The 51,429-nt window shown below is 37.3% G+C and overlaps 2 protein-coding genes across 4 annotated transcripts; both read right to left on the bottom strand.

The window, feature by feature from the left end:
• Positions 1 to 396: 396 nt before the first annotated feature.
• Positions 397 to 10,693, bottom strand: LOC103718093 (homocysteine S-methyltransferase 2). 2 transcript variants are annotated; one of them, XM_008806754.2, is made up of 8 exons: positions 10,442 to 10,693; positions 8,922 to 8,978; positions 8,616 to 8,845; positions 8,388 to 8,517; positions 4,207 to 4,410; positions 1,860 to 1,931; positions 696 to 896; positions 397 to 605 (listed from the first exon to the last, which is right to left on the bottom strand). In XM_008806754.2, exons 1-7 carry the CDS (start codon positions 10,616 to 10,618, stop codon positions 723 to 725), a joined length of 1,044 nt encoding a protein of 347 aa, XP_008804976.2. In that variant the 5' UTR covers positions 10,619 to 10,693; the 3' UTR covers positions 397 to 605; positions 696 to 722. The 2 variants fall into 2 exon arrangements, with proteins under 2 accessions (XP_008804976.2, XP_008804975.2); XM_008806753.3 differs by having other exon boundaries at positions 397 to 896.
• Positions 10,694 to 16,760: 6,067 nt separating this feature from the next.
• On the bottom strand, positions 16,761 to 25,625 carry LOC103718094 (serine/threonine-protein kinase STY13). 2 transcript variants are annotated; one of them, XM_008806757.3, is made up of 8 exons: positions 25,491 to 25,625; positions 25,137 to 25,197; positions 24,524 to 25,023; positions 18,593 to 18,714; positions 18,094 to 18,302; positions 17,828 to 18,002; positions 17,458 to 17,592; positions 16,761 to 17,265 (listed from the first exon to the last, which is right to left on the bottom strand). In XM_008806757.3, the coding sequence occupies exons 3-8, from the start codon at positions 24,846 to 24,848 to the stop codon at positions 17,059 to 17,061; spliced, it is 1,173 nt and encodes a 390-aa protein (XP_008804979.2). In that variant the 5' UTR covers positions 24,849 to 25,023; positions 25,137 to 25,197; positions 25,491 to 25,625; the 3' UTR covers positions 16,761 to 17,058. The 2 variants fall into 2 exon arrangements, with proteins under 2 accessions (XP_008804979.2, XP_008804980.2); XM_008806758.4 differs by having other exon boundaries at positions 24,524 to 25,053; positions 25,491 to 25,624.
• Positions 25,626 to 51,429: the final 25,804 nt, after the last annotated feature.

Genomic DNA, 51,429 nt, shown 5'->3' with positions numbered 1-51,429 from the left:
AATATGCATCAAAAATAAAAAATACATATTGTACAGAATCAAATCCCACATAATATAATATAATCAAATCCCACACAATATGCTTCAAAAATGAAAAATACATATCGTACAGAAGCAAATCCCACATAATATGACAATCAAATCCTACACGATATGCATTCCCACATGATATGCATCAAAAAAGAAAAATACAGATTGGGTGCACGGCGTGATATTCGTAAAATGTCACATGAAGTAATAAAATTTTTTGAATTGCTCTAGCTCTACTGCTAAGCAGTATAACAAAGAAAAGTGGTGCGAACCTCATCAAGGATTCATCAAAATCAACCATGTTCTCACCAACAATGTTTGTCGTGAAATTTTGAATGGTGACCGGTGAACCAACTATGTTTTGGGGTCTTGAGGCCTTTTTCCTAGGCCTCATCCCAGTTTATGATGGAGCCAAAAAAATAAATTACAGAAGTCCAAACACCTTTCAATTTCACAATTTCCACTGCCAAGTTATGTATTACTAAACGGAACTACATCATCTGATATCGTTTTAAGCAGATAGCCATGAAGGCAGTCCAAGCAAAATTCAATAAGGACACCATGGTCACCTTTACCTGCATTAGTTTTTCCCAGATATTAACAGAGTAAGCACTAGCATTTCAGGGGAAAAGGAAAAATTTTAATGCAGAGTTTAGCATGAATACATTAAAGTTAAGCCTATAGATATATTATTATATCTGGATTCCATCTGGTTTAAACACATCATCTTCCTTGTGCAGGGCTCTCGATACGGCTCTTATGGTGTTTGGAGTTGTCCTGCAGCAGCCTCCTATAAGGGAAGCTCCAGCTTCATGCCACCTGCTAACATAGGAAACAAAATCTTCATCTGAAACATCTGTGGACGCCTGCAAGCAAGAAAGAGGCATATTAGTGGAAATATATCTTCAACCACCTCTAAAGTTTCATATGTAATCTTTCATATAATTAAGGATTGTTATTTTCTTTGGGAGGTGCTCGAATATCAGGCAATAACCAAGAGAGATCCAAATAAAAGCATTAACAGAAGAGAGAAACAGCTGGAATCATTGGAGTTCGATTCTCCAACCATATCGATAATCCATGCAAAAGGTGACTTGCAGTATCATAAAAATCTTAAAAATGTATGAACATTGGTCTCCCCTTTCTCTTCCTCTGCCTCCACAAATTGAATGGAAGGGTTCCCCAATACTCTAAGATTGTATGACAATAACCGAGAATCCATCATCCCTTTAGGGGAGGTATGGCAAACTAGAAAGAACCGGAATTTGTACATCTTGGAGATATCATAATCGCTAAAATTTAGGATGCCTTGAATCATCTTTTAGAATAATTCATGAAGCCGACAGCAGAATGATTTTAAGGTTGCTTGTATCAGCACGCCCTAGTATTCAAAGACAACTTAAGACCTTAGAGCAATGAACATGAAGCCAACAACAGAATGACTTTAAGGTTGCTATGCTTCGTTTCTTAAAAGAATTCAAATTGCATACAGGACAACACCTTAAGATAGAATGGATTTACTAGGTCTAGCAGTGATGGTTGGGGTAAGGCATGTTATAGTTCAAATGTTGTTCAATTAAAATTCACTAGGGCGTGTTCCTTTCTATTTTAATAGTAAACTAGGATTTTCCAGCAGAAACCTTAACAAACAGAGAAATGCCAAGTCAGAAACTAGGTCACATATCACAATAAAAAAATAGTAGAAACATAATAAAAAATAGTAGAAACATAAATTTTCTTTATTTTCTGATTTAAGATAGCAGAAATTTATATGAGAGATAAAATTATGATTTGAAAATTCCATTTAAAGTTTCAGAATAGAAGCTTACCACCCATTCTTTTCTATCAGCATCATAGCTCTCACCACTGTTTGGATAGACCAAAATTGGTTTATTTGTCGCCTGACCAAAATGTAAGCCACAAACAAATTAACAGTAGCACAGGTTAGCAGAATAAAAACAGCAGGAGCATCACCTCTTGAAAAATGCATCAGTAATCAAACAATAATCTATATTTCATCAAGTAGATATCAAAAACAACAAGTCAGCATTTTCTGCTACTCTGCAGTTGATGTTAAGGTAATATTAGTAATATCAGACATTTGATTCAAGCAATTACTGGAGCAGGAAATGCCATTGCTATAAGTATTTTGAAAGGGGTAATACTTATATGAACTCACAATATGCACTCACCGTGGTCTAAATTTAATTTTTGTTTTTTAACCTTTCTCATTGGCTTCTTTGTCCATTTTTAACATATATAAAAACTAATCAGATTCAAATCTGCATCTCTCAGCATCTAACCATCACAATCTCACCAATATATACCTACATGTCCTCAAATTTTTGAAGCTTAACCTTTTCTTTTCCATATCCATTTTCTTAATTTTCTGTGAAATCATATTTGGGACATCAAATCGAAAACTGTTTTCTAAGGTGGAATCAATCATACAAACACATGAGAATATGGGAACTGAGGAAGACCTCTCTCCAAGAAGAGGACTTTAAGTCAGGATTATATCAAATGAAGCAGAATCTGCTCGTAACAGGTTTTGAAATGGGTTGATTTTGCCATCAATCTAACATTATAATTTACATAGATTACTTAGGTTAAGTTACTTATTAGAGGCACTTTGATCGGTTTTATAAGTTGTTCAAGCTGTTATATACTGTGGTAAAGGACATAAGCAAAGAAAAGTTAATGCACATGAACTTTAAAATAAATAGAAAGAACTCTTATATGCATAAGTGATATGCTTGTTGGAATTCGTGGCCCATGTTCATTCTTGCAATATTAAATATATGAGATAGAATATTAAGAGCAAGGTTAGACAAACCGACCGAACCGACGTACCGGTGAAGACCAGTAACGGTTCGGAATCGGTACCGAACCGGTTCTGGAAAAAAAAATGCACGGACGCGCGCGTCCGAGTTATGCTGTAGAGTGGCATTTAATGCTGTCACTCTGTCGTATTAAAAGCGGCCACGCGGGACAGCACGTGGGCTCGCTGCCCCACATGGTGAGCCCGCGCGGGGAAGGGCGCGTGGTTTTCCGCACGTCGACTGCGATTCCCACCGTGTGGAACACGCACGGACACGATTCGGGGACGCGGTTCCCCACTCGTGCCCGCATCCCGAGCGCGGGTGCGCTCCCCGCGGCCTCTCTCTCTCTCTCTTTTATTTTCTTTTTTTTCCTCCTCTTCTTCTTTCCGAGCTCCTCCTCTCTTCTTCCCTCTCACGTCCTCTTTTCTCCGCTCTTCCCCCTTTTTCTGCGAGCAAAGGAGCTTTTCTTCCCCACGAGGTTCGGAAGGAAGAAAGAGGTCTTCTTCCCCTCTCTCCTCCTCTCTTCTCCTCTCTTCTCCCCTTCTTCCCCGCGAGAATGGGTGCAAACCGGTGCGGTTCGCACCGGTACAAGCCCGAACCAGTGCGGTTCGACCAGTACCAGACTTGTACCGGTGGAAGCCGATACCGGTATGGTAAACTGACCGGTTCAGCAAACCATGATTAAAAGTGTTCATAACAGACAATAACAATGCTAGTTTTTCAGCTGTCTTTTCTCTGCAAATGTTTGCAAGGTTATGCATAGAAAGGTAGGATAAAATAATGCCAAAGTACAAAAAATGATTTCAACATAAGCTCAGTGCATAAGTATATACTTTCATTTGTCTTAGGCAGAAAAATTCGAAACACTGTGCAAATTAAATTCAATTTCAGTCAAAAATTCCTTAATCCTATAAAAGGGTTTTGCTTGATTTTCTTCTATATATTTTATCAAAAACTTGCATGTGAATCTGGATTCAGGAAGGGAGTCATTGAATTTGTAATCAAGTTTCAACTAGCATGATACAAAATAGACAGCTAATGCTGACAAAAATTGTTCATCATGATCCTTGTGGTGCCATAATACTCTCATGATGTGATATTATTTTCTTTCTTTTCCTTCCATTTTCATTCAATACATGTCCACCTTCAGTTATACAAATTAAATAAGAGCAATCAAGAGTGAAGCAATGCTACAGCAAAAACAAAGTCATGAACATCAGTGCCAAAAACAAAGAAAGGGCTGTCATTCATAAAAGTGCAAAATGCATATTGCAGTATGGACAGGATAAGAACTGGGTGTCCAGTGTACATGTCATAATCACCTAAATTTGCAAACAAAGAGCGCAGGTGGTACCTTTCGAATAGAGAGAATTAGCTTGTGAATAAATCTAGGGGGAGTGCAGTTTATTCCAATTGCAACAACATTTTCACATGAATCAGCAATAGAAACACACTCTAGCAAGGAATCTCCACTGACAACATTAATCCCATCCTTAGAATTAAAAGAAAACCAAGCTGGAATCTTTATGTTACATTCCTCAAGTAACTCAGCATATACCTGTGAAAGCAAAATCACAACTAGGCATAAATACAAAAATTATGCTATTTATCTAACTGAACCTAGTTTCTCTGCATATTAGATGCACATCACTTTTTAAATAGTAAGATACTCTACCTTTGTGCTGAAACCATGAAACTTGAGGCTATTTCAGTATGAAAGTTCAATATATATAGAAGTAGTGGAAAGACTAAAGTTACAAAAGTGATTGTATGAATCATTTTCTAGGAATCACCATCATGATAAATACAGTACACTTCAACTACACAGATTGATCATTCAAAAAAAAAAAAAATCTGTACAGATTGATAATGGAGTGTAAACATAAAAAATGCTGATATTAAATCAAATGACCTAAAATGGATCAATGAAGCTTTAAGTTCCAGTTGATGCTACTTTACTTTTTCACCAATTCTCATCATTTGGATGCTACTTGATGAGCTGTTAGTTTGGGCCTATGATGTCGGAGCTGTATACAAGCAAGTTGTATGTGGCACTCACATGTCTCATTTGATAACGTCTGTCACATGGGGGAATATAATTCACAAAGGTGGATGTCCATGGATGAGCTGAAACTTAATTAAGGGTCTGATGCAGGGTCATAATATGGTTATCTAAATCACCTGTAGGGCTGATTCTAAGCCAACTAGATAATCTTATCCTGGTTTCCTCACTCATGATCCATCCCTTCTTTTTACTTTGACTGACTTAACCCCATTTAGCTGGACTCCATCAACACTCATACTTGAATTTCTATCTTATATAATTTGTTGTTAAGCCATCATTCATTTCGTCTTTCTGCGCACACAACAGAAAGTTATAATAATCTCTCCTAGATAAACAATCTTTGGTCAATAAGAATAAACATTATTGTTATCATCTGCATACGATTCTTTGCCCTTTCACATGCCCAACAAATCCTTTAATATCCCCTTAAAGACCCATGAACCCTTCTTGTGCTTCATTTTACTATTTAGCCCTTGCTATTTAGTTTACTATGCCCTTATGTGCTTCATCTAACTTCATCTACTGTTTAGGACCTATGTTTCTCATTTTGTAACTCCCTTCAATACTGAAGGCCATATTATCTCCTGCCACACATTAAAGTTTTTCAGCTCAAACTCATTTGTTCTGATGCTGGCTAAACAGTTATAAACCCATAATGCTAACATTAAAACAAATGGACAAAGTGAGTGTATTGACCGTGGTTAAGGAATTCACTGAGATGTCGAGCATAAAAGGTACCATCGTAACAGAATTCAATTTTACCATGATCTGAATTTGCATACAATACTCCTATCAACATATCAAACAGGGTTTTATATTTTAAGAGCAAATATAGCAATATGATTACCAACCTATAGTTTTAGTTTTTATGCACGGAAAGTATACTTTCAAAGCCCGCAACTTAGTCCAATAATAGTAGCCATCTCCGAATTCTTGAAAATTATTGAATTATTTTATATTTCCTTGGCTCAATAATGCTCCAAATCATTCTCATTAAAATGAATAATGAAAAATTCACTTATTCAAAATTTATTCACAGATAGTTGCAATATATTTCACAAATTCCTCACAAACAATTGAAGATACCTTTCTGAATAATAAGTCATGGATGCTATATGTTGTACTGTTTAGTCTATTTCGCTATTGTTTATTGTTTTTACCTATCTTGTGCTTTTTTTCACATAATAAACATATGCATATTTCAATAATGTGCTTAATTTTTGCTGTTTGTATAATTTCTAATTTTTCAAATCCTTTCAGAATTTTTATTGAATTTTCATGATTGCCAAAAAAATTCCACAATATTTACCTCCAGCTGCAGTTGTTCCCAAGTGTCAAACTTGTGACCATGAGTCCAACAAATTTGTGAGGTAAAGAAAAACACTTGCAGAGGTTAAAACAAACTATTATACTAATTACTAGCATTTTCATTGTTTTCCTCAAACTTAGAGAAGACATTTCACAACCTACCCATGTAAGTTAATTATCATCTGCCGAATTACCACTAGCAGCTTTAGAAAAAAGGAAGAATAAGAAGAAGAAAAACAAATTTAAAAGCCAGGAACTGTATAACATGTCGATACACATTTAAATTATGCTAGGTTTGTTGAAAAGACTGCTCACTGACCAGTTTTACATGATTGGATCGACTTCGGGTAATGCAAGGATTTAAATAAACAACTTTCAGGGGCCTGCCTAACGAAGTTGAGTTTTTTTATAACTAAAGGGAAGTGGGTTTACATTTTGATGAGCACTAGGAGAGTATTGGACTATGATTTGGACTTCAGGTAATGCAAGGAGTAAAAGAAACAACTTCCAGAGGCCTACCTAACGAGGTTGAGTGCTTCTTACAAAAGAAAGTGGATTTACTTGTTGATAAGTGCTAGGTGAGTATTAGACTATGATTTGGACTTATATAGAGTGCTTATATCCATTAGTCAATTTTCCATGCAAAACATGGCTCATCCAAGCAAGATTCACCTAAAGGTATATACTGTTTCAGAACATGTTAAGCATTGGTTGCACTCTTAGGTTATGTTTATTTGAAGCACCTAGTTTGTCTCTTGACATAATAAGTATGGTTTGCTTAGGAGCAAAGGCATTAGAGATACTAGTGAATTAGGTAAAGTTATATTTAATCTGACATATCACGGACATAACCAAACCCAAAATGGGATCATGCAGATAGGAACCAAATCCTTAATGTGGCCAAAATAACAACCATATTAGATTTAAAAGTATTATAATCTGATCCAACTTCATTGAAAACAGATAAAGTTGATATGAATCTGGGACTGAGACATGAAATAAACGAAGTCAAGATTATTAAACCTAAATCAAACTTGCCTTGTGTCTAATACCTGAATCTACATCCAGCTTAGCACAAGTCTATTTCTTGTTAGATCTCAACCATGTTAGTCCTATTTGCAGTTACATTGCTATGTAAACCTTTTTCTCTATCTTTTCCCTTTGCCAATAAAAGTGCTTTCACATTATGTGCTTACTGAACACTGAATAACTGAAGAAACGCCAAGCACATGGGGTCCAAGGATTAATAAAAAAAAATTAAAATTAAATTTAATATTGTTTAAAGTCTGGTTCAAGGACATATATGGGTAATAGACTGAAATCCACATATATGTTTAAACCTCCTCCTCATTCTTTCTCCTTCTACTTACTCGGTCTCCATGATGGCTTCTTCCCCACCCTTTTCCCACCTCAAGTCCATCTTATGTGAAATTAAGAAGGTCATTCCCATGTTTCCTGTTTTTCTGCCTTTTCATCTCTTCTCAATCTCATATAGGTTTGATGTTACACCTTTCTTCTTCATTCTATCATATTGTGGGAGAGGATGGAAATGCTCAGTAAGATGAGGACATTCTGAACCTCATAAAATTTCATTCCCCTTTTTACCAGTTTCATTCTCCTTTCTTGGTTGCCTTCTCTTCTAACCATCTCTCCTCATATCATTTGGAATATTCCAATTTTGAGCAGTTTTCTTCTCCCAAAAACCATTCTTCTGTGTTGTTATTCGGGTTGCACCCTAGCTTTATGTTAACAATCCCCTTTCCCTTTACAACTCTATTGATCAGCCCTTCTTATAGGATTCATCGCCCACAAGCCTTAAGGTGCTTCTTGCTTTGTTTCAATTTATCTGTTTTATGACATGTATGTTAAGCATCATATTTTATTATAGTTGGTTATAACTGATCTTCAACTTGCAGTACTTCTATCATTTTCCTTTGCACCATATGACCTTTTGGACAAAAATCTGCTGGTCTTAGTGTGATCCCAAAAAGTTAGATTATGAACCTTTAGTACTTCACTACATATCTATCTCAACATTAGAACATTTGAAAACAACACTGAGTCTTCAACATAGCATTTACAAGAAGACCTACAAAAGACAACAGGAAGTAACCTCTTAAGGAAACTAGATGTAGGAAAAGGAATTAGGTGGCAACAAGTACCTGTGCTTCTAATTTATTTGGAATTGTCTCAAAAGCAACTATATCAGGACCAGCTTCTGAAAGAACCTGAAGTCTTCTCCTATGAAAATCTTTAAGAGTTTCCAGGGTAACTGCTTCTCCATAGTCGCCGCTGCAAAAATGTAAACAAGTCGTACATTCATATATCAAAACTTAACAACAAGTAGAAAATAACAAAAGAAAGGATGGAGAAATACTTCAAAAATGCACCTGTACTCAGAACCATCAGCTAAATATGCTCCATAGCTTCCTACAGATGCTGCAACCAATATAGGGTGTCGTTTGAAAGCATTTTCATTTTTATCAGCATTTTGAGGGCCTTTTAAGTATCTCTTGTGAAATATATCTCGTGCTTCATATGCAATTTCAACACTTCTCTGCAATAATGCTTCGCTTTCCTCTCTAGAAAAGCCTCTAGACTCAAAACCCTGAATAGTAGCCTGTTCCCATGTGGACTATAGTTAAGCTTGGCCTAAGAGGTCATAACTTTAAACAATGAGCAACAATGGATGATACCTGATACGAAGCTGTCATCAGAATATTTGCACCTGCTTCAAGGTAGTCCAGGTGAACCTGCTTCAGTGACATTTGACCATTATAGAATGTAAAAGAAGAAGGAACATAGGCTCTCAGGGGAAAAAAGTAAAAGATATAATGAGAAGAATGCAGATCACCATGGGAAAAAGATAGTTTATCTAAAAGATACACCAGATTGCGTGATCTGGATTACCTGTGTATTCTTAATTAGTTTTAGAGTTCTGACATTTTTACTTTCTTCTATTGAATAAGTCCTTATGAGATCCACAAGTTGCTTTCAAAAACTCCGATTAGAAAAGTTCTCATGTTCTTTGTTTCTACCGACAAATAGTATTTACGAATAGAAACATTTTGGGAAAAATGCCCAGAGATAAGGTGATTATATTAAATAAGGATATGCTGCTTCCCCATCTTCAGTTGGATGCACTAAGCTACCTATTGCTATCTACAGATTGAGCATAGATACCATACTTAAAACATCTATAAAGCCTATAAACAAGAAGGAAGAAACAAAGCATAAATGCATACCGCTGCTTATAAGCAATGTCTGAAGGCCTTATCCCATTTTATGAATGTGGCACTCAAAAATTCATTGCTCTAATAGATTAATTGCTTTTATCAAGATAAGATTCTATTTTTATTTTTTCCTTTCTGAAGTGACTTAAAGTGTAACACATCAGTCTTCCATTTAATGGAAAAGTACCCATAAACTGGAAGGTGGTCTATTCCAGTTTCTCACCATGGACTGACATTAGTTTGATTCACATTAATATCATTTCAGTACTCAGGTCTAGCCAGCAACCAAAAGACATTAAAAACAAGTGTTATTCACCATTATCTTAATATAGACTGTTTCTGACAGATAATTGCAAGTTGCAACTGATGGCATAGTTTAAGTAAATTTGTGTACATCTAGCATAATTGATCCTTTTTTTTTCTTACGTTCGGAATACAACTCCATGTCTACATTCTCCACCGTAAATTTGGCAGATCAAGTTTATAGTCTAAATTATTTCCTTTTGCATTCAAAAGTCCCTTCCCTCTAATTTTTTTCATTCTATGCATTGCCTTCAGCATCCTTCCTAACCTGTATGCTTAACTGAGTCATGAAAAGTCCATCAACTAGACTGAGCTCGTGTTTCTGATCATCAAATAACATCGACAAAATCATCACCTTTACCTGTCATGGCTCTACTCACCCCCTTCAATTTCTGATACAAATAAATTTGTAAACCCGACAAAAAGAATTAAACATAGGAGATCAAAACAGAATCAGGGAACAACAAATTTTTTTTCCATTTACATTCATATTTTAGATTATTAAAAGAAACAAAAGAAACAAGAATCCCAGCACCACTCATTCATGAGAAAAACACATCAGTTCTGCATTCAACTGAGAATCCCTAAACTCCACGAGACAAAGCAGCAAAGAGCTCGAAAAAAAACCCGTAAAGATTCCAACGTTTTTAAAAGATCGGCAAGAAAGGGAGTGGATTTGCCTTCCTGATGAGATCGGGGGAGGTGAAGAGGCACTTGGCGCTCCAGAGCGCATCCTTGAGATCAGCACCGTTAGCTTCCAGCTGCGTCGCGAGCCCGCCGTCGATCACCGCGCATCCTCCGGCCTCCCGCAGGAACTCCCGCATCATCGTCGTCGGATCCTTCGCCCCTAATCCCATTACCTCCCTCCAGAGAGAACGAGAGAGAGAGAGAGAGAGAGAGAGGAGTCGAAACCCCGCCGCTCCTCAAGTCTGGGGACACTCCATTATATAGCGGGAAGGTATAGATGGTGGAATTTCGGAAATAACCCTGGGCGTTATTTTGAGGGGGCAACAAAGATATCAGAAGTACAGCCAAAGTTGAGATGAAGAGCAGGATTTTTGGGTAAATAAAAAATTTGGACAAATGGAGTCTAGATCCTTTGTGGCCTCCATGGAGAAAATATTACATGGATCAGATCCACTATGTATCTAGAATAAAATAAATTCACCTAATAATTTTACTCTAGGATGAATGAAATCTACTTAAGATGATTTTATCATAGGGCGACGGTGAATCTGATTCGCCTAATAATTTCTCACTCATATCATCAATATAATATAAAACTAGAAAGTTATAAAGGTTTATTCAGGACAATTGCTCGTTTTGTCACCTTTAGTCAGTGTTGGCATAGTTGGTTGGTATCTTATCTTTTGAAAACTTATCTATAAGAAGGTCCAAGATTTAAATCCTAGATATTGCTCGAAGCTCCTGAAATAGAAACTATGTGAGATCGAGGTGAATTCATGAATTTTTAATTTTCCAAATCATGCTTATGATGGCCAGGGAGGTAACATGCGTCAAACAAAATTTAAATTTTTAAAACTTTCTCATGAGTACAGTTAATTGCAGATAATCAGGCACAAGTCAAGCACTCTAGCTGCACCCAGTTTCTAACTAGGAAAGCTTATCAACAGCAGATGCCTGGTGATATGTTCTTTTTATTCATAACATGATTGTCGATTTGTCAATAGCTAGAAAAAATAATTGTCACATGAATCGCTGAAGGGCCATGAATTTAATTAGATCCATTCTAGGAACCAATAAAGAATTCAAATCAAACAAAAATCATGCTGATAGTTAAGTTGAGAGCTGGATCTATGTCCAACTCTCCTTCTTGGTTACATACCATGTTCTTCGAACTTCACATATTATTGATGTGATCCAAATCCGGCCTGTTCATACTTTGAATTGCAGGCATTTCTCTCATTGCTTGTATCACCTACAGCTAAAGCTATAATTTTTATAAAGGCTGATCAATTAAACAGAACCCATTTTTTTTGGCTTAAGTGGTAATGAGGATGAGGTAAGCAAACTAATGTAATGAAAACAGAAACAGGTTTTGGCAGGATTAGGATATAGAGCTGTAGCATTCTACACCCTGTATCAACACGAAAAAAATATTGCTCTTAGTAACAAGTTTAATCAGGCGGGTGTCAACTAGTTGAGTTGGTAAAGTAATTGTAGGATACTAGTAGTTTGGATTTGATCCATCCTGCACGCCGAATTCGGACCAACTTCCTCCTGTCCTAGTTCTCATTAAACAGAGGGGGAAAAAAATCAAGAGTTTGGTTAGGATTATCGATTAACTTACCAGGCTTAACATATTGGAAAGAGGGACCTAAGAAGTCACTATACTAACTTTCAGGGGTTGTATCAGAATTTGATTTTTCGAAGCAAAACCGTGAAAACTTCTTGATTTCAATTTTGAAAAGGCTGAGAAGTAACTGGACTAGGGCCAGATTCAATGAACCATGCACAAAAAGTAGTGTTTTTGGAGGAGGTTCTAAATTGAAGCCAGATACAATGTACCTAGCTTGAGATATCATATTACACTAAGTGGTAACCTCAGAAACATAGGATGGATTGGTCCGAGTGATAGAAAGTTTAGATAAACATCACATGAGATGCAAGAACATTCGAAGTATTTTCACAAGCTATATCCATCAATGCTCCATCCAATCACTTGGCAACATAGTTGGAACTTGGAAGGGATCAATTTAACAATGATTAAGATTATGCCACTTTAATTTAACATGTCCATCAAGCATAGATTTCATGGATAGGTAAGTAACATTTACTAGCAGAGCCAACACCTCAAATATTTTGTTTAAGAACAATGGTTGGTGCATGTTAGGGCACTCAAAATGTTTCTTGAGCCCATAAAATGTTGGCTTGGCAATTTTACATTCGATCGATTCCTGCGTATTGCCCTAATGCTTATGAGTCATACTAATCCTCCCTTATGATGCAGCAGGTGATAATTTGTGGACACAAAACTGGCACCTTAAATATAGTCAAGTAGTTAAACATTGGAGACGCAGTTTTTAAGTGGAAGTGGATTCTTCAATACCAGACTGCTCGAATTTAGTTTTCCATTTTGTTACCAAACTCCATGGTAAATTAGATGGAGGGAAAGTTGCACAACTAATAAAAATTTGCCACTTTCCAATTCAGATTTCCTAAACTAGATTCCTAGCAGATCTGCATTCCTTTAGAACAGTATATGCACTAACATATTGATCTAATTTTGAAACGAATTTACTGTAAGTCATTTTGTAAAAGGAAAAGAAAAGAAAAGAAATGCACCAAAAGTCTACAGAGCTCTAAGTTGCAACTATAAGCTTGTAGTATTAGAATGCTTCCTGGATCCGAACCTACGACTTGGACCAAGAATAGATTCGCATCAAATTGAGAACAATTAGGAACACGCTTGCAATCTCAGCACCACCCAAATCAACTTGCTATGAGAATTTTGTTATCACAGAATTGATGCAGGTAAAATTACTACCAAAGTTTTGAAACTTTATGCTGCTCCCAAAATATACCGATTCTGTGACCATGTAGAGTAAGTCTGATGCATGGTATGCCGGTTAACGTTTTGGTGCCGTGCATCATCAGTGAGATGTACATGCATACATACCTACATCCTATATCATCAATGAGATGTATGTGCTTGTGTACATACATGCATCATGCATACACATACATACATATATGCATGCATGCACTTACATGTATGTATGTACACGTATGTGTACATGTACTAATTGTATATAGTGTATCAATGCTCATGTCGTCATGATATGCACATGCGGTGTATCTCACGTATTATGCTCATTCCCTGTCACCATCCTCTATCAAAATGCAATGCAAGTGACACAAAATGGAGATTCAGTTCAGTTCAGCTTGGTAGTGCAATACTGTGTTCTTGTACTGAGAACTTGAGCGCTTGTGGATGCTCTATAAACAACCAAAACAATGAATGTGGAAATGGGTAGTGGGGCTATTGGAGCCAATCTTCATGTTGTGGATTGAGAGCCAAAACAGGAGATATGGAAACCATCTTATGTTCTTTGTTTCCTTCTTGGTCCTCCCTCTTTTTTCCCATCAGTGGGAGCATCTTAGGCTCCTCCATTTTTCTTTTTTTTTTTGGTACATCTCTTTGGCTCTTCTTCCAGTTGGTGGTGAACACAAATGGACTTGCCATATAGTTTTGTTTGCAGTGGTATCATCATGCCACCTCCCTGCTAGGCTCAGAATTTGGTCAGATTTTTCTGAAGTGTGCTCCTTTGACATTTTGCTTTCCAAATGTCTATAGGTGACCAAAATGGAACATTTTTTACCCTTTCTTTTGCTTTTGGAGATCTTATCACTACTTGGTTACTAGTTTTTTTTTGGCCTCTCCAGTGTAGTCCATAGGATATTAGGATGTACAGCAAATAATATTCTTTTGTTGAGGTAAGTACAACAAATAAGATACGAGTTGCCTCATCACCAAAATTATGGGGATATAAAAGACCTTCCTTAATTATTTTTTAAAAAGTCACGGCTGTAATACCATGGAAATATCAAAGGATAAGGCATCCCACTTGGGATATGGATGAGAGAACTTCCAATTACTAGGCTATTGAACTTGGGCATCAGAAAGAGATATGATAGTTCCCTTCCTCCTCATTTTTTTTCCACCAATTTCTTTTCTTTCATCTCATCTGTCATTCTCTCAGTGAAAGTGGATTCGGATTCGGGACCTCTCTTTCTTTTCTTTTAAGAGCCCATTTAAATATTTCTCAGAAGTATTCTTCAGGAATTGGGTCTATTGGCCTACCTCAGCCTGCATTTTCTACAGACCTACAGAAGTTTCAGTCTAAACTTCAGTCGAAACCCCAGCATGTGGGTCTATTCGTTTCCAACTTCCAAGAAGGAAAAACAAGATGCATAGAGGTCTCATTTTTTTCCTTATAGGATAGGGTTAGCAGAGTGTTTTGAGTTGATATAGGACATGCTCAAATAGACTTCCTAGTCTATGAATTTAGAAAGAAATTCATCCCAAATCTTGCTGGATTGCCGAAAGAGGCCCTTAAAAGAAGAAAAAGTTCATACAATAGGCTAACCAATAGATCCCTAATGCTTCATTTGCAATCGAACTTTGATCCTAAGATTTAACCCCCAAAAGGCCGGTCAAGAACTTAAATGGATGTAAAATTCAACTTGGAATGGTTCCTGGAGCATCTCTCATGACTTTATATTATTTCATTAGTTAGATTAAAGTAATTTATAATTCCTTATTTTTGCTTCTAAAGATGAATCATGAATGCAGATATTGTATCAAGCTTGACCATTTTCCTTCATCTATATGACATCTTGAAGTTGCAGAGAATCATGAAGGATTGCTCCTTGATTATATGAACTTAATAACATGAAGAATGAAGTAGATCCAGATATTATAAGCCATTGCAAACCCTCTCACACTCTCCTTTTTTCTTCCCTAAAAAACAGGTTATCATTGAGATAATCCATTATCATTTAAGATCCTATATTCATAGAAGAAATGATCTCAACTTGAGTGCTTTTTGCTAAACTTCAATTGTCATATCACGATATATAAAGCTGAAATCATTTACGATAATGTAAGACTTAAGTTGTATGGTTTAAGTTGAGTTAGGGTTAATACTGTTTGCATTTTTTTTATTCAAAAAGAAATGATCTTAACTTAAATGCTATTTGCTAAAATTCAACCATCATATTATGATCTATAAAGATGAATTTAGACGAGTAAATCTTAAATAGCATGGTCTAAGTCGACTTAAGGTTACAATCATTTACATAATTTTTCAGTATGCACTTTTAGTAGTCCTATGTTTTTTTCCCGAGTGCTTTAAAATCTAGGGAATATAAAAACAACAGAATTATGATAAGGGGCAACTAAGTATTCTCATATTTGAAGGAGAATCGGCTTTTATCTTCATTTGGTAAAATGAAGATAAAAATAACTTCGCTAGGATGCCCTTGAGGTTAGCTTACTACGAAAAACAAAACACAAATGTTTATATAGATCAATTCTTAATGATCTTGATCATAGTCCATAGATCCATGGTAGGACCGTGTTACTAAGAACGAATCACATGCACATACACAAGTGCATGTAATTCTTTTGTTTTGTCTTTCTTTTTTTTTCAAATATTTGATTGTTATAACATTTATGATGTTTTCATAATGCTGGCTACATGCTCAATAGCTACGATCAGATATTGATATAATGGTATAGAGCATTTTCAAGTTTACATCTTTATCCACAATGCAAGTGTTGGTTTGTAATAGACCAACTTATTTGTCAAATACTCAAGTCATCATGGTATGGCACTACCTTTTAGACATGCATGCAGAATTTCCTACTCTGCCACCAAAATTCTCTTCCGAAACTAACTCATGTCATGCCTAATGAAAAATAATGCCTGATGCGAATGATGCAGATGGGTGACATGGTTTTGAGCTCAATCATGTATCCAAGGGGACGGATGCTTCCCTCTTCAGAAGACGGTAATCTGGCTTGCTCACTTGAATGAATAGGTCTAAATGGGCGGTAAGCCCAAGAAGGACAGCTAGTCAAGCTCCGACGGACACTGGTGCAACGGATACTTCCCTCTTCAGAAGGCGGTAATCTGGCTTGCTCACTTGAATGAATAGGTCTAAATGGGCGGTAAGCCCAAGAAGGACAGCTAGTCAAGCTCTGACGGACACTGGTGCGGATCTCCGCCATCCCCACTCATTTTGCTCAGGCCATTGGGCGATGGAGGTGTCGTCTCATCTTCATAGTAGCATAGTCAGCAAATGATCCAATGCTACATGCAAACGTGGGCAAAGCATCCTACCAAGTTTTTTAACTCAATTGGAATTACCAATGAAACCTTTAAAATATTAATAAAACTTAATATACGGACATATGTGCAACCCATTACTTCACATACTAGATGAAACTGTGGCATCAGATTATACAAGCTAACAACAACATGCCCTTAGCATTATGATCAGATTTTGTGGTTTAGGAAATACAATTTAATAACGAATGATATATTTCCCAGGTGCACCTTACAAACACCAATGGCAATAAGATCACGGCCAGCAATCTATGCGATGTCAATTTTGAAGTGTACCGATAGTTTTGAAGTCAAAAGATTACATTTAATAATGAATGTCACCTTATTTCGATCTCTCAACTCAAAAATATGAAACTCATTATCAATAACTTCCAAATTTGAATCACATTCGAAGCACCTCGAACATATATTATGCAAGGACGCTATGGACCACGAGTTCGATTAAAGCAGAGGCATCCACCCACCTGATCTTCAGGTATCATCCCACCTCCTTTACTGGTGTCAATTGCCTCCAAGAGCTTCACAACTTCATCCGCCTCTAATCGTTTATCTGGATTTGCATCCCAGCATTTCCGCATAATATTTGCTAGAGAGCTTGGACAACATCGAGGGATTTCTGGACGTAAATTCTGCCAAATATTCAGAATAAATTACAGCCCGTTCGTATTACTTATTAAACATCTGTTCATGCTGATTAAAGATGTAAAAAAAGTACTTTCTTGAACTGATAAGGATTGGTAATTGATGTGTTTTTTGGTGGGTGATATAAAACAGGAAAAAGCAAAAGGATAGCAAACAAAAGTTTTAGAAGTGAGAGTAACCTGCCGAACAACAGCAGAGGATACTTCAACGAAGCTGAGATCAGGGTATGGCATGTCACAGCAGTAAATCTCCCACAAACATATGCCAAAACTGTAGACATCACATCTGTGGTTGTATGGCTTACCCTCAAGAACCTGAAATGCCCCTGTAATCAGAACTTCTTGCATGGAAATGGTTTTAAATGATTTGGGAAAAGTATTTCTTTGAACTAGTTACTGACAAAATATGGCAGACATTGACTAAAGTCAGAAATATATTTTAGGAAGTCTTCTATACCTAGACTGCTAGACATTTTATAGGATTCAGTTAAACTCTTTTAAAAGATACATATCCAACACGAAGAAGATATGCATATAAGGAGATGGGCACCTCTGGAGCCATGTAGCCAAGGGTACCCGTTTCGCCAGTCATGTCCTGGGGATTCTGAGCCTCAACGCGAGCGACACCAAAATCGGCAATTTTAAGATTTCGCTGGGTATCCAATAACATATTTTCAGTCTTGACATCCCGATGCACAATCTTCTTTGAATGTAAATAGCTCAATCTGAAAAGAAGAAATATTTTTACTTTCAGTAGCACTAAGAATATGGATTCTAATATTATGTATAACAAAGTATTACTAGTACAATGCTCACCCTCTAGCAAGATCCAATGCAAGTTGAATGACAATCTTATAGGCAAGTTTCTTTCTCCTGTTTTTTATTAAATATTGTTTCAATGTTCCCCCAGCAAGATACTCCACAACAACACAACATGCTCGAGCTGGAAGGGAACTGCGGTCATTGCTGGTAGCATTCTTTTGTGGAATCCTGAGGTCTGAGGTACCCATTGAAGCCCCAATGAACTGTAACAAAAAATATTTACACTATAAGTAGAACATACCGATTTGAATGCAATAAAAGAATATAAATAAGAATACATTTCTACTTCGGAACAAAAGATCGCATGGAATATAACTACAACAACAAACCTATATACTAATCATTATGAAATGCCCTGACATGGCCAGTTGACTTTGATCAACCAATGCCAATAATCCTTCAGTAAGCATGACTAAAATAAAAGAAAATGACTCTTGGTGCCATATACAAATCATATAATGATGAAAGCTGATGGTTCCAAGGAAGTCCTCACCGTAGTAACATTTGGATGTTTAAGCTTATGCCAAACAGCAACCTCCTGCTGAAATGATGTTCGGAGAGCAGCAGTTTCAGCATCAGTGGCAAACCCATCTTCTCCCCAGTCCAACAACTTCACTATAATATAGAAAACAATTATTATGTAAGGCAAACTTCAGTGAATGGCAAGATTGTATCATTGGGAGATACACCTGGAGACTGTTTGAAACCAACTTATATTAATATCATGTGTATATCAAAAATATTCACTCTCAACAAACAGATTCTCTCTTTATCATTGGTTACAAAATATTAGTGCAGGTCTGTATCCTTTAACCAACAATTCAGTGAACAGGAAACTAACTTCTAAAAACATAATATTTTGCTCTCAGACACCATTCGAAAAAGAGTAAAAGTAATGCAATAAAAGGAATCAGCAACAAAAACCTATAAACAGGAAATTGAAAATACCAATGGCAAACTTGCAGGAAACAAAACGAAATGGAAAACATTCAGGAAACTGCTTCTGTTTATCAGAGTATCGCATATGCATATAAGCATGTTTCCAATAATTCTAACTTGATTTTGTTCATATTCTGAACTGCAAAAGGTTATGTTTTCTAATTCTTAAGAAAAAATGAATCAAGAGAGGGGAGAGGGGAGGAGAGGGAGGAGTTCAGGAAACAAGTTAACTGCAATAAGGACCAATTATGCATGAAAGAAAACCACAGGCATACTTCTGCCACATGGATCACCAAGCCTGGATCTTGATCATTCTCGAGCGAAAATGAAGAATTTTTTAGGAAAGAGGTTGGTGAGACGATCCATGAACACTAGGCACATATAGACTATAAACATTCCAACTGAACAACATTCCTCCAGATAAAATACAGAAAGGAATGGAATGCAAGCTAAATTAAAATAAGCTACATATAGACTATAAACAAAATAATGAAAGTTTGACTTGGCCTCAAATGTTTGAACTAGAAAATTCACCACAATAGGGCCACATTCATGATATCTTGTCCACTAAATTCTCGAATATATTTTTGTATCTGCATGCATGGTCTGCAATTTTTTTTCTTTTTTTCTTGAAAATTCCCTTGACTTCATAGGTGGCTCAAGTAATGACATTCACTCTAGGACCAAAGTAATTATTTCTGAGTTTTATGTATCAAGCTATGTGGAAAAGTTAACCGACAAAGCATCTTATTTGTTATTGTGAGGCCACTATGCAAGCGTCATGTGGTCCTTCCACTTCTTAGTCTGCATAAAAATATGTGGGGCACAAACAGTACTTTTGGCATCTTATTGGGTGGCAAGAGGTCAAGTTCAATGAGAAGGGAGTCCAACCTCATTGTGCACATTAAAAATAAGGACATAATTATTCACTTATAAATCTTCTCCAATGCCATATGACTTCTTAATTAGGCAATTAATCAAAATCAGAGGGCAACAGGAAGTACCTGCTTCTTCAACCCCTAATCCAAGTTGGAAGCCTTATTGCTTGAGACCACTTGGATCAACCTCAATGAAAACCCTTTTAGCAACCAACGATCTTCAGATCTTGGGTTACAAAACCACATTCCAAATCTACCTTATTATAATCAAATTAAAACAAGAAGATCTGAAGTCAAACAAGAACAGGTATACCCACACCGAAATATATTGGGCAGGTTGGAGGATATGGGAAAAAACTTGCTAACCCGCCTATTTCTAAGCCCTCTAGCAAAGATTCTAGCACCTTTCCTAATTAGGACCTTTTCATGTCAGGTACCTTCACCTTAACTATTTTTCCTTTGCCTGAAATAGGTGCCACATCCACGAACCTCGTTTCCCAGTGTATCCTTCTATGCTTCATCATACATCTGTCTCAATATTGTCATCTCTACAGAATCTATCTTGCTTGCTCCCTTTTTGTTGCCAATACTAGAAATACAACATTGCAGCCCTGCTACCATCTAATAAAATTTCACCTTCAATATGCCAAGGTATGGAGGGTGCCAACAAATTCAATTGGAAAAATTATCAGGCATGGGTTACCATTAACATTGGTTCAATTACTGCCCTGCTTGATTTCATCATATTCCTCCTATCCTAGTTCTGTGAAAAAATTTAAGAAAAAAGGTATGCCAATGTATGCATCAGTCACATAACACCTAAGAAGCGCCACTCCACTTCATCCATCAAAACTATATGGCTTCAAATGTCACTTCGTTCTTATAATAAATATATGGTATCGAAAGTAGTCAGAACATAGTATCACTTTGTCACCAATTTTAGCCACATCTTCAATTTGATTTCTATATTCATTAATATTCCATCCCATTTACCCTATTTTCATCCTACCAACTTTTAAACCCTCAACCCTCTGAGCTTTTCCTCCATGACTCCAAATTGTGAATTGGACCGTGTCTTCTTCTCATTATTAACATATTTCATTTGCAAGTAACACACATCATGGCACATCTTACTAAACATTAGCAGTAAATTTATCAATAACAAATACTTGGCGCATGTAATGCAAGGGGTTTGTTCAAGAGAACAGAGCATTTGATGGATGACTGTCATCTTGTCAATCAAGATTTTTTGCAACAGATTTGATAAACATACTCCCTGTTTAACCTTCAACTACTTCTTTCTTTTATTTAATCATTCAAGAGTGAACATTGAGGGTGTACAGCTATAAAGGGTTGTATACAAGGATTTAAGTCCTATGGAAAGGCATGACATCCCACTGTCTCGAGTATCAAGATGGGTAGTTTACCAAATGTCGGGATAAGATAAGATGGAACCAGGATGGGACGGAACATCCACCATCTTGAGCATCAGGACATGATGCCATCCCATTCAACAAAAAACATTAGGATGACCCCATCCCACAGGATTGGAGTAAATGGGTGTACATACATAAAAGGGAAGAGAAGCATGCAAGTCCAAGCATGCAGAAGAAATACATGGAATTGAAGATGCATGGACTCACCCCCAGGAGTTTGCGTTATAACATTAGAGATAACTAGGAAGAGTTATAGGCTTACAATAAGCTCTAGTGTTAGGTACATTGACCCCACCTCCAAGAGTTTGCACTATAATGTATAAACTACTTTAAGAATTTATAAGCTTAGTGAAATTCATATAAGACCATCACAATTGAAGATTTACATGCTTTGTACAAATACTCCTAAAGATAGCAGAATATATATCTTCAATAGTTACACCTTATAATTTAGCCATTCGTGCTCAATGCCCACCAAAGCCACCTCCTAATACTCCATCATATGCCTTATCTAATATACTAGCACAAATATACTGGCAATTAAAATCCAAATCCAAATCTTCCCAACAATATGCTCTGTGCAATGTGGAACTGCTATAGCAACTGAAGAAGTTAAGAACACTTCTTAAAAGGCTAAATGGAGGTTTTCTTCGTTTTGTACATTCAGTTGACATTCCTTAAAAATGGCTGGAGGCTCATGAGTAAGCTAACAAAGGTGCATCGCAACCAAATAGCATAAGTCGTACCCTATCATATGAATCTCACAGAAGATATATGTGTTGCCCTTAATTCTTTCCATGATAAATGGAACGAGAGAGAGAGAGAGAGAGAGAGAGAGAGAGAGAGAGAGAGAGATGCTTTTCTACATATAGTTGTATGATGTATGTGACTTTCTCAAGGGCCATAATTAGGTATGATAAATTTGACACCATGCACTCCAATCTTTAGGCAAGAATTGTAGTCATCCTGGACCAAATTTTGTATCACTATCAAAATTTTGGCAAAATAACTGAGTACAAAACATCAATCATATAAATCATTTTGACACTTCACACTCACAATCCTTGTTTCCCGTGAAATATCACCAAGGCAAACAGCCTCCATTGCTTTGAAATATTTTATAAATGAAATATGTCCATAATTTGCCATTTTAAAACCTCAAACCCTTCTCCAAACCAAAAATGAAAAAGAAGAAAAAACTTAAATTGATCATTTATTTTATATAAAATTGTGATATAGGTAGTTCGTCGAATCTTGACATCTATGTAGCTATGGATTACTCTTGAATTGCATCTGACCTCAGTTCAATATGTTCGAAAACTGCAGACCAGCCAATCAAGATACTATAGTCATTACCAACACCATAACCATTTACTACCAAAATATATGTAATATATCTAGCAAATTACTAGCTTCTTGCTATATCCACAATCATTAAGCCTAGTCTAAATTTTTCGGGTTCAGCAGTTAATGGCTTGCTAGAGGGAGGAAACAACAGATATGCATTCTGCAGTACATGCAGGTATATATTATAGTCCACCATAAATATAGCAATTCAACTGAGTAAAAATTACACAATATATCTACATCAAATGTCATAATCCATATTCCAATCTAAACTAGATTCCAGTTTAAACCAGCAAAATATGCAAGAAACTTAATCTACATGAAAAGTTCACAAATAATATAGCAAGAAGAGATGAGCAAATCTCTTGAAATTCACTAGTAGAATGTGAGCAAACCAGAAATATGACAGAGTACAAGTAATTATGGCTATGTCCAAGTATCTAAAACCAACTCTAATCAGGGAAGAACACTGAATGACTTGGAATTCACTTTTGGTATCCATGCATATTGGCATACATATCTGATTCATATGCCAGCGCATATATCATGAAAAAAGGGAGGAACAGGGTAAACAAAAGTTGAGGAAACTAGTGACCTACCTTCATATTATATCATGACTCCATTATGCTGCAATTCCAAGATTGCTCATGTGAAGTCACATGTTACTTATTAGTTCTAAATGTTACAAATTTTAATAAATTCTAGGCCTATCAACTTACTTTAAGAAGATTAGTTTATAAAAGTAATGAAAGAACAAAAATAGTGGAAGAGATAAAGCAAGTAATTGCGAAATCACATTAACATATTGGAAAGTCATGTGCAACCATTCTTTTTAATATGTTGGGAAGAGGAAGAAAACTTGAGAAATAAGATTTTCTTTTCATTCTAATTAACAATTGTAGTTTGTCAATATGAATGTTCTTTTCTTTGATTTTTTCCCAAGGAGAAAAGGAAGGAAAAGCTGAAGAAATATGTTTCCATGCCTCCCTCCAATTAAATTAAATAAAGCAAAAAAAGAAAGATAAAGAGTGATTCTTTTATCAAGATGATGATGATGATAAACTACATACTCAATGTTTCCCTCTTATCATGATAAGAAACAAGATCAGTTGGCAAGGCTCTGCTATAAAAGACAGTCAGAATAATTCAGAAAATAAACATTTGACTGACATAAGAAGCATAGTTGGACTGGCAGGCAGCGAATGCCTGGGTATTGCAGAAGATATCAAGCAAGTACTTCAAACTCCATGGCACCCTCCATAATGGGTCCATTTGTAATAGCTATGCACATACTTGGGATGTAATGAGGATACTAAGCAGAAACTGCTAGACATGGGGATTAAACTAAGAAAGAAGTTTCATATTTGATAAATGAAGACTTAATGTCTTCATGAAACCTCAAAGGTGAGGAAGCATTGGAAGGCATAAAAAGTACAAGTGATACCTATGATTTCCAAGAGGTTAATAAGCCAAATCATGCTTTCTTATACTATCTTCCATGGAGGCTTCCTAACTTAGAGTTGTGTTCCATGCCCAATCCCATTTTTATAGGAAAAGGAATATATAACAATGATGTCATTTCCAACAGAGAAAATACCTACTGATAGACAAATATGGATAGCTAAAAATGAATATGAAAAACTCAAAGTTGCACAGATAGGGAACAGTTTGCAATAAAATTAAAATATATTATAAGGCAGTTTTTCTTTTCATGTAGAAATTGTAAGGAGTAAAACAAGTCTCAATTGATCATATATGCAAGAACCAATAGAATATAATAAATCATGCATTTTGTTTTAAGCCCAAAAGGGTGGGAATAGATACCTGCAACATCTTGGCCATCATAAGTGCCACGATACACAGTACCGTAGGTCCCTTTAGCTACAACATACCTTATATCCAATTTAGATAGATCAATCTCCCATTCTTCTTTGGGCTTTAGATGACCACTCTTATCCTTGATCCACACCCTTGAAAGTGTTTTCTCCAGCTGAATATCTAAGCTCTTGAGGTCAATCTTATCAGCTCTCACGAACATGTCCTTGTTACTCAAGCTCGCAGAACTCTTCAATTTATTTCGTGAAAACCCCTCCTTTGCTTCGGAAGCACCCCCAACACTTCCATTCTCTACACCTGCCCTCAAATCCATGTTGCCAAGTTAACCCAACCCCCGAAGGCCAAAATTGAATCTCAAATGGCGGGATTTCCCCAAAGAGCTATAAATTTTCCATAATTTCATCCATCAGTCGTCAATCGACTGCAATTCAAAGGAAGAGCCGATAAAAAGCTCCCTCCTTTACGACCGCAGTCCGCAACCAGATGCCCTGGAATACAGAATCCCCTCAATCAAACCCCTAGATCAGATTGAAACACACAAAAATTCCAACATTCATCCATCAAAAAAACTTAATTTCACAACAAACAATGCGAGTCAAACCTGAAATCAGAGCCAGTCGGCAGAATTCAGCAAGGAGAAGCTCCCAAGTACCATCTTTTCGCTGCCAAACGACAAAGACGCTCAAGTTAGGCCCAAATTCAACAGAAACGCCCGCAATTTGAAGATTTTGAAAGCTGGGGTCGAGAAAAGCGCCAGTTTTTCGATCTCCGAAACCGGAAAAGGATCGAAGGATGGATGGACAAACGGGAAGGCGACGGAGAAACCCCAAAGAAAAGGAGGCCGATCAAGTTGACCCGGGGCACGGAACCCTAGGTAACAACCTTCGGATCGATTTGGAGAAGGAAAAAGGGGAAAAGGGGAGAAAAGGGAGGAAGGGCGGGGGCAACACGTCACCTTGGTCTTCTAGAGAGGAGAAAAGAATGGAGGAAAGCGCGCGAGAAAACAGGGGGAGAGACGACCTCCTCCAATCAAACAACTAACCGGAGAGGAAAAGCCTAAAACCCCCAAAAACCAAATAGAAGAAAACAACCAGAGAAAAAGAGGAAAGTTCTTGTTTTACAGAAAACTCCTATGACGTTTGTATTTTTATTACTAGACCTTTGATTGGAATCTGCCACCCCATGCAATATGTGATTCATAATAACAATGCATGAACTGTCCATTTGGATAATTTGGTTTCTATACTTTATTTCAGAAAAAATTATCGCTTGTAAAGTTGTAATCTAATTGCACATATTTATTTAATATATCGTATGCCAACCTAAATATCGAGCTACGGCTATCCTAAGGATCATGATGTGCTTGCATTTTCTTTTTAAGATAATTTTTGTTTTAAAATGTTTATAGTGCTCATTACCATATATGATGGTATAGTATTTTCTTTGAAGAATGTTTTTTGGTTTTCATCTATAATATTAGGTATTTCCATCTTAATTTTGTCCAATACATTTTCTTTCCATTAACACGAAGTAATATTTCATTAATAAAAAAGACATAAACTCATATGATATTTTTGCCAAATTAGAATATGAATGGTAGAATAATCTATTGATATAGATTTATTATAGTTCAATAGTCATCAAAATCTCTTTTTCTTGCACACTTTGTAAGCAATGCTACTTGCTGGTAAACTTCTTACTGGATAAAAATATATCTACTTTGAAAGCTAAAATTTTGATTTAATCATGCAATTAGAGTTCAAATCATAAGATTTACCTATAATATCGCTGCTACTTTCGGTGCATAATTTTATATGCACTAATGAAATACCAAAAGGTGGGTTAAATTGCAGGTAAGCACTAGCGACTGGTTATATTGGATCTATCATCATCCATTTTGTTGAAATCCGATCATACACCTAGAAAGAAATATTAACCTAGAAAGAGAGAATCCAAAAGAATGTTAACTTTATTTCAAAAACTATGGGGGCTTTCATGCAAAATATGCACTTGGATGACGCATATTGTCATTCTTGTTCTCCGTTCTCGTAAGCATGGTGAGTTTGGATTTTGGATGTATTGATAATTACAAAAAATGCCAAGATGCCACACAAAAAGTCGGCCGAGCAGTTACGGAGCCTCGACTTTGGAAGTCATTTGTTTTCTTAATTAATTAATGTTAATAATAGAATATTAAGACGTACGTGGGAAGGTCCGATTCGGTGCCGCCTACGAATGGCTCCGTCCAGGCCGGGCCACCCTGGGTTTTCCGAATTTCACTCTCAGGTCCCTACCAAAATATTGCTATCATCTCCCTCATATCTTATTTCTTTTTCTTAGATAAACTACAAAAGGTCTTGCCTATATATAATTACTGAGAGCTCCTCATCAAATCTTGCTCTCCACGGGATATCTTATATTTGCAGAAAAGCTAATAATGTTTCCGATTGAACAGCCAGCTATATGGCAAATCATGCTTGAACGATATTATGGAATTCATTAATGAATATTTTTGCTCAATTTTAAATATTTTATTTATTGATTTTTTTGATGTATTTATACTCATATTAATTAATTCATCTTATTTACTGAAAAAATTCAAACCCTAGCTATTTCCTTCGTAGATAACACTCGAGTCATTGTATTATTTTCCATGGCATCTCACTTTGTGATTTTTTTTAAAAATTTTTGGTACAAGAGATCTATAGAAAATGTTAAGTAATGAGATGCTTTGTGCGCTTGACTAGGTGGTTCCTTTAAGTGCTTGATTGTTTTAAAAAATATTGATAACTAAATATGAATTCAATTTCAAGCACTAGCACGGCTGCTCATGTGTTAGGTTAGGATGTAGCAAATCTGATATTTCCAATAGTCCCCAACAAAGGCTAGCTGAAGTAGAATACACATCCTAGTGATTTGGTTAGTATTGCTCATAAGGTTTAAATGATTAGTATTGTTTTGAAATTTCTGATAAATTGCCCCTGATATTTCATTAGACTCTATATAAAAGCTTTGTTAGCAATGGAGCTTTGATTGGAAATAAAAGAAGACTCATCTAATAACATCTTTTCCACTAGTTGTCGAACAAAAATCATATGGGGCGGGCACCATAGTACATCATATTGGGTAGGACTCTTTTTTGCCATATTTTCTCTTATGCCCATTTTAAAGAAAAGACCCAGAAGTCAAATAAAGATAAAACTTTTACTAATGGAATCCGTAAATTCCATGACTTAAAAAAATAATCAAAAAAATTTACGCGCCAATAAAGACCGTGCACGAAGAAAAACCATCGCATCCTCTTTTTTTCTCATCAAGTAATACACACTCATCAACTTTCTGATACGTATCGTAAGCCTCTTTGATATATACCTACTAGCAAGCCAATATATACCTCTAGGTATATCGATACATTATTTTCAAAATATGATGTTCACAAATATATAGTATATGGCTAGTCGATACATACATAGCAATATACTCATCTAACATCCTAATACACACCTCTAGATAAATCAATACATAGTCCAAAATATGATGCTCATTAGTACACACTATATGACCAATTGATACATACTTGTCAGCCTTCTGATATATACAGTAAGCCTTTTTGATACACACCCAGTAGCAACCCAATACATATCTTTAGATAAATCGATATATAGTTTTTAGAATATAGTATTCGTGAGTACATACTGCATAATCAGATGATACATATCTAACAAAATAGTCATCTAACATTCCAATATGCATCTTTAGAAAAATTGATACACAGTTTTTAGAAAAAAAGAGAAAGGGACTCGGGGGGAGAAGGATTCCCTAATAGATGGAAGAGATGGCTTGATGAGGAAAAAAATAGAAGGAGGCTTGACAAGAAAGAAAGAGGATGTAGATGGTTTTTCTTCGCAGATAGTCTCTCTTGGCGCATGCAATTTCTTTTGTTTTATATATTTTTTTAAAAAAAATAATGGGACTTACGGATTCCATTAGTAGGAATTCTATTATCTCTATTTGTCTTTTGGGTTTTCTCTTTAAGATAGATACAAGAGGAAACATGTCAAAAAATGAGTTTTATCCCATATTTCCTTCTATGGTGCTCGCCCTATATTATTTTTGTTCCTAGCTATCTGCACCAATAAATAAAAGGTCAGTAGCACCTAAGTTCCTAGCATTTTACCTTTATGTGACATCCTTACGTGCCCTTGGGAAATTAAGAAGGAAGGAAAGTCGCTTTAGCAAACAAATGGATCAAGCTAAAATAGCGTTATTCTAGGTTATCTTTGGCAAGTGTTATGGACAAGCCCAAGATCACCATTTTATCATTTTATAACAATTAAATGTGTGCCACTAGATTGCACTATCCATGTGATTTCCACTCTCCAGTTATCATTAGAGTGGATCATGATGACACCCATTAATGTAGGGTTCAGGTAGGCATAGTAATTTGCATCTAACTTGATCAAAATTTGAGCTCATGTTTTGACTATTACCACTAGATCTCGCACCAATTCAAACTCTTTCCATTTGATCAAATTTTGCAAAATCTGATACCGGTTCAAAATATGAAGTTTACGTAGTCTGTAAAATTTGTCTTTTGACCTTATGATTGGAGTTAAGTTTATTTTTTCCGTAAACCCTTAGTTTTTTTCCTTTTTCTTCTTTTTGTGTGTGTGTTTTAGGGGTTGGGGAAGGGGCCCCTACCCCGGGGTAGGTACAACCCTAAATCCTTTTGTCAACAAATCATGCTCTTTTTTGCTAGGAAAAATCATATTTTTCATGGCTCAAGGACACAATTTTACCGAATTTTAATTAATAATATGCTCAAGAGAATGGAACAATGATGTGAAACAAGGTATACAATACTAGGAGGGAAAGAACCTTCTAATGCTGGTACATAATTTGATTTCTTCGTGTTGAAAGAGATAATACTAACATCATTGTGAGCCATGCATCTCATTACACTAAACAAAGTTTACTATGAAAATTATATGACATTCTAGTACTTAAATCATTGCACCTAGAATTCCTACCCAACTTCTAAAAGGTAAGGTACATAGAATGCTATGAAAATAAAATGATCAGTTCTAGCACAAACCTTTATATCTGATATAAAATATAAAAGGATATATCTGACAAATAGTACGAGTATTACTTGACATGTAGGTTATGAAAACCATGGTGGGTTAGGCTGGAAAGAGCTCTCCAGATGCGATCTGAAACCTAGGAAGTGGTGTTCGAGATGCGAGTGGTCATAACTCCTAAAGTGTAGTAGACTGCATACCAGTATTACATAGAAGAGATGTTAGGTTAATGTCTTAAATATTTGATCCTCGCCAGAATCACCAAATAAGAGTTAGGAATATGTAATCGATATTTGTTAGCTCAAGGTTATCATTATATTATTGGTTTTAACTATAATCTCGGTTGTTTTCTATTAAATATTTTTCATATATAATTAGTTGGAAATTTCTCGATATTTTCTTTTAGAGAATCAGATTTATGGAAATTCACTATGTTGGTGTTGAGGATTAATTGGGCTAAGTCAGGATGGATCATGTTAGGACATAAGGAGTAGGCTATGAGTCAATTTGATGCAAATGGGGGACTTGACACATAAAACCTCATTCTCTAATAATTTAGTTTTTTGGAGTCAATCAGTTAATTAACATTATAGGCCAAGTATGAATGTTTTCTGAGCTAATCTTTTATTTATTTAATATAGTTACCATCATCCTGTCCTTGTCTTGCATCCTTTTGATCTTGACTATCCATACTGATTGGGAGAGAGTATACATGGCCAATTCATTTCCTTGGAGCCTCAGCTTTTGGCATATATCCATGCAAGTAAAAGGGACTAGGTTGTGTCTTTCATATGAAAGAATGATTATCCTTCTTTGGCATGAAATCACTATTGGATCATCCTCTAAACAAATTTCAAAACGCTCTAAAGTCCGTCATTCATCCTCAGCACATGTCTCTAAGTAGGTAGTTGTTGATCCAACGGTGCTTCGATGCAAAGGAAGGTTTATCATTCTTTGATACGAAAGATACAACCCTTTTCCAACAGGCATGACAATCCAAGCCCAGGTTGTTCATCAAAATTCCCTTCTTTTGTATCACTTTATAATTACTTATCATTTTATTAAACTTGGACCCCTCCATCGAGATCTTATGCAGATCTAGAGATCTATGTGCTGGATATGGATCCAAAATAGACATATATAATTTTAGGATCCATTTGGATAGTTTACCCGATCATATAACTTGACTTAGACCTGATAGTTTACTTGATATAGGATGTATATTTCTGGAAACTAACCTGAGCTAGGCTAATAGGTTACCTAATATAGGATGTATGTTTGGTATGCCTGATATACCGTATACATTTTTACCCTTGTAAGTTATATGTTTTAATTTTTTATTTATTGTGGAGGTTATTTCATTAGTTTTATAGGCATCGAGGAAAATGAATTTTCTAAATATTAGCACTCAGGTGATACTCAAAATCCATCCTGATATATGACTTAATTTAACCTAGACCATGATCCAATCTTTGCTCAAGGAACCAAACTGGACCAGACATTTAAGCCGTGTTTGCAAGTAGAATAGTGGTGGAATAAGCCAATTATTTCATTATATTCCATCCAAAACACTCGAAAAAGGTGCTAGGGATTGGCTAACCTCCTATGTTATGAGCCATTTCATTGGAAGGGTCAGAATTATCGTTCTGCCACTTTTGGAAACTTCTTATCCCTCATAATTACCATCTTGCTTCTAGATCAATGGTGTATCTTTCTCGTGAAAGAAGGATTCGCCTTCCTTCGCACAAATCCACCATTGGATTATCCACTATCACTTTGAGATCTGTGAAGGTGGATAAATGATGCATTTAGAGTGCTTTGAGACATGTGCAGTGGGTGACCCAATAGTAGATTTGTGCAAAGGAAGATGAATCCTTCTTTTGTGCAAAAGATACAACCCTAATCCTCTTGCCTCCTCTCCTTCCATCCCACTCTCCTTATTAATTCTTTAATATTTAAATAATAAATAATATTATTACTAATGATATATAAATATTTATTATTATTTATTGTTATGACTTGAATAACTCTGATATTATTAATTACTAATGATCTTAAGATTGTTAAATAATTCTAATATGGCCACTACTACTACTACTACTTTGAGGGATGATGACGTGAAGGGATTCTCACACAATTGGAGGAGAAGACTATTCAACTCACCTGGATCGCATCTTGACTAATGATGCCTTCAATTCAAGCACTACCAAGTCTTTTATTGAAGCTATATATAATGCTTGGAGAAGCGGACTAACCATCTATTCAGGAGCAAGCTATGATATTATGCTACTATGATCAATTCTATCTTGGATAACTACACTCTTACCCACATCAAGACCTAGTAAACTACTATGATCCCTATCAAAAAAATAATCTAGGGTATCATCGTACGAGATTGGTCAAAAATTTATTGACTAACAAGATATAGTAAAGTGTTAGGTCAAGAGATCGCTTACAAACTTGTGTACCTGTTTCAAACATCTACCCATGACAGTGCTTTATAAGGTGGATTGATAGTATTGACTATTTATTGTGATAGAACACTTGGCATCAGTGCAAGGTCTCACCTCAATAAAGGGGGAACATTATGAAATTATTTTCTATCTCAGCAGTCTTAAGGTGCAATGTCCAATCTCATCCATAGCTATGAACATATTTTAAGTAGTTTTTAACACATTTCAAGTACTTAGGTATATCTAGTCCTTTCTATAAGAAATACTCCATCCACTTTGATAAACCTCCTAGAGTACTTGTGGACTCTTTTCTGACTCTATAATCGATGTATGATGCATCCCCTATACTGTTCATGTGATCATGAAAGAGAAAAATCCATATATTAATCCATACTCATAATTACATGTAAATGGCTTTTAGGCATACATTCTCCAACAAGAAAACTTGAGGTAGTGATTGAAGCAAACATAGGGGTACAAGAGAAACTTCTCCACTTAAAGATCCAAGTAAAGCAAATTGGAACCAAAAAAACCTTTTCTCTAAAAGTCTATTTTAGAAGCTAGGAATTCAGATCACTCCTTATCTTCTTCTTTACCTCTGTGATGAATGCAAAAGGATATTGAGGTAAATATCATCAAGTAGCATACCTTCAAATTTGCAATAACTAAGAGATATATTGACGAGGTGACTTATAAAGTTTTTTTTTGGATATCTACTAGGTCATCCTTGTGAGCCCTTATCTTTAGGATTGAGATACAATCTTCTATAGGTGGCAGCTGTAACTTGGAAGAAGATTTATGATCATTGCTACCTGAACATAAGAAAACATGGATCTTGTGGCTACTACTTGGGTGAATGTCTAGTTAACACTTGCAAGAAATTCGCACTAATGATGATATGAGAAGTCAATATCACTCAAGAGAGGTTGACCCCTTTAACAGAGGCTCTAAATTCAAGTCAGAGAATAGGTCAACTGTTAAAAAAATTTCAAAACTTATCTCAAAAGGTAAAGGAGTTTTTGCTCAGAGCAATTAAATATGAGATTCTGCTACTTATGGATGCACCTTCAATCTTCTCGGTCTATATCGAAAATAAATCATGGAGAACAAAGAGATTAAGAGGAAGTTCATCGAGTTGCTAGACCAAGGCATGATCAAGCCTAGCAACTCACCAAACAGGTCACCTGCGGTGCCAAAGAAGGATAGTGGTTGAAGGATATGCCTCGATTATCATACCTTGAACAACACGTGCACTACTTAACTAAGCTAAACCTGAAATTTGATTATTATGAAGTTTGAGTTCATGAAGAGGACACTTGGAAGACAACTTTCAAGATAAGGAAAGTCCTGTTCAACTAGCTAGTTCATGCCATTTGGCTTATGCAATGCTTTTGCCACTCTCATGATGCTGATGAACAAGGTGCTACGACCTTTTCTTGAAGATTTCATGATCACATATTTAGATGGTATCCGGATCTTAAGTAATATGTTAGAAGATCATATCAAATTCATTACAAAAGTCTTGGAGGCATTGCAAGAAAATCAACTAAAGTTGAACCTTATGATGTGCGAGATTAGAAAGTAGTCCTTTGTCTCTATATATCAAATATATTTCATGATTAGGATGAGAATGCTCGAGCATTGATTTTGAGAGTAGAAACCTCATGAATATCTATACGATTATCTATTTAAGCCTTGTTGGACTTTCAACATTTTCAACAAGGACAATAATAATTAAATTAAAATACTTATGAGTGTATTATATGTAAGCTACAAGCATCACCCATTCAGAAGGATTTTTGGCATTAATAGTTTTTCTAGCATTCATTTACGCTCTTGGTCAACTCTTCATCCAATATCCACTTGATTCATTCGCCTATTTACACAACTTTTTTTCCTTGCTAATAGATTTGTCATTGTTGTAAGTACTAGTCATCTTTATATGTTCTTGACTACTTTCTCCTAAGTGATTAGAATCAAATATTTTATAATATGTCAGCTTAATACTATATTATATATCGTATGGATAAAAAAGCAGGAGATAATCTATTAGAACGCAACTTTGTTAAATATTTCACCCACAGGTTGTTCTTGTTTTTTATATAACTACAATCTTTTAATTCAAGGACATCAATTATCAATTATTTATATGTAATTTATTGGAAGGCAACCTTGTTAAATATTTCATCCATAGATTGTCCTTATTTTTTATTTTCCCTGTAACTATGTTCTTTGATTTCAAGGGTCTAAATTCCAGTTATCATTTATTTATTGGGATAAATGGACTATAAAATTTAAAAGTGTAATTTAAGCTTGAATATGAAAGGTAAAATCTCTATTTTAATGATAAATTCCAATTACAGATTTATATGCAAAAGGTTTTCTTGAAAGTATAGTGAAGACTTTTGTACATATCTAGGGAAAGAAAATTCTAGATGATCACCTTGGTGGATTTTGGGACTTCATCTTTATACTTTTAGTGCCTTTCTAGAATCTACATTGCTAATTTTTTTGGAGAATAATCCACATTGCTTTTCTTTGAAGTTAAGGAAGCAACACCTCCATCCTATACTAGCCCTCATAATGATGACCTAGCAAGTTGGTTGATATCTCTAGTCGGGACACCTCGGGTGAAGAGGTCAGGTGAGCCATTTTATAGCTCTAACGAGGCAACACTACCATCCTATATCGGTCCTCACACTAAAAGTCTAGTGAGCTAACCAATCTCTCTGAGTTGGGACGAGCCCAATGGAGATGACGACTTCCAAACAATGATGAAGTTGACCAAATCCCTCCATCAAGTGAATGCAACAAGCTTAGATCAACGACAACATGATACTCGGATTTTAGCAGCTCGAGGGGAAGGCCCTCTACAACCTCCTAACAAGCTTGCCAAATCTGCGAATAAGCCTAGAAGAGCAAGTCCCCGGCCTCGGCCAAGTGGAGCCAAAAATGGGGGGCAAGGCCCCCATAACCTACAGACAAGCTTATAAAGCCTGCATATGTTTCCTCCAAAGAGTTCAAAGTTCAAATCTTTGACTTCACTTAAGCACATCCGAGAATGGGGGCAAGGCGCCTATGATCTATTGTGGATAGTTCAGCTCTTTGGCTCCTGAAAGCACCAACCTAAGGGCTGATCAGGACAACTGCATACAAAACTGACCTACTCTACTTAGCAGATCAAAGAACATAAATGAGATGATTAAGTATAAGCCGAAGTTACTTCTTTATTATTGTACTTATGAAACGGTATCGCCTTGACAGTCGAAGGATTACATAAAATGAGTACAGGACTGGGACACTATGGGATTGACTCTACAAACTCGAAAGATCAAGCGAAGCGACCCTTGATTGGAAAGTCACGCTCCCTCCAATCAATGCTTCACCCTTACCCAAAAATTGCTTGAGGGTGGTTGGATCCTCATTGATTACAATATCCAGAAGGAGTCTTCATCAACTCCAACATTTAGAAAGAGTTCAACCTTTACCTCACATCGCACTCCTTCAGAAAGGAGGCGATCTCAACTGAGCGGTCCCTAGTGAGGATTCTATGATGTACTGTTCAAACTCGGCCAAAGGCTCGCACTCCATCGCTCTTCCTCTTCACTTTTGCAACCCGATGGTGAGTGACCCGCAACTCCCTCTTGAGTTTGGAAGCCCAAAGATCTGCCTCCTTCGCCCAAACTTGATCTTCTCTCAGCTCAACCTCCATTTTCTCCACCCTTCGACAAGCATCAACAGCTTTTTCGGCAGCCAGCCGACTCCGCAGAAGCCCTAGCTCTATCTCAATTCTAGCCACTCTCTCTATGGCCCATGATAAGGCAAGCTGAAGAGCTTCAAAGTCATCTAGAAGCCAGTCCACTGACAAAGGTTCTATGTGCTTGAAGAAGGAGGTTGACAAAGGAAGAAGAAAGAGGACAAAACTTACCCCATCCATAGGACGAAACACCCTTCCTTTTATGGAGGATCTTGACAGCTGGGATTATCTCACCTAGCCTGATCCTTAGACATGAGGCATGCTATCTGAGTCCTTGGGATTGCCAGACATATGGCGGGTTTCTAAGCCCCTGAGATAAGCCTTCCTCTAGGAAACACTCTCTAAATCTCAACCTTCGGAGGCCATTATAGCGAAACTACAACCCTCATAAGGGTAGCTTGGGATTTGATGACATATAACGTCCGAATAATGAGACCAAGAAATTTTTTTTGAAACAATCAAAGATGGTCGAAGTGACGACAGCTGATCACTTATTCATGAGGCTATTAAGGGCTCGTTTGGTTCGCGAGAAAAGAAGGAGAGAAAGTGTTGTCAACGGGAAAGTAAAGAGATGCCTCTTGTTTGGTTGGAGTTTTCAAAAGAGAGAGATGGAAAGGTTGTATTCCCATGTGAATATAATTTTCACGTTTTATGAAAAATCTTTTTCATGAGAAACATAAAAAGTTACTTTTCCATGAGCCGAAAATCGAAACTTTTTCATTTTTTTCCAAAAAGGCCCTTCAGCTATCCTTATTTGATCCAAAGTATTAAAGACCTATTTTTATTATGGGTATAATAGAAATTACACAACCTTTTTAGAAAAGTGGATGGTCAACCAAACATAAGCACTCTGAAAATCTGTCACTTTTCCATAGTCAACCAAACATGCCAAAAGTACTTTCTCAGGCATCGTATTTAATCTTCATTTCCCTTAATTCATGAGCGGGGTGACCCTTATATAGGCCTCACATCATGAATTGACCACGTCAATAATTAACAACTAACCAAACTTGGACCCTTCAATTAATTGACTTAGTTAATTAATTGATTACATACCAAATTAAACCTTACTAACATTAGACCATTAAACCAATTGATCATTCCCAAAATTGGATCTTTATAATTAGGCCTTACATTGATCAATTGATGCAATCATTTGACTCAACAACCAAATCGACTCTAAAATAACGAAAACACAACCAAATCGACTCAAACAAAAGCAACTGATAAGGCAATAAAAGAAACATGACGCAGACTCGAATGGACCCAATCTAGGGCCTGACTCAATCTAGTAGCTCAAGAGCATCTCCCAGCCACAATAATGCCAATCTTTGGTGCGAACACGAGCGAGTGGCTTTGAAGGCGCGATCATCGGAATGAAGGGCTCTGATGTCCCCATCACATCCTCTTTCCAGGAATCTGCTTTCCATGAATCATATTCCTATGAGGAAAAATGCTTTCCGCAAACCAAACGAGCCTAAGTGGCCTTGAGAAGCAGTAAACTTTGACCTCAGTTGCATTAAAACCAAGAAGTAAATGGGTTGAAGAGCCAGGGACTAGTGCAAGCACAAAAGCCAACAAAGAGGTCTCAAAGATTAAACCGAACAAGACCTAGAAATCCTACAGATGAGCCATCGATATTGGACCGAGCTACAATATTTCAGCAAAACAAAAGCAAGAAACAAAATTCTGGTGAAGTCATTCTTTATATTAAAAGATTAAAGAAAGGTTACAAAATGACGGGAACCGGAAGGAGAAGGTTCAAAATGAAGCTAACTTTGTTGACAAGCTATAAAAGAAAAAATCTATCCTATTCCTCTCCCTCTCCTCCTTCCCCTTAAAAAGAAGGTCCCTCCTCTTCTTCAGCGGCAGCGGGCCCTCCGGGAACAATGTAGCTAAGGTTGACTTGAGGGTCATCTCATCGACCATTACTTAGCATACCTCAAATCCCTTCTTGAATAAGTCCATAGCCACCTCCAAAGGCTTGCACTCCATCACTCCGACTCTTACCTATATATTGCATTCTTGGGAGTCTTCCAAGTAAGTTTGTGAGGCCCAATAGTCCCTGTTGCCCAAGGTGACAAGCCAAGAGGGGGGGGTGAATTGGTTTCTTCTTAACTTTAGTGCTTTTAAAACTTTCTTAGTTAAATGCGATGGATGCTTACTTAGGTTATTAGAGTGAGTTAAACTAATGCAAGAATAGAAAGTAAAGCAAGAGAGAATGAAAGCACAAACACAATCCAAACACAACAATATATAGTGGTTCGGTGCTCTCCTTAGCACCTACGTCCACTCCCCAAGCGTACCCTTGGGAATTCACTATAATCTCGCGGATTACAGTTGGATTGTTTTCCGGGCTCACAATCCAAAAACCTTGTTGGTTTTACGGGATCACCAACGAACCTATACAACTTTGGTTTTCCGGGTTCACCAAAAACCTTGTTGGTTTTGCGGGCTCACCAACGAACCTTTACAACTTTGGTTTTCCGGGTTTACCAAAAACCTTTGTTGGTTTTGCGGGCTCACCAACGAACCTTTACAAAGTATTCAAACAAATGAAAAGAAAAGATTTAAACTCCTAAATGAGCATATAGAACAATATGAGCAATGAAGAAGAGTTAGAAAGAAATTATCGCTTTGAAGTCGCTTGGCTCTTCTTTGTCAAGGAAGCTTCACTCTTCAATGGGGGAAGGAGCTCTTGATGCCTCTTTGAATCTGCTCAATCCCTTTCTTTGATTTTTGAATGAAGCTCTTGATGAAGAAGATTAGGGCTCTTTGGTTTTCTTGTGTATTCTTTGATAGACCTCTCAAAAGATATTGCTCTCTGATGAATAGTGCCCCTTTAAATAGCCTCCCACCTTCTTTGGTCAAGCCCCAATGGTTAGAATTCAAAAACTAGCCGTTACTGACCTTGGGAAGGACAAAAAGTACATCTGCAGAACTATCCGTTACTGTTCAGCCCGTGTTTGGGTCGGCTCAACCTGTCCTTGGGTCGACCCAACTTGGCCTTGGGTCGACTCAAACATTCCTTGGGTCGACCCTCTCAGAGAACACAGAAACATGAATTTCAAACTTCCTTCACTTGGGTCGACCCAACCTCTTCTTGGGTCGACCCTCTCAGTAATTCCAGAGAGCCATTTTCTGTCTGTCTTTCTGTCTTCCATTTGGGTCGACCCTCTCAGGGTTTGGGTCGACTCAAAGTTCACTTGGGTCGACTCAACTTCTTCTTGGGTCGACCCTCTCAGTAATTCCAGAGAACCATTTTCTGTCTGTCTTTCTGTCTTGCCTTTGGGTCGACCCTCTCAGGGTTTGGGTCGACTCAAGCTTGGGTCGACTCAACCACTGTGTGGGTCGACCCTCTCAGTAAATCCAGAGAGCATTTTTCCTTTGCATTTTGAGGTTCTTTGGAGGTTGGGTCGACTCATGCCTACCTTGGGTCGACCCAACTCACTGTTCATTTGTGCTGTTTTTGCAGGAGTGTGCCAGATGATTCCTTTAAGTCCCGGGGTCGACCCAATCAACCTATGGGTCGACTCAATTCACACTTTGCTGCATTCTCAAGATTAGATCCATCCAAATGAACAAGACCATATATATATTTTCAATTAAGCATATGTACTGAGAGTAATGAACTTATAAATGAAGTATCAATTTAACTTATAGCATGCTTTGGATAATTGTTTGTTAATCATCAAAATAACACTATCATCCTCAATCTCCCCCTTTTTGATGATTACAAAATAAAGAGTATAAGCCTATTGATACTTGTCTTTAAAATCAGTTTATAAGAGGGATTAAATTTCTGAATTTCAGCTTTTCATATATACTTGTGAAATCTCCCCCTTTATCATCCAAAAGTTGCCAATTTGACTTTTTGAATGGCTCCCCCTTTCATTTATAATTCATTAGCAATGAAACTTCAAAAATTTATGAGTTTCAGCTTATGTATCGGGGTGCGAGAGGAGCGTGCCAAATTCTGAATTTATATGTGCCAAATTCTGAAACTTGATAGAAATTTTTGATTTTGTGATTTTCATTGTTGCAAATTGCTCCCCCTTAGATATATAAGCTTTCTTATATGATTTTCAATTTGTTTGCCCATTTATTTCTCTTTTCTTTTCATAACTTCTTTACTCACTCTTTCTCACAAAAGTAATACTCTTTCTTCTCAAATGAAATACTCTTTCTTTTCTTAGAGTGAATACTTTATCTTTTCGTCTCCCCCTTTATATACTCTTTCCTCTTCTCCCTTTATATACCCTTTCCTTCATAACTTCTTTTATATACTCTTTCCTCTTCTCTTCTCCCCCTTTTTGTCATCATCAAAAACATAGATATGGGAAAAGATGCAATAACGAACAAACTTCAAACTTCATTGATCAAAATAGGAACATTTTCATATATTAATGCTCAAAACGATGAAAAGTACAATGTTCCACAATCAAGATTTAAAGGTATAAGGGAAAGATAAGATACATAAGGGAAAAAGCAAGATACATATAAGAAAAGGCAAGATACATACGAGAACTAGATTTCTAGCCTAGGCTCTAAACATAAATGCTAAAATCAGCCTAGGGAGAATCTAATGGCTGGGATCTAGTCCTCATCCGCCTAGCATAAGTGGCGAGGGGAGGTCGAGCCTGGTGAGACTGGGTCTGGCGTGGAGCACGTCGAGCTGGATGACTCTGTGCCGATATCTCTGACTCAGCAGCCTGTGGCACAGAAGGTCCATGTGTCTCTCTCTCTCTCCTGAGTGCTCCAATCTGCTGCCTCAGATCACTAATATCAGCAGACATGACATCCAAGCGGGCGTCCAATCGGCTCGTGAGCCCGTCAGTAATAGTCCTCGCCTGAGCTGACATGAGCTCTGTCATCCTGCTCCAGAAGTCATCCGTATCTGTCGGAGGAGCAGATGACGATGGTCCAGCCTCTGAGGGTGCAATAGGATGATCCATAGGCTCCTCATCCTCACCCTCTGGTGCCTCTCCCTCTGGTGCTTCACCCTGAATGCCTGCACCAGTATGTATCCACTGCCCGTTCACTTTCTCATAACCCATGCGTATGAGTGACCGTGCAGTGTACGTGTCTGTGGGTTGCAGATTCTTGAATGCTTCCTCCTCGAGAGATAACCCATGCTGACGGAAGATCAATGTAAGTATCATGCCATAAGGCAATGATACCCTGTTGCTGCTTATTACCTTTCTCATTTGCCTCAATATCATGGCCGGAAGATTTAGGGGAATCCCCCTAATCATGCACTCCATAACTGCAAGATCTCGTTCTGAGATGAGATCGAATCTCCCGGTCTTCGGAAATAAAATTCTATTTATCATATTAAGCAACAACCTCATCTCGGCGGAAAGAGAACTAGCTATTACCTTCTGAGAGAAATCGAAGTTCTCATTTTCCATGATCAGCTGAAGAGCTCTCATTTTGTTATCTGATCTTTCCGGAATAGCTCCCGTGCAAGGTAGGTGTAGAAGCTCACTCAAGCTCTCCTCGGATACACGGATCCGAACCCCTCTAACATCTGAAACAAGCCCTCCCATACCAGTCTTGAGGAAGGCGTAGAACTCTTGGACTAACCCGGGGTATATCACCACATCAAGGGAGCAAAGATACTCCCATCCTTGTCTTTGGATCCATTCCCAAATTCGAAATCCTTCTTGGTTGAAAAACTCCGAATGGATCCTTCTTCCGGTAGTAACCGGCCTCCCCGCAAATCTTGCAAGGAGCACTGAGGGGGAAGGAGGAGGAGGGACCTCCGCACGTGCCTCACGTGGTGGAGACACGGAAGAAGGCTCGGTAGGGCGCCTTTCCTCTTGTTGGACTCGGCTCACTCTTCCGGATCTTTTGGCTACGGCTCGTTTGGGACCCATTTCTCCAAGATCTTAAAGAAATCTACTGTTTGGAGGAGTCTAGTGGAGATTGAAGAGTGGGGACAAGGATTTTCGGAAGAAGACAAAGGGCAAACAGTGCCCTAGATGAGCTCTCGGGCCCCCTTTTAACAGTGGGGTCCCGACGTTGGGTCGACTCAAGAATTTTCTTGGGTCGACTCAACGTTGGGTCGACCCTTGTTCTGGGTTGGGTCGACCCAAGTGCAGAATTTGGTTTTCTCTCCCTTTTTGCTTCTAAAAAGTTTTCCTCGCTTTTAATCCTTATAAGCTCCTTATGGGACATTGATACATGAGTAAGAAATTTATAGACAACAAATTTGACTCATGTTTCATGGGATTTTTGAAGTTAGAAGAATGTATCATGAGACTACTAACTTCCTTTCATATTCATTCAATAAAAGGATCACATATACCTAATTCCCTTCTGAGCATACAGAATCTATCTTCACTCAGTGGTTTTGTGAATATATCGGCCAATTGTTTTTCCGTGCATATATGCTCAATGCATACATTTCCATTTTGCACATGATCCCTAATGAAATGGTACCTTATTTCTATGTGTTTGGCCTTAGAGTGCTGAACTGGATTTTTAGTGAGATTGATAGCACTCGTATTGTCACACTTAATAGGAATATTTTCTAGTTTAACACCATAGTCCTCTAGTTGTTGCTTGAGCCATAATACTTGAGCACAACAACTACCAGCAGCTATGTATTCAGCTTCGGCTGTGGATAGTGCTACTGAATTCTGCTTTTTACTAAACCATGATACTAAATTGTTTCCTAAGAATTGGCATGTGCCACTTGTGCTCTTTCTATCTAATTTGCATCCGGCAAAATCTGCATCTGAGTATGCAAGCAAATCTAGACATGAGTCTCTCGAGTACCATAATCCAATGGTGGTGGTTCCTCTTAAATATCTAAGGATCCTCTTAACTGCACTTAAATGTGACTCCTTAGGATCCGATTGATATCTAGCACATATCCCTACACTAAATACAATGTCGGGTCTACTAGCCGTAAGATAGAGCAAGGATCCAATTAGTCCTCTATAGAGCTTAATATTTACACTTTTCCCTTTTTCATCCTTGTCTAGCTTATTAGTGGGATTCATTGGAGTGCCAATTTTCTTATGATTTTCATTACCAAACTTCTTCAGTATTTCCCTTGTATACTTAGTTTGATGAATGAAAATACCTTCTTTGGTTTGTTTGATTTGTAATCCTAAAAAGAAGCTTAATTCTCCCATCAAACTCATCTCAAATTCTCCATGCATTAAATCAGCAAATTCTTTGCATAGAGTATCGTTAGTGGCACCAAAGATTATGTCATCTACATATATTTGTACCACTAGTAGATTTTTGTCCTTTCTTTTGAGAAATAGAGTTTTATCTACATTTCCTCTACAAAAGTCATTATCAATGAGAAACTTACTTAGTCTATCATACCAAGCCCTAGGTGCTTGCTTTAATCCATATAATGCCTTATGCAATTTAAACACATGATTTGGTAATTCATGATTTTCAAATCCTGGAGGTTGTTCTACATATACTTCCTCTTCAATAATACCATTTAAAAATGCACTCTTCACATCCATTTGATATAATTTAAAGTCCATAAAGCATGCAAATGCTAGAAGTAATCTTATAGCTTCTAATCTAGCTACAGGAGCAAATGTCTCATCATAATCTATTTCTTCTTCCTGATTGTATCCTTTAGCTACAAGTCTAGCCTTATTTCTTATAACTACTCCATTTTCATCTAATTTATTTCTAAATACCCATTTTGTTCCAATTACTGAATTATGCTTTGGTCTTTCAGTTAATGTCCATACATTACTTCTTTTAAATTGATTTAATTCCTCTTGCATGGCATTTATCCAGTTAGTATCTTTTTCAGCTTCTTCATAAGTTTTAGGTTCTAATTGTGAAACAAAAGCAAGATAATCATTTAAATTCCTAAGAGAAGATCGAGTTCTTACCCCTTGAGATGGATCACCAATAATTAAGTCTTTGGGATGTCCATGTGCATACCTCCATTCTTTTGGCACGTCTTGGGGTTGTGGTGGCACGCAATCTTCTCCCTTATCTTGATTTGGCACGTCATCTATATTCAACTTTTCAAAGTCTATAATTCCTGTATCATCATCAACAATACTTTCTTTCCTAGCAGACTCACTATCAGACTCATCAAATATAATATTGACCGACTCTTCCACTACTAAGGTTCTTTTGTTGAATACTCTGTATGCCTTGCTAGATGTGGAGTATCCTAAGAAGATACCTTCATCTGACTTGGCATCAAATTTACTTAAGTCCTCCTTGCCATTATTTAAGATAAAACATCTACATCCAAATACTTTAAAATATTTTGCAGTTGGTTTCCTATTGTTCCAAAGTTCATAAGGAGTTTTCTTAGTTATAGGTCGTATTAAGACTCGATTTAGAATATGGCAAGAAGTGTTTATAGCTTCAGCCCAAAAGTACTTTGGAAGATTTGACTCGCACAACATTGTACGTGCCATTTCTGCCAATGTCCTATTTTTCCTTTCAACAACCCCATTTTGTTGAGGCGTTCTAGGTGCTGAAAATTGATGTGATATTCCATTTTTAGTGCAGAATTCCTCGAAGTGTTGATTTTCAAATTCCGTGCCATGATCACTTCGAATTGCTACCAATGTGAGTTTCTTTTCATTTATGATTTTATTGTATAGTTTCAAAAATTCTGAAAATGCTTCATTCTTATGTGCCAAAAATAAAACCCATGTGTACCTTGAAAAATCATCTACAATAACTAGTCCATACTTCTTCCCTCCTAAACTTGTAGTTCTAGTAGGTCCAAATAAATCCATATGTATGAGTTCAAATGGTCTAGTTGTTGAGACTACATTTTTCGATTTGAAGGATGACTTAGTTTGTTTTCCCAATGAACATGGTCCACATATTTTGTCTTTTTCAAAAGTCAATTTTGGCACATCTTTTATTAACTCCTTCTTAACTAGTTTTGATATTAATTCCATACTAGCATGTCCTAGTCTTCGATGCCAAAGCCAACTAGTTTCATTTTTCTTTTCTTCATTAGTAATTAAGCATAAACCATTTTTCTTGCCTAATTCTTGAAGATCTACTAAATAAATATTCCTTTGCCTTTGTCCTACAAGTACAATACTATTATCTTTAGGATTTGTGATTATACATACAGATGCTTCAAATGTAACTTTAAATCCTTTATCACAAAACTGACTTATGCTAAGAAGATTATGTTTCAAATCTTTAACTAATAAGACATTTTCTATAAAAATAGATGGAGCAATGAAAATTTTACCCTTTCCAATGATATACCCTTTACCATTGTCTCCATAGGTTACTACTCCACCATTCTTTGGTTCCAAGGTGACAAATTGATCTTCGTCACCAGTCATGTGTCTTGAACAGCCGCTATCTAGATACCAACATTTTTCAACTTTGTCAGCTGCAAGACACACCTGCAATCAAAATCAAGAAGAAACTTTAGGTACCCAAACTAAGTTGGGTCCTTTAGGGTTAGTACTCCATGTTCCTTTTGGAACCCAAACTTTTTTGAATTTTATCTTTTGATTATTACTTGATTTGTTTTGACTAGACTTTCTAAAGTTACATTCATATGCTCTATGTCCTAACTTATTGCAATAATAACAAGTAATATTTTCATTTTTAGCTTTTACAAAAATATTCTTTAATAATTTTTGTTTCCTATTTGTTTTATATCCTAAACCGGCCTTATCATATACAGCTTTTTGGCTATCAAGAATCAAATTTAATTTGGTAGAACTAAGAGTAAATTTATCTACCAAAGTTTTATATTTTTCAGCATCTTCTTTTAACTTAATATTTTCTGCAATTAAGTTCTTGGTTTCATTTTCAAGTTTCCTACTTAATGTTTCGTAGTTATGAGACAGTTTTATCTTATCTTTAATGAGAGATTGATTTTCTTCTTTTAGAGCTTTGTTTTTATTAATTACTTTCTTATGTTCTTCCATGAGTTCTAAAAATGCATCATGTAATTCATCAACAGTAAAATCACAGTCAAGTTCAGAATCTACCTCATCGTCATTGGCCATATGATATATTTGGGCCGTGTCTTGATGATCTTCGTCCTCCGAACTTGATTCCTCACTCTCACTCCAATCGGCCATAAAATTCTTCTTTTTCAATTTTCTTGCCATCCACTTCAAATCTGGGCAATCTATCTTATAATGCCCGGGTTTGTTACACTCATAGCAAATGGGAGTTTCTTTCTTCTTTTCTTTGTCCTTACCCTTTTCTTTGCTTGAGTTACCTTTAATGAAGGGCTTCTTTTTATGGAATTTATTCTTACCTCTCATGAATTTTCTGAATTTTCTCCCAAGCACTGCCATCCCTTCTTCATCAATATCTTCATCATCATTTGAATCTTCCGATTCAGTTTGTTGTCTAGGGGTGGTAGTCTTTAGGGCAATAGGCTTTCTCCTCTTGACCTCATCTTCTGAATTTTGCCTCATTGTCAACTCATAGGTCATGAGTGATCCTAGAAGCTCCTCTAACTGCAGTGTGTTGAGGTCCTTTGCTTCTTGAATAGCGGTTACCTTGGCCTCCCAATTTCTTGGTAGAGACCTGAGAATTTTACGCACCAAATCAGAGTTAGAATAAGACTTTCCTAAACTCTTAAGCCCATTTATAATATGGGTAAAACGAGTAAACATATCAGTTATGGACTCAGTAGATTCCATTTTAAACAGTTCATACTTGTGTACTAATATGTTTATCTTAGACTCCTTAACTTGATTGGTCCCTTCATGTGTGACCTCAAGTCTATCCCAAATTTCTTTGGCGGTGGTGCAAGTGGATATTCTATTAAATTCATTTACATCTAAAGAGCAGTAAAGTATATTTACAGCTTTTGCATTTAACTGTGCTAATCTTCTATCATTTTCATTCCAATCCATTTCTGGTTTGGGTATGATAGTGCCCTCTATGTTAAGTGTAGGTGTGTGAGGTCCTCTAGTGATGATTTGCCATAGTTCATAATCTGAGGCTTGAATGAATATCCTCATTCTGGCTTTCCAATATGTGTAGTTTGTGCCATTAAATAGAGGAGGTCTATTTGTGGATTGTCCCTCACTCATTGCACATCCCACTTTGGTTGTCATGATCTTTAACTCTTGATTGTTAGATCAATGAGTACTATTAGAGCACCTTGCTCTGATACCACTTGTTGCCCAAGGTGACAAGCCAAGAGGGGGGGGTGAATTGGTTTCTTCTTAACTTTAGTGCTTTTAAAACTTTCTTAGTTAAATGCGATGGATGCTTACTTAGGTTATTAGAGTGAGTTAAACTAATGCAAGAATAGAAAGTAAAGCAAGAGAGAATGAAAGCACAAACACAATCCAAACACAACAATATATAGTGGTTCGGTGCTCTCCTTAGCACCTACGTCCACTCCCCAAGCGTACCCTTGGGAATTCACTATAATCTCGCGGATTACAGTTGGATTGTTTTCCGGGCTCACAATCCAAAAACCTTGTTGGTTTTACGGGATCACCAACGAACCTATACAACTTTGGTTTTCCGGGTTCACCAAAAACCTTGTTGGTTTTGCGGGCTCACCAACGAACCTTTACAACTTTGGTTTTCCGGGTTTACCAAAAACCTTTGTTGGTTTTGCGGGCTCACCAACGAACCTTTACAAAGTATTCAAACAAATGAAAAGAAAAGATTTAAACTCCTAAATGAGCATATAGAACAATATGAGCAATGAAGAAGAGTTAGAAAGAAATTATCGCTTTGAAGTCGCTTGGCTCTTCTTTGTCAAGGAAGCTTCACTCTTCAATGGGGGAAGGAGCTCTTGATGCCTCTTTGAATCTGCTCAATCCCTTTCTTTGATTTTTGAATGAAGCTCTTGATGAAGAAGATTAGGGCACTTTTGTATTCTTGTGTATTCTTTGATAGACCTCTCAAAAGATATTGCTCTCTGATGAATAGTGCCCCTTTAAATAGCCTCCCACCTTCTTTGGTCAAGCCCCAATGGTTAGAATTCAAAAACTAGCCGTTACTGACCTTGGGAAGGACAAAAAGTACATCTGCAGAACTATCCGTTACTGTTCAGCCCGTGTTTGGGTCGGCTCAACCTGTCCTTGGGTCGACCCAACTTGGCCTTGGGTCGACTCAAACATTCCTTGGGTCGACCCTCTCAGAGAACACAGAAACATGAATTTCAAACTTCTTTCACTTGGGTCGACCCAACCTCTTCTTGGGTCGACCCTCTCAGTAATTCCAGAGAGCCATTTTCTGTCTGTCTTTCTGTCTTCCATTTGGGTCGACCCTCTCAGGGTTTGGGTCGACTCAAAGTTCACTTGGGTCGACTCAACTTCTTCTTGGGTCGACCCTCTCAGTAATTCCAGAGAACCATTTTCTGTCTGTCTTTCTGTCTTGCCTTTGGGTCGACCCTCTCAGGGTTTGGGTCGACTCAAGCTTGGGTCGACTCAACCACTGTGTGGGTCGACCCTCTCAGTAAATCCAGAGAGCATTTTTCCTTTGCATTTTGAGGTTCTTTGGAGGTTGGGTCGACTCATGCCTACCTTGGGTCGACCCAACTCAATGTTCATTTGTGCTGTTTTTGCAGGAGTGTGCCAGATGATTCCTTTAAGTCCCGGGGTCGACCCAATCAACCTATGGGTCGACTCAATTCACACTTTGCTGCATTCTCAAGATTAGATCCATCCAAATGAACAAGACCATATATATATTTTCAATTAAGCATATGTACTGAGAGTAATGAACTTATAAATGAAGTATCAATTTAACTTATAGCATGCTTTGGATAATTGTTTGTTAATCATCAAAATAACACTATCATCCTCAGTCCCACATCGGAAAGACTCGTTCCAGAGCCTGGGCATATGAGGCGGGTGTCTCCTAATCCTGCAGACGCGTTTTGGGTGGAAAACAAAATTGGGGAGGGGTGAAGGACGCTTGCGTGAAGCTCCGGAATTGGACAATATCTGGCAGGGGAGCCTTGTGGTCCCTCCTCATGTGGCCCCATGTGGGCATTGGGTGCCTCACGTGCCCCGCGCAGGCAGGGGCGTGACATTTGGTATCAAAGCCGAGGACGACTCTTGTCCGATGGTGGGAAGGGTGTGAGGCCCAATAGTCCCACATCGGAAAGACTCGTTCCAGAGCCTGGGCATATGAGGCGGGTGTCTCTTAATCCTGCAGACGCATTTTGAGTGGAAAAAAAAACCAGGGAGGGGTGAAGGACGCTTGTGTGAAGCCCCGAAACCGGACAATATCTGGCAGGGGAGCCCTGTGTTCCCCTCTCATGTGGCCCCCATGTAGGCACTAGGTGTCTCACGTGTCTCGCGAAGACGGGGGCGTGACAAAGTTTTCTTTCAACTTTCGTGCACTACCTCTCTACCCTTCTGATGTTTCCTCCTTTCCCTAAGACCCATGTTTCACTTAGATATCGGAAGGTCCCCGTCGGACACGCTCCGGTGGGTTGATTTTGTTGTTGTTGTTGTTTGAGATCAGAAACAGTGTCAGAGCACCAGTCGAAGCCATTTTTCCACCTTCCAATGCCAACTCGTGAATTTCCGACGTCAGAATCATCACCAATCGAGCGTTGTAGCCATCGGATCATTGCCGCAGAGGGATGCAGTGACCTTATCCGATCATTTCGATTCAGATAGAAGACGAGCTGAGATCTTTAGCGACCCCATTAACTCGACGCTTGCGTCAAGCCGGATCCCAATGGTAATAGCTGTGATGATCAATTACAATTCTCATGGTATATATGACCTATGATTAAGGTCTAGTTGTTATTAGATGGGTTGTGAGGTCGAAAATTTTATTGTAAAGAAAGATGAGGTTTGGTACACATCCCTACATATCATGCCTTCTTTGTATTTGGAGATCTGTCACGCTTTGGAATTTAGTTTTTACAAATGTTTCAGATATTAGAATATCATATTGCATAGCCTACTCCATTTATTCTCACAATCTTGCTTGGAATTGGAAGACATTTGCGCTTGATTGGGCCTAAAAGTTTTGGCAACTGTCATAAGGTGCCGCTACTTAGTGAAGCCCATGTCAAGATTAGAACACTCAGAAAGAGAATAGATGCACACTGAGGCACAGATAATCATTTTAAAAATGAAAGAAAAAGAGTGCACAGAGAGACTATTTGCTTTCTTAGCCACATGATCACTGGCCATGTAAACACCATGTGAGGTTTTGTGGTAGGTGCACTGGAGGCCACCAAATGCCTGTCTCTCGTACCCAGTATATAGGTGGCTTTTTTGTGCTCACCACCTCAGGCTTGCTTTCTTTAGGTCCAACGACCTTATGAATGTTCAACAGGAAGCTTTGGGACATGGGTGGTGCTCCCCGGACCCACTCTAAGAAAGAATATAATTTGGAGAGTGACCTTGCAATGGGCCCAATGCCACCCTCTCTTTCCTTATCCTTCCATGCTTTCTGCAAATAGAGACCAACTTATGATGAGATTGGAAAAGTTTTAAGTAGGTTGAGCGCTTACATCTAATGGACTGATGGGATTGTGTTCGGTTTAGGTTAAATATGGGTCCAATAAGTTATAATATTAGAACTGACTAGAATCAAACTTTCACATGATTTGAAGGAAAAAGATGTTTGATGCTGCAAAGCTGTTTCTTTCAGAGGATGAATGCCCTCCGCATACAACTATAATGAGCACTAGACATCATGAATAATATGCAGGAACATAATAGAAAGTGGTGACATATGGCCATACATGTTTGTACAAGAATATATTGAGTACTAGTTGTTTTGGAAAATCACAGCAGAACCCCCAAAAAAATAAAAAAAATAAAACTTGATAAGCACAACCCGTAATCCAACATGTACCAACTTGTGCTAGTTTGATCAATGGTTCAAATCAGGATTTAAATCGGAAATCCAAATCCGATTTAGGTCATTTTATTGTCAATCCACACTCAGATCTGGCCTAACCCACTTGAAACCGATATGAGCTTTCTTAATTGGATTTGGTTACTAGCTTTTTAAAGCTAGCTTAAGCATATCTCTGCAGATTGCCATCTTAGCAGCTAGCTATGCATTGAGGCGCAAATGCATGTATAGATTAATAGCAGGAAACTTCTATCTAGGATGTCACTCCTGCTTCAAAAATTTTCTTGGAGACTGGATCTCTCACATGCTCAGACATTTCTGTTCCTATAAAACACAAGAAAGTCATTTTAGCAGGACAAATGAATTGCAGAGGCTAATCTTCTACTCTTCTGCTAGCCTACTTGAATGTAGGAAAGAATGCTGAGGCTGCTTTATCAGTCTATAATGCAATGGCCAGTTATTCGGTGAGCATCGATCAACAGCTGTGGAGCATGGGACCAGAATTGCTTCATGTGGGAATGGTGGTGGTAGTCCCAAGGATCCATGTTCTATGGCCACTGACAGGGTACCATGACTAGCTTTGTCCTTGATCCACTATGAAAATTTATCTATTAATCACTTGTTTTATTCTCTGATTTCTCTACAAGGTAAGCTTGTGATACCTTGCGGATGGATGGTTGAATGTGGAAATAAGTGGTACAGGGGTGATTTCCTAAGAAGTGGGTTTACGAATTGACAGAAGTCTACTCCTGTAGATTTGCAGAATATTGTGCTTTCTGATAGATTTTTTTGCATTTAATAGAGAGT

The sequence above is a fragment of the Phoenix dactylifera genome, unplaced genomic scaffold, assembly GCF_009389715.1.
Source record: "Phoenix dactylifera cultivar Barhee BC4 unplaced genomic scaffold, palm_55x_up_171113_PBpolish2nd_filt_p 000085F, whole genome shotgun sequence".
Lineage (NCBI taxonomy): Eukaryota > Viridiplantae > Streptophyta > Magnoliopsida > Arecales > Arecaceae > Phoenix > Phoenix dactylifera.
Note: the sequence above shows the minus strand (reverse complement) of the source record. Positions and strands in the feature narration are given on the sequence as shown.

What these genes read in the sequence shown, in the direction of transcription:
- LOC103718093 (XM_008806753.3), bottom strand. Translation starts at nt 10,618, where the DNA reads ATGGGATTAGGGGCGAAGGATCCGACGACGATGATGCGGGAGTTCCTG. An exon ending in CCCCCGATCTCATCAGGAAG is followed by an intron (nt 8,979 to 10,441) that starts GCAAATCCACTC and finishes TCACTGAAGCAG; the next exon opens with GTTCACCTGGACTACCTTGA. An exon ending in GCTGATGGTTCTGAGTACAG is followed by an intron (nt 8,518 to 8,615) that starts GTGCATTTTTGA and finishes ACATTTTTGCAG; the next exon opens with CGGCGACTATGGAGAAGCAG.
- LOC103718094 (XM_008806757.3), bottom strand. Translation starts at nt 24,848, where the DNA reads ATGGATTTGAGGGCAGGTGTAGAGAATGGAAGTGTTGGGGGTGCTTCC. An exon ending in AACATCCAAATGTTACTACG is followed by an intron (nt 18,303 to 18,592) that starts GTGAGGACTTCC and finishes TTTTTGTTACAG; the next exon opens with TTCATTGGGGCTTCAATGGG. An exon ending in CCTCTGCTGTTGTTCGGCAG is followed by an intron (nt 17,266 to 17,457) that starts GTTACTCTCACT and finishes AATATTTGGCAG; the next exon opens with AATTTACGTCCAGAAATCCC.